This window comes from Nicotiana tabacum, chromosome 9 (assembly GCF_000715075.1).
Source record: "Nicotiana tabacum cultivar K326 chromosome 9, ASM71507v2, whole genome shotgun sequence".
NCBI classification, from domain to species: Eukaryota; Viridiplantae; Streptophyta; class Magnoliopsida; order Solanales; family Solanaceae; genus Nicotiana; species Nicotiana tabacum.
Genome location: NC_134088.1, coordinates 24,793,577 through 24,865,665, shown reverse-complemented (window position 1 = coordinate 24,865,665; position 72,089 = coordinate 24,793,577). Strand labels below are relative to the sequence as shown.

Genomic DNA, 72,089 nt, shown 5'->3' with positions numbered 1-72,089 from the left:
TTTCTTAAACTATAATAATCACTTTGATGTCGTTGGTTTAGCCTATTTTTTGAATTAAAAATATTATGAGAAATACTACAAGTAGATGATAATATTCTGATCGATATATTCAATTAATAAAAAGACTTGATTCTTTGTATGTGACTATATTTTGTTTATACAATAATGTATATTATTTAATATCAATAATGTTAAAGAGAGATTAAATAGATTAGCGATATATATCAATTAAAAAATTATTAAGTAGAAATCAATTATAAAAAAATAGAATAATATATCAAAAGTTAGAAAATATATTTCAAAGAGAAATATATACGAATTTTTTCTTTCAAAAAAATTAAGGCCTCTCATCAACGTTTGGCTTTAGGGCACCAACCTTATTGAGTTGCCCCTAAAAGTATGCAACATTTAGCTAAAGAATAAAAATATTTATAAAAGAATTATAATTTTATAAGTCAAAACTAACATAAAAAGATAACAATAGAAATTTCACCTATAAAAGTAAGCATATAATCAAAGGAAAGAAACAGGCGAGAGGGTTTGTAGTATGTAGAGTTTTTGTTGACGAAATTTTTGTAGAGCTTAATTTTAAAATTTTACAATTCATTTAAGAAATAATATTTAATTTTTAAATTACTTTTAAGATTAGTTGTTTTACACAAAAAATTAATTTTAAGAGTTATTTACTAGAACATTTTTAGATTGACAAAGAGTCATTTTTACGGTTGTCTATGTTTAGTTTTGGCAAACAAAATGGGTAAATATAAATATTTTAACAAAGATTTGAACTCGCGAACACCTCACTTTGAATATCATAGACCACTGGATTGCCTCACTCAACTAAATTAAAGGGTATTTAAAATATAATATAATTATATAAAATAATTGACGAGCGCAAAATACAATATGAAATTGATACTTGTTAGCAAAAAATAGTATAGTATAACTATCGTCTCCATAGGAATTGAATGTAAATAATGTTCAAGTAATTTCTGGTTTAAACACTATTCAGGATGATCAACACTTTGATTTGGGATGATTAATACTAAACTAACAAACTAAAATTAAAGCAATTAATAATTAATCACAGAGAACTAGAGAGCAGCAAACTTGCATTGTTATTAATGCGGGGAATAAGGGTCATGACATGATAGGCGCAAGATTGTTATCCAGAATTTGACACTATTAAAATTTCACTTAGAATGTTCTATTGATTTTCTCAAATTCAACATGTTATTATCCTATAATTCTGATTCATCTCCTCTCTCGATTAAACCTAAACCGTTCAAATAAGCTAATATAAAGTGCGGTGAAACTTGTAAGAAGCTATTGGTAAGAATGATATAAGAGAATTTTCTTGTGGATATTTCTCAATTTTATTTCAAATGGTAGATCACAAAGCTGTTTCGATTACTTTAATGAAGTACCAAAATAAATTAAGGCATGCGTTGCAATAATATGTAATATTATGCTCCTCTTCCGATTAAACATGATAATGAATAAAATCACAACTAGAGTTAAAGCTCCTCCAACAAATTCAAGCAATCAAATAATAATCAAATCCATAGATAATAATCAAGTCACCAAATCATGTCGAACCCTAACGTAAACTACTCCAGAATCATAGAGGAAGTCATCATAAATAGAGTTAAAGAATAAGAAAACATCAATCCAATGTTACCATCCAAACTCCCATATCGAATTGGTGGAAAGATGATGAATTCTTGTGTCTTGAAGCCTCCAATGCTCTCTCGATCCTCCGTAGGTCAAAAGTACTCTAAAAATCATATTTTTTATATATTTATATCATGTAGGAACGAGCTTGGACGAAACTACCTTTCCAAGTCAAAGTGAAAAAAATTAGACAACAAAAATACACTGCCGTGTCGCGCCCTACGTCATGCTAGTGGGACTTTTCAGAGAGCAGATTTTTGTCAGACATGCCACTTTGCACTGCCGCGCCGCGCCGCGCAGAGCCCCATGTGGCGCGGTAGTGCAAAATTATCATAGTAGGATTTTTTACCCCTTACTTTTTTGACATCCAGACTTGGTCCTCGAATTTCGAACATTATCCCGGCTTAATTCTTTGGGATTTTACCTACACTTAAAACTCCATATTACTCAATTTAGCTCCAGAATTTTTTCTTAACTCGTAATCATCTCCTACAAGGCATAAACACATGTAATAAGTATAAATCATCATCATTTAAGCTCAAGCACGAATAAAGTGCAATAATTGGAATGTAAAATGGGGTTAAAATACGGGTTCCTCGCCTACCATCAACACCCCACACTTAAACCATTGCTCATCCTCGAATTATCAAACTACACTTCACATAGAGACGATTTTTTCATCAAACAACTTTCCTAACCCATCATGCCAAGAATATTTGAAGCAGATTAAGTACCATACCGTAACATTCTAGCCTCAAGACTCAACTGACAAGCATCACGTAATTTTCAAAACTTGCTCACTTACTCTAATACAAGGCCAAAGCGTGACCTTTCCTTCGCAAATCATGCGCCTTCACACTAAAAATAGAGAGTAGTTCCACACACAATAAATTTTAAGAATAACTAGGAACTCAAAATATAAAGAATTCACTCACTCTCAGAAATAACATTCATGTGCCACAAAAGACATACCATAGGCTTGTCCGTAATGTAATATTCTACTAATTCGAGCTTATTTAGTCAAGGATCGAGTATGACTTTAATCGGTTGTAATATAGGCTGCGGGACAGGTATGATACATTTGGATATAGTGACTACACCTTTCTAATCACTTTAATACATATACATTTCCACCAATTCAACCTCACACTTATGTTAGAACAAAACTTTCCCAACCTCCACAACACACTAGCACCAAGCTCCCAATTCTTTAAGCACAAACAAAGCAAGATTTACCACTAGCATGGAAAAAATTTCTTTATAATATATACAAATACCAACTTTATAATATATACAAACACTAATTTTTTTTATTTTTTTCTTTCTAAGTTCTGATTAATTTTTCAATTCCCTACAAGTGGCTCTCATTTTTGTTTTCTTTCAAAATAGTGTACCTTTCTCCAAATTTCTAAGTTTCACTCAAAAATCCAATCATACCTCCACTTAGCTTTTAACATGCTCATAACAATTTCAAGTGCTCAAGAGAGGTAAAAGGTTCAAACAGATAATCAATTCAAATAAATGGGCCAGGCTTGTAGTGTGGTTGCTAAAGAAATAGGATTACAGGCTCAAAGGGGTTAATTACGATACACATTAATTAGGTGGGTAAATCATATAACTGGCTCAACAAAAAAAATACCTATATCACATCCTAGACTGAAAAAGACTGTTATTTCGCTTTGCAAACACACGGGGCAAGTTCTAGACATCAAATGCAATGCATATAATATGAACAATAATTTCACTTACATATTGGCACATAACTCATTCAAGATCGGATCTATCCCGACTCTCTAGTCAAAGCAGTTAAGCAAAGTCATAATCAAACAATTTAAGGTACTTATCCACGAGTCAAGAACTGAGTATATGCATCACAACTAAGGCACTCACCGCTCTCAAGGTATAATAGAGTTAAAACAAGTTATCTTCATTTAACATCATAGCACAAGACTTCTCTATTCCTAACAAAAAAAAAACTAATTATACTTCGTTCAAGCAAAACCCTCGAAAAAGAACTGTTGCACAAAGAAAAAATAAGGGGGAATTGTTACACTATCTAAAAAAAAATAAAACAAAATGAAAGAATTTTTTTTTCTTCGACTTTAATCCCTCAAGAAAACAGTCGAGGAAATCCATCGTCGGAAAAAGTCAAAACAAATTTCCAAATAAAGCAATGGCGAAAACACACACACAGATAAGGAGACGAAAAACAAACACACATATACATATTTACATCCCCCACCCCACACTTTAAATTGTGACATGTCCCCATGACACATAAAAAAAAGCAAGAGGTATAGAAAACTCCTCTGAATCATCTAGTATGGGTCTGAATCAATGTCGGGATCTACCTTGCACGCCCGACCCATTGCACACAACCATGTCGAGATTTTTTATTTTGCCTTCTTCGGGCACACCCCACACTTATCATGCTTACCCTTTTCTAGCTCGCTCATTTAGGGCTTTTACCTTGAATTCAGAGTATGTAGGTGACTCATCTCTAGGTGCCCCTATTGCTTCCTTCATCTTGAACACCACTCTTTCTTCCCCCACTCTTAGCATGAGTTGCCTTTCCTGAATATCCAGAATAGCTCTGCCCGTATCCAAGAAAGGTCCCCCTAAAATCAGAGGGACCTCTTTATTCTCTTCCATATTCACCACGATGAAGTCCACAGGAAACGTATATTTGTCCACCTGAACTAGCACATCTTCCACTATTATTTCGGGTATTATTATGGTCTGATCCGCCAGCTACAAAGACACCGGTACAGATCTAATTGCTTCGATTTCTTTCTAAAGTTTCCTAAAAAAATGTAAGGGCATAAGATTAATAGAAGCACTTGAATCACACAAAGATATTTCAAAGTTATTACTTCCTAAAGAGCATTGTATAGTGAAAATTCCTGGATCTCCTAACTTTTGAGGGAGCTTATTTTGTAGAATGGCACTATAATGCTCTATGAGCTTGACAACCGATATTTCTTCCACGTTTCACTTGTTGGGCAAGAACTTGACATATGCTGGCATCTGTGAGAGTACCTCTGTGAAAGGTAGATTAATATGCACCTGCTTGAGTACTTCTGGAAAACGCCCAAATTATTTGTCCAGTTTCTCTCTTCTTTGCTTTTGGGAAAAGGTAGAGCAGGCATATATTTGCTTCCCTCGGTATCCTCAACTATTGAATTTTCGTTTTTATTCTTTTTCGGAGCTCCAGCCTTCCTCTTCTTCACACCATCATCTGAATTTACCCTCACTTCATCTTCTTGATTTTTGTTATTTTTCTGCTCCTCCACTTGTCTTTCAAGCAACTCACCCTTTTGTTTTGTGATGGGGTCCTTCAATACTTGGCCACTTCTCAAAGACATCGCATTTATTATTTATTTTGGATTTCTTTTGGTATCAGCAAGGAGAGTTCATATCGCCCTCTCAGATAATAGATTAGCAAGTTGTCCCATCTGTCTTTCCAAGTTCCGGATGGTTGTTCCATGAGTTTCAAGTCTCTCATCTGTCTTAATAATAAAGGCCTTCATTAAATCTTCTATGCTAGACTGATTGGTCTGTTGAGGCCGCCTCTCCTGATTTAGAAATCCTGGAGCTCTTTGTTCCTGGGGTCTCGGATTATTCTATTGCCATAAATTCAAATTACCACTAGGTGAACTCCATGAAAAACAGGGGTGCCTCTGGCCCGTGGAGTTGAAATTATTTCCGCCTTGATAGTTTTCTCTGTCAAAACTTCCCACAGCATTCACCACCTCATTTGCAGTTGAGGCCTAACACTGATGTGTTGAGTGGAACATCCCACAAAACTCACAAACTATTAGTGGATAACTTTGGACCTTAGCTAAGGTCAACTTTCTGATCTCCCTTACCATTGAATCGAGTTGAACCTGCATTGAGATATTAAATTTCACATGATGTATCCCAACTACTTTTCTTCTTTCGTTTCCTCGAGTAGGCCATTGGTTTGCATCTTTATATATCTCATCAAGAATGGCAATAATCTCCTCAGGGTTTTTTTCATTAAAGGACCTCCAACTGCATTGCTCCGAGTTCTTCGTGAGGAAGGTGTTAGTTCATCTCAAAAATTTCTGGAGTTGCACCCACAATTCAATTCCATTATGCTGACATTTCCTGACTATCTCCTTGAACCTCTCGCATGCCTCGAAAACTATTTCTGTGTCCTTTTGGCAGAAGTTATGGATCTCTCTTCTAAATTTCTCTGTTTTTGCCGATTAAAAGTATTTTTCGAGGAACGTTTTAGTCATGTCTTCCCATGTCCTGGTAGACCCAGTTGGTAAGCTTCGTAGCTAGTGTTTTGCATTATCCTACAGTGAAAAGGGCCCTTAAATAGACTATATCTTTGATATTCCATTGTACTAGAATGTGTTCATAATTTCCTCAAAATCCATCAGATGAATGTTTGAATCTTCATTCGCCTTTCCTCTGAAGACATAGTTATTTTGGATGGTTTGCAAAAGACTTTGCTTTAGTTCAAAATTGTTCGCTTCAATCGGCGGGCGCCTCACACTTGAAGTTTTTGATTGAATACTGGCATGGCATATTCTTCTAATGATCGGCCAGGCTTCGGTCCAACATTCTCAAATCCATCTTCTGCGAGAGACCGGTTCAGGTTGAATCTCCATCCTCTGTCCCTATTAATTATTTCCTCATGTCCCAGAACTTCTTCAGCAGCTTCCCGTGCAGATGTTTCTGCATGTTGGGCTGTTTCTCTTGCATCCAAATCGACTCTGTGATCACCGTTTTTAGCCATGGGTTCCTGGGTCAAAGATTGCCCCAAGAAATTTTCGGTGACTCCTCTTTCTTTTCTCAGTTGTCGCAAGTATTTCTCCAACTTCAGTTAGTAGGATATCACTTCCTTTGAAGAAGATCGAGTCATACACCAGATAAATCAACCCTTTTACCTGTACAAATGAGAAACGTAAATACAAGAAAATAAAGTTGTTTTTTTAAATTAGCACCAAAAATTATTTTGAACACTATTGATTGTCAATCCCTGGCAATGACGCCAAAATTTGACGAGCGCAAAACACAACACGAAATTGATGCTCGCTAGCCAAAGATAGTATTGTATAATTATCGTTTCCATAGGGATTGGATTTAAATAATGTTCAAGTATTTTTTGTTTAAACGCTATTCAAGATGATCAACACTTTGATTTGGGATGATTAATACTAAACTAACAAACTAAAATTAAAGCAATTAATAATTAATTATAGAGAACTAGAGAGTAGAAAACTTGGGTTGTTATCAGTGCGAGGAATAAGGGTCATGACATGATAGGTTCATGATTGTTATCCTGGATTTGACACTGTTGAATTTCACTCTTAATGTTTTGTTGATTCTCTCGAATTCAACAGGTTATTATCATATTATTCTGATTCAGGTTCCTCTCTCGATTAAATCTAAACCGTTCAAATAAGTTAATATAATGTGTGGTGAAACTTGCAAGAATCTATTGGTAAGAATGATCTAAGAGAAACTTCTCGCGAATATTTCTCAATCTTAATTCAAACGGTAGACCACAAAGCTCTTTCGATTACTTTAATGAAGTACCAAGATAAATTAAAGCATGTGTTGCAACAATATTTAATATTATGCTCATCTTCCGATTAAATACGATAATAAATAAAATCATAACTAGAGTTAAAACTCCTCCAACAAATTCAAGCAATCAAACAATAATCAAATCCATAGATAACAATCAAGTCACCAAATCATATTGAACCCTAAGGTAAACTACTCCATAATCATGGAGGAAGTCATCATAAATAGAGTTAAAGAAGAAGAAATCATCAATCCAACATTACCATCCAAACTCCTGTATTGAATTGGTGGAAAGATGATGAATTCTTGTGTCTTGAAGCCTCCAATGCTCTCTCGATCTTCCGTAGGTCAAAAGTACTCTAAAAATCATATTTTGGTGTATTTATATCATGTAGGAACGAGCCCGGACGAAACTACCCTTTCCAAGCCAAAGTAAAAAAATTGGACAACGAAAATACACTGCCGCGTCGCGCCTTGCATCGCGCTAGTGAAACTTTACATAGAGTAGATTTTTGTCAGACGTGCCACTTTGCACTGCCGCCTCGCGCCTCGTTGCGTCCCATGCGGCGCGTTAGTGCAAAATTCTCATAATAGGATTATTTACTCACTTTTTGACAACCAGACTTGGTCCTCGAACCCCGACCACAATCCCGGCTTAATTCCCTAGGCTTTTACTCAAATTTCAAAACTCCAAATTGCTCAATTTAGCTTTAGAATATCTTCTTAATTCGGAATCATCTCCTACAAAGCATAAAATGCGTAATAAATACAAATCATCATCATTTAAGCTCAAACACGAATAAAGTGCAATAATTGGAGTGCAAAATACGGTCAAAATACGGGTTACTCGCCTACTAATAATATTTGATCTATATATCCGATATAATTTTTCTGCTAAGGGTATTTGCTTGACCACCCTTGCCATAATGTGACTACGCCACTAGGTGTCTAATAAAGTAGTTGTATGAGCTAACCACTTTTCGAACTAACTTTTAAATAATAGTCATTGTTTGAAAAATTATTTAAAAGCTATCATTTTTAATGTGAAACACCATGATAGTGTTATGAATTTCGAACTTAAATAAGTAAATGAGTCAGAATATTGTCTTAAATTTTGAAATTCATGATAGTGTTATGGATTTTGAACTTAAAAATCGAGCATGCTGTAATAAAATTTAACCTTTTTATGTCTATATTTCATAACACTGTCATAAATTTGAAAGATTAACTAACTTTTGTTGACTTTTGAACGTATGATTATTTTTTAGTTACATTTTAAAAAATGACCACTTTATAACTTTACCCGTTTAATACAATATTCTTTTTTCCTTTTTTTCTCACTTTTCTCCTATTTGAAATTAGTGGTCAGGTATTGAAAGAAAACTAAGGGCCAGGTCAGCACTACGTTAAAAAGAGAACAACTCAGTAAAACACACTTGCGCCAAAAACAAAAGAAACAAAAAGGCAAAATGGCCTCTAGATCATTTAAATTTGTACAAAGTACAAATTCTTGTAAGTTTCATATTTGAATACTTGTACTTGACCGAAGAATATCAATAAACACCTCTAGTTGGGTGTGTTCCTCAATCACTATGACTCAACTGGCATATTATATTCTTAACTTATTATTGTTTGACATATGTAATTTGTAAGTCCCAATTTTTTTTACCAATTTATTAAAAAATATTGAAACCTTTTCGTTTCTCTTCTTCTTCTTCACCGTGGCAGCACCATTACTACATGTTTCTTCCACGGTGAATACCACCCTCATCCACTCTAAAATCCCCCCAAATCAATAATGAATATCATTCTTCTCTATTCTAAAACTCCCAAGTGAATAAAAAAGTAAAAAGAACACAGATAAAATCAGTAAAATCCAAACAAGTTAGTAAAAAGAACTCTCTTCCATTATGTTCTCCAAAATTATATTTGAAAATTTCCATACAAATTAGTAAAAAGAAAAAAAAAATTCCCAACAATCTCAAATAGGAGTTCACTATACATAGATTCAAAATCTATCTCTAAAATTTTCAATCTTCAACACCCAATTAATTAATTTTTTCAAAACTAAAATTTTGTTCTTTATTTTTTTCTAACCAGTATTTTCTTCTTTGAATTGTGGTCCTGCCAAGTTTGTTAGAGGGTGGTTAAAGAGAGGGAGGAGGAGTAGGAGGAGAGACGAGAAAAGTGAGGGGGAGGGGAAGGGAATCACACAACAAAATGAAAGATTGAAATAGGAAGGAAAAGGAGAGAGGGGGGGGGGGGGAGTAGGTCAGAGTTTTCACCTTTTTCAATTTTTTCTTTTTAATTTGCTTTCTTTTCTAATTTTAATATTTTTTAAATCAAAATTGTTATATTTACGCGCGTTTGTATTGTGATTTGCACGTATTTGAGCCACATCATTTAAGTCGTTGCCACATAAGCATGGTCAACGATCAATACTCATTCCGTCAGGTACAAATGTTAAAACTAAAAACTTATAAGTTTATTCATGGGGGACAAATAGGTACAATTTTTCGTGGCCTAAGGCCATTTTGGCAAACAAAAAAGGTAAAGAGAGAGAGACGCGCCTTTTTGTTTGCTCGTGGACACGCGCAAAGGTCTAACTTTTTTCAATTTCCTAGGCTTAAATATCCAATCCCATTCCACTTTCAAGAATTATATTTCCTTCACTTTTTGCCTTTCCTATGCTTTTTTGGCTTCTTTCTCTACATTCTTTTATCCTCTTCTTTTCATGTTTTATCCTCTTTAATTTGTTCGTTAATTTTTTTTTTCCTTTGCTTCTTTTATAATCTAAGTTTTCTCTTTTTTAAAAAAATTAGTTACCTGGATTCAAAATATAATCTCATTCTAAAATTTTGTAACATTTTATATCTTTTTTAGTTGATTTTTTCTCTAGTACAAGAAATACTTATTTATACTATTTTATACTGTAACTTGATATTATTTTATATTGAATCTAATATACGAAAACTTATATTACAAAAATTCTCTCTTAGGGGATAAAACTCCTAAGAATTCATTAAATAAAGGGCAAAGGTCCAAATATGCCCTTGTATTATACAAAATTGAGCATATTTGACATTACTTTAGCTCAAATATGTCATTGCCATCACATAGTTGGTCCATATATGCCCTTAGAGTTGCACGGTTGGCCCATATATGCCCTTTTCGAAACGGAATCCACCCAAACTAATTAGCTCTTTCGTTAATTGTATTAAAGTGTATTACAAACGCTATTTTCTTTTTATTAGTACTTTTTTTTCTTTACCTTTATCTTTTCTTCTCTTTTTTTTTTCTTTTTTCTTTCTCCCTTATCCGCTTCCTCCATTATTGATGTCTTCTCCATTTTCGTCACCAATTTCGCTTGACAAAACTTATGAATTCCAATTACTAAGAAAATTCTCCCATAAGGTAATCAAGTTCCAATTTCACTCGCCCTCCAAATAAACGAAATTAAATTATTCCAAAAATTATGGTTTAAACTTTAAAATAATAAAAATATCTCAACCTTTAAAAATACTCAAAAGACCAAAATATTTAAATTGTTTCCAGAAAGATAATTTAATGATTAAAAGCCTAGAGTTCAAGTTGTAGTGTTATAAATTTGAGTTGTTAGTCTTTTTTCATTTTTTTTCAGCTGGACATTTTCTATTTTTTTATTAACTATGTAAATTAGGGGTGTACATGGAACGGGTTGGTTCAGTTTTTATCAAAACCAAGCCAATTATATCTGTTTGAATTGTTCGATTTTGTTGAATTTTTCGGATTTTTTGTTACATAAATATTATTTCAATCTTACTTTGTTAAATTTTTTAGAACTAAATATATGTTCAGTAAAAATTAAAAAATTGACAAATATATGATCTATAAAAATATTCTTATGGAGATTTTTTTTAATAATTGAAATTCATGAGTTCTGTCAAGTGAAATTGGTGATGAAAATGGAGAAGACATTAGTAATGGAGAAAATCGGATAAGGGAAAAAGAAAAATGAAAAAAAAAAAGAGAAGAAAAGAAAAAAGAAGAAAGAAAAGAGAAAGGTAAAGAAAAAAAGTACTAATAAAAAGGAAATAGTGTTTGTAATACACTTTAATACAATTAACGAAAGAGCTAATTAGTTTTGGTGAATTCCGTTTCGAAAAGGGCATATGTGAACCAAATGTGTAACTCTAAGGGCATATATGGACCAACCATATGACGATAAGGGCATATTTGAGTTAAAGTATTAATATGACGGTAAAGTATTAACAAATGTGCTCAATTTCATATAGTACAAGGGCATATTTGGACCTTTTCCGTTAAATAAAGGATGCAGTGTACTCAAAATTTATTACTCCATATGTTACTAATTACATCATAGCATAAAAAAAAACGATAAGGACAAAAATCAAAATGACCTTTGAACGGAGTTAGAACATTACAAAATCATAGTATGAGGAGAAGTAGTATTTATTTTCTTTTTATAAGAATTCTCCTTTCAAAGCGTAGTTGGTTACTCATTTATGAGTATTTTGAGATCTTCTATTCTTCATCTTTTTCCTTCATATTTACTCTCCTAGTTCTGACTTCTGATGTTACTTTCCACTGCAGTAAAAAGATTTTTAGCCCCTTCTTATATGTTGCCTTTTTCTTTTCTTTTCCCAAAGAATGAACAGTAATTTCGCAATTAAAATTTTTGACATGACTCGAGCTTTCAACTAAAAAGGGCAGCCCTAAACTCCGGCTATGCACAGGGTTCGGGTAAGGGTCGGATCACAAGGGCCTATTGTACGCAACATTACCCTACATTTCTGTTTTCACGACTTGAACTCGTGACCTCCTGGTTGTTGGGATTTTAAGCTTGTATAGCTTAAAAAGGGTGAATGAGAAATGGAGGGAAAATGAAATATTTGAGTTTCCCTTGGGAAAGGGACATTGTCCCATATCGGAGGAAGAAAAGGCTTTTGATAGGTATATATATAATTGCTCTTCTTCTATCTCTTAAAGAGTTAAGAAAAAGGCAAGCCTCGCGTCGTCGTCGTCGTCGTCGCTCGGCTCGGCTTCGGCTTCGGCTACGGCTACGGCTACGGCCGTGGCTACGGCTACGGATTCGGATTCGGTCAAAGATTGATTGATTAATCTTTTTGGACAAAATTCCTTTCAATTATTTAATTAACGAAAAATTCAATCCGGAATAACCCGCGATCCGGTTCGGTCAGGCCCATTTTCTTGCCCGGATTATTTTAAATATATTTTTTCCGTAATATTTCAAACACCCCTTTCAACAGCCATGGTTGTTTCTGAAAGGTTGCAAATCTTTTCAGAAACATTGCCATCAACTCTATAAATAGAGTTTGAATCTCAGAATCTTTTCTTACGAAATTTTCTGAGCTGCTTCTTCTTCTTCTTCTTCTTCTTTTGCACAATATTTTCCAGTGTGTTTTACGACCATTGAGTGGTTCGCAGTTTTTCAGAGTTTTGGTACCTATACACTGGTGAGTTAAATTATTCTATCCTGGGAGGATATATTCCAGCACCTCGGGTACTTGAGGGGAATAATTTTATTAAGGACACGCTGTGTATTCAGTGGGCTCGATTTATTCCTATACTGTTTTCTTTTTTTCCAGAATCTATTTCGTTAAACAAGTATTACTAACTTTCTGTTTTATTTTTTCAGAAAGTTTAATTGTTTATTATAGCAATACAGAATAATAACAATCTTAAGGAAACTATTTTTTTTTATATTCTGTATTTTGTTTGTGGAGATTAAAACCTGTATGGTTTTCTACTCCTTCTGAATTTTACTATTCTGATTTGAAGATATAAAAACTTCATCAGAGTATTGAAATTCGTAAGACGATTTGAAGAACATAAAAACTTCATCGTTTTTCTGTAAAACAGTATATAAAAACTTCGGGTTTTATACATACTATTTCTTTTTTGTTAATAACAGTATTGTGTATTGTTCTGATTTTGCCATTAATTGAACTCTTCTGTTGTTTACAGTGAGAAATGGCAATTGATAACGGAAATTCTTCTGCGACTAATGCGGCAACGACGATAGCCTCGTCAAGCCGGACTGCTGTTCCACCGGCAGAAAAACCGGAAAATTTTTCCGGAGCCAACTTCAAAGGATGGTAGCAAAGGGTGTTCTTCTGGCTTACCACACTTGGTATGCAAAAATACACTAGTGAAGAACCTCCAGTGCCTGTTGCGGATATGCCGGACAACGAAAAATTCATGATTATTGAGGCGTGGAAGCAGGCAGATTTTCTTTACAAAGGCTATATCTTAGGCGCTTTAGAGGATGACTTGTACAATGTGTACAGTGCGATGAATACTTCGAAAGAATTATGGGACGCACTTGAGAAGAAGTACAAGACTGAAGATGCATGCTTGAAGAAGTTCGTGGTTGCCAAGTTTCTAGACTATAAAATGATAGACAGTAAAATTGTTGGAACCCAAGTTCAGGAGCTTCAACTTATTTTTCATGACCTTATTGCTGAAGGTGTGGTCGTGAATGAAGCATTTCAAGTGGCTGCAATGATTGAAAAATTGCCTCCTTCGTGGAGAGATTTCAAGAACTATCTTAAGCACAAGCACAAAGAAATGAAGTTGGAAGATCTTGTGATTCGTCTCAAGATTGAGGAAGACAACAAAACAGCCGAGAAGAAGTCTCGTGGAAATTCAACGATCATGGGAGCTAATATCGTTGAGGAGACTGCTCCAAAAAGTAAGATGAGAAAGAGGTCTTCTGGATAGACTAAGGAGCAGAACAAAAAGAAATTCAAGGGCAGCTGCTACAATTGTGGAAAAACCGGTCACAAAGTCCCTGATTGTCGTCTCCCGAAAAAGTATAAGAAGAAGGGACAGGCCAACATAATGGAGAAGAATTATGATATTGATGATCTGTGTGCAATGCTTTCGGAATGCAACCTAGTTGGAAATCCGAAGGAGTGGTGGATTGACTCTGAAGCCACTCGACATGTTTGTGCTGTCAAGGAAGCATTTGCGACTTACTCTACTGCTGGTCCCGAAGAAGAGCTTTCCATGGAAAATACTGCAACAGCCAAGATTTAAGGTTATGGGAAAATATTCCTGAAGATGACTTCCGGCAAGGTGTTAACGCTCAACAACGTTCTTCATGTTCCTACTATTAGGAAGAATTTAGTTTCTACTTCTTTGCTTGTTAAGAACGGATTCAAATGTGTATTTGTTTCTGATAAAGTTGTTGTAAGCAAGAATAAAATGTATGTTGGAAAGGGCTACCTCACAGAGGGCCTCTTCAAACTAAATATAATGGTTGTTGACAGTATGAATAAAATTGTAGCTTCTTCTTATTTATTGGAGTCAAATGATTTATGGCATATTCGTTTAGGACATGTCAATTACAAAACCTTGCGGAAGTTAATTAATTTAGAAGTATTGCCTAAATTCGAGTGTAATAAATCAAAATATCAAATATGTGTTAAGTCTAAGTTTGTAAAACATCCTTATAAGTCTATTGAAAGGAATTCAAATCCTTTAGACTTAATTCATACTGACATTTGTGATATGAAGTCGATACCATCTCGAGGTAGGAAAAAGTATTTTATTACTTCTATTGACGACTGCACTCGATATTGTTATGTTTATTTGCTTAATAGTAAAGATGAAGCAATTGAAGCATTTAAGCAATACAAGAATGAAGTGGAGAATCAATTGAATAAAAAGATCAAAATAATTAGAAGTGATAGGGGTGGAGAATATGAATTTCCATTTGCGAAATATGTTCGGAATATGGAATTATCCATCAAACTACTGCACCTTACACACCTCAATCCAATGAAATTGCGGAAAAGAAAAATCGGACATTAAAAGAAATGATGAATTCTTTATTAATAAGTTCCGGATTACCGCAGAGTTTGTGGGGCGAAGCTATCCTTACAGCTAACCAAATACTCAACAGAGTACCCCACAGCAAAACGCAATCTATTCCATATGAAAAATGAAAAGGAAGAAAACCCAACTTGAAATATTTCAAAGTGTGGGGGTGTCTAGCAAAGGTACAAGTTCCTTTACCTAAAAGGGTTAAAATCGAACCAAAAACTGTTGATTGCGTTTTCATTGGATATGCTACAAACAGTAAAGCATGTCGGTTTTTAGTTCATAAATCTGATAATCCCGAAATTCACATTAATACGGTAATGGAATCAGATAATGCTGAATTCTTTGAAAGCATCTATCCGTATAAAACTGAATGTGAGTCGTTAAGTGAAAGACCTAAACGACCTCGGAAAGAACTAAAGGAAAATACTCCAAGTATAGAAGATCCAAGGCGTAGCAAACGTCAAAGAACATCTACTTCTTTTGGACCAGATTTTGTGACATTCTTACTTGAAAATGAGCCTCAAACTTTTAAAGCAGCTATGTCATCTTCTGATTCAGCATTTTGGAAAGAGGCAGTCAATAGTGAGATTCAATCAATTTTGGAAAACCATACATGGGAATTGGTAGATCTTCCTCCAGGAAATAAGTCTTTAGGTTCGAAATGGATCTTTAAATGGAAAGTGAAAGCTGATGGCACTATTAACAAATATAAGGCAAGACTTGTTGTCAAAGGTTATAGACAAAAGGAAGGCCTTGATTACTTTGACACTTACTCGCCAGTAACGAGGATAACATCTATTAGGGTGTTAGTGGCAATAGCGGCCGTGTATGGTCTTGAAATCCATCAAATGGATGTTAAAACAGCTTTCTTAAATGGAGAATTAGAGGAAGAGGTTTACATGGAACAACCTGAGGGTTTTGTGGTAACTGGTAAAGAAAAAAAAGTGTGCAAACTTGTTAAGTCACTTTATGGACTTAAACAAGCACCCAAACAATGACATGCCAAATTTGACCAAACAATGTTGGCAAGTGAGTTTAAAATCAACGAGTGCGACAAATGTGTTTACATTAAAAACACTCCAGGTCATGAAGTCATTGTTTGTTTATATGTTGATGACATGTTGATAATGAGCAAAAACATAGCAGATATAAATTCTACTAAGTGCATGTTGGCTAGCAAATTCGATATGAAAGACTTAGGAATTGCTGATGTGATCTTAGGAATCAGAATTCACAAGATTCCACAAGGTCTAGCATTATCACAGTCTCACTACATTGAAAAGGTACTTGACAAGTTCAAGTATTTGGATTTCAAAATTGCCAAGACTCCAATTGATGTGAGTTATGCACTTCAAAAGAATGAAGGTGAAAGTGACTCACAATTGGATTATGCAAGAGTATTGGGAAGTTTGATGTGTATCATGAATTGTACACGACCAGATATAGCATGTGCTATTAGTAAACTGAGTCGGTTTACAAGTAATCCCAATCACATACATTGGATGGCAATGAAACGAGTTTTGGGGTATCTCAAACATACCAAAAATTACGCTTTGCATTATAACAAATATCCCTCCGTGATCGAGGGATATAGTGATGCAAATTGGATCACTGGATCATCTGAAGTTAAATTCACGAGTGGATATGTTTTCACAATTGGGGGTGGAGCAGTGTCTTGGAAATCATCCAAACAAACGTGCATCGCCCGTTCTACAATGGAATCTGAATTCATAACTTTAGATAAGGCCGGTGAAGAAGCTGAATCTCCGAAATTTCTTGAAAGATATTTCATTTTGGCCCAAACCTTTGGCACCTATTTGTATACATTGTAATAGTCAAGCGGCAATAGGCAGGGCAGGGAGCGTTATGTATAACGGAAAATCTCGTCATATACGACGGAGACACAATACCGTTAGACAACTACTCTCTAGTAGTGTTATCACAATTGACTACATAAAGTCAAGAGATAACATGTCGGATCCACTTACAAAAGGCCTATCTAGAGAGGCAGTTGAAAGATCATCAAAGGGAATGAGGTTAAGGTCTAGGACAAGTCATCATGACGGTAACTCTACCTAGAAGACTGGAGATCCCACGAGCTAGGTTCAAAGAGATCAAACAAAGTTATGAATGACGGTTCAACATTATCAAATAACTCAACCCATTCTCGCGATGAAGACAATGTTCAGAAATCGAGGTAAAGCATTAAGGCTTTTTGATGAGTCAACAAAGCTTAAAGGGTTTTTAAGGATTTGCTAAGTCTGGCAGGATATGACCAGATAGTGTGTCTATAGGATTACACGTTTAGAAATCACCTATGTGAGTGTGAAGTGTAAGCCGCTTCAAGGGGAATGAAAGTAAAGGCCCATTCTCTAAGCACTCATGAAACCAGGCGGTGTTCATGGCTGAAACAAACACAACCGTGAGAACCATAGATGGTTAAGGATTGATTGTGTGACTTATGTTGTCTAGGTATACAACAAAGCTCGACGGTTCAAAGATATCAAATCTACCGATTGACCGAGTATATCCGATATAAGTTCACTATGAAAAGTTCAAAGGGAAACCTACTTATCTAGGTACAATTAATTCTTGCATGTAAAACACACACGCGTCCGTGCATTCCTTTATTTTATAGCCATTCCCCATTCATGTGGGGGATTGTTGTGATTTTAAGCTTGTGTAGCTTAAAGAGGGTGAATAAGAAATGGAGGGAAAATAAAATATTTGAGTTTTCCTTGGGAAAGGTACATTGTCCCATATCGGAGGAAGAAAAGACTTTTGATGGGTATATATAAAATTGCTCTTCTTCTAACTCTTAAAGAGTTAAGAAAAAGGCAAGCCTCGCGCCGCCGTCGTCGTCGCTCGCTCGGCTCGGCTTCGGCTTCGGCTACGGCTTCGGCTTCAGATTCGGATTCGGATTCGGATTCAGATTTGGTCAACGATTGATTGGTTAATCTTTTTGGATAAAATTTCTTTCAATTATTTAATTAATTAATTAAATAATTAACGAAAAATTCAATCCGGAATAATCCATGACCCGCGATCCGGTTCGGTCAAGTCCGTTTTCTTTCCCGGATTATTTTAAATATATTTTTCCCGCAATATTTCAAACACCCCTTTTCAACAGCCATGGCTGTTTCTGAAAGGTTGCAAACCTTTTCAGAAACATTGCCATCAACTCTATAAATAGAGTTTGAATCTTAGAATCTTTCCTTACGAAATTTTCTGAGCTTCTTCTTCTTCTTCTTCTTCTTCTCTTTCACAATATTTTTCAGTGTGTTTTACGACCATTGAGTGGTTCACAGTTCATCAGAGTTTTGGTACCTATACACTGGTGAGTTAAATTATTCTATCCTGGGAGGATATATTCCAGTACCTCGGGTACTTGAGGAGAATAATTTCATTAAGGACACACTGTGTATTCAGTGGGCTCGATTTATTCCTATACTGTTTTCTTATTTTCCAGAATCTATTTCGTTAAACAAGTATTACTAACTTTCTGTTTTATTTTTCTAGAAAGTTTAATTATTTACTATAGCAATACAGAATAATAACACTTTTCGGTTAGCAAATACTTTATTGTCTGCTTTTAGTGTTATAGCATGTTTGGCCAAACAAACTATTAGCCCAAAAGTGCTTTTTGCTAATATATATATATATATATATATATATATATATATATATATATATATATATATATATTTCCCTCAACTTGAGGTGTTTGACCAAGCTTTTTGGGAGAGAAAATATATTTTGGGTAAAATTAAAAGCAGTTTTTGAGATATAGAATAAAGTAGTTTCTCCCTAAAATTAAAAGCAGAAACAATTTTGATTTTTCTTCTTACCCGTAACAAAATATTGTATATACTACAATAACCTTACTTAGTTTAAACTATTAAGTACTCTATATAATAACTTTTGTGTGAACTTTCATATTTGTTGAATGTTTTTTTTGATATATTTAAATCATCTTGAAAGAATAAAGTAAAGGGATGCGTACACTAAGCTCCTGCTATACGCATGGCCTGAGAAGGACCGGACAACAAGAGTCTATTGTATGCAGCCTTAGTTTGCATTTTTGCAAGAGACTTGATTCCACGGTTCGAACCTGTGACCTCCTGGTCACATGACAGTAATTTTACTGGTTGCGCCAAGGCTTCCCTTTTGAAAGAATAAAGTACTTTTTAATTTTATTTTCAAAATTTACTTAAATAAAATAAAAAACTTAATTATTGTCTTTAATGATAAATATTTACGATTATTTATCTACTATATAATATATCTAATAAGCAAATCTCTTCATGTTCTTATTCATAATTTGATACTTAAAGCACTTCTTGAAAAGCTTGACCAAACACAAATTGTTGATCAGAAATAATTTTCAAATTGATTAGCCAAATACAAATTTCATTTCTCCACAAGTGCTTTTTCGAAAAGTATTTAATAAAAAATGAAAATAAGCTGATTTTTACGGTTTAACCAGACAAATTATTAATTTACTTGTTGGATTTCACTTTCACCAAATGAGGACGATGGTTACTATGGAGTTTGCAAGTAGGCATCCATTATCACAATTCACAACTAGTAGGCTGAATAAGGCAAATTGTTGATTAGGGAGAGAGTTGGTCCACCAAAAAAACCTAGGAGGAATGGTCCAAACTTCTTAGCTTCCATTTTCTACATTTAAATCTTTGACTCTTGTTATTAGAAGGATTTTGGTATTAAATGTAGCCACGAAAACTAGGTTCATTTTCATATCAAGAAATGGGACATCATATAAACGATCTGAATGATAAAATAGCTGTAACGCAATACACATCTTTTAGAGGATCTATTTTGGAGTAAGGGATCATCGGATCCCGTTAATTTTGAAAAAAATTCTAAATATAGATGGTATATATATTTAAAATTATTATATATATTTTTTGAAATTTTTAATATCAAAAGTAAGACGAGCACTAGTTGTGTAGTCCGATTCATGTGTTCCTACTATCTTCAAATCATGAGTCCCGTCTCTATCTTCTCCTTTAATATCACTCCCATTGTTTTAAAGAAGCTTGAAGGGATTTGAAATACGAGAATCAATATTTTCTTTTGAGTTTCAATTCAAACATTAGTTTCACTGTTATCATAAATAAGCTTACATATTTGGAAATTAATAAAGAGTATTACAAATCATTGATTTTTATAATTAAGCATATTCCAAAACCCTTTTAAAAATCATAGTAAAATCAAAATAATTTACATTTAAGATAAAAATAGTAGTAGCATTTTATAAATGAAACAGATAGAGAGAGACTAAGAGAGTGACTTTTTTCCTTTGGGATGATATAATATGATAAAAAGGCAAATAACATAAATACAATTAAAAGCTCAATTATTTCCGGTTGAATGTGAAAAGTAAAATGAAGTAATTTAAATTTATAGTTCCACACTGTGACGAACGCAAAACACAACACGAAATTAATGCTCGCTAGTCAAAGATTTTATAATTTAATTATCGTCTTCACATGGATTAAGTTTAAACAATATTCGAATAATCTCTAGTTAACTGCTATCCAGAATGATTAATACTTTGATTGGGATATTTATCAACTACAATTAAATACTAAAATTAAAGCAATTATCAATTCGTCACCGAAAATAATAATTGAGCAACACAGAAATATCAGTGAGAGAAGTAAAGGCAATTGACTAGACATGGACAAGATAATTAACTCAGAATCTGATTCTTGAATTAGTTCACTCTATAATACTATTGATTCTCACGAATTCACAAAGCTAATTAGATTGCACTTGAAGTTAAGGTTCCTCTTTCGATTAAACTTCAAATTCCAGAAATAATCCTAAGCGAAGCACTATGAACACTTGCTTGGAATATAATGATGGTTTTAGTCTAAAGGGTACCTTCTTACGATTTTTTTTTCCTATTTTCTAATTCAATTAATAATTCAAGAGGCTCTTTCGATTACCTAGATGAATCACGAATTTAAACTAGAGCATAAGATGCAAAGAAATTCAACATAAAACTCATCTTTCGATTAAGCAAAATAATGAACAACTTCACAATATAGTTCAAAATTCCATCAACAAATTCAAGCAATTATCAAAAATCGAATCACTAATCATTCATCAATACACCATGTTTGTCAAATTCCTAAGGGAAAACTACTCCATAACAGTAGTAGAAATCATCACAGATAAAATTAAGTAAGAAAACATGAATTCAATCCAAACTCGGTTATTGAGTTGATGGAAGAATGATAAATTCTTGTGCCTTAGAGTCATGCTGCTTTTCTAAACTCCTTAACTCTTCTAATAACTCTTTACAGGGTGTAATGTGATGTGAAGCTCCCGAATCAATTATCCACTCACAAGCATAGGTAGCCTTACACGGTTCGGTCCAACCAAATGAGAAGAAAAAAAAGAAAAAAAAAGATCCAAAAATCCCAGTATCTGAAATTGGGGCAAATATCTTTTCCAATCTTCTGTAGGTCAAAAGTCCTCTCAAAATTATATTTTTGATGTATTTATACCATGTAGAAGTGAATCCGAATGAAATTACCCTTTTCAAGCCGAAGTGAAAAAAATACTCCAATGGACTTGCACAGGCGCGACGCGCCACTGGAGAAGTTCAGAGAGCATGATTTCTGTTATAGATCTCTCATGCACTGCCACGCTGCGCCTCGTGGCTCCCCATGCAGCGCGGTAGTGCAACTTTCTCAACATGAGATTTTTTTCTTCACTTTTTGATATGCAGACTCGGTCCTCGACCCCCGAACGCAATTCCGGGTTTAATTCCTTGGGCATTTATTAAGTTTTCAAAGTTTCAAATTATTTAATTTAGCTCTAAATTATCTTCTTCACTCGGAATCATCGCCTAAAAGACATAAAATACGTAATAAGTACAAATCACCACCGTTTAAGCTCATAAAGTGCAATAATTAAAGTGCAAAAGGCGGGTAAAACACGAGTTCCTGGCTTACCATCACACTGGTTGAGCGAATGGACTATGCTCTTTCTATATGATCTTGACAATTTTCCTCTCAATAAGCTACTTTTTTGGATTAAGTTAGGTCAAAAGTTTATTTCTTCGCCAAAACATCTTTTATGATACTTTGGTTTCAGATCTATTTGATAATGTAATAGGTACCTCTCATCCTTATTATTGAATAATTTTGTAAATATAATTTTTTTTCTAAGTATATTTTTTCTTGAAAAAATAAAAACAACTTCAGTTGCGACTGCTAACGAAAAACTTACTTTTCAACTTTTATTCCGTTGTAAAAAATAACTTCTACTACTAGTTAAAAATATATTTTATCCGATAGTTTAGTCGAAAACCTTAACTCTTCAAAACAAACACTTTTTTGCAAAAATAAGCCTTTTTATTTTTTAGGAAACTTAGCCGGATACTATTATTTTTTCACTTCTTTTGTTTAATTTATGTGGTGTTCATATTTGACTGGTACAAATTTTAAAAAACAAAGAGAGACTTTGTGGGCGTTTGGACATAAGAAAAGTAAAATTCCCCCAAAAAGTGAAAAAAAAAATAGTATTTGAAAATTAGAGTTGTGTTTGGATATGAATATAATTTTTGGTTGTTTTTGAAGTTTTGTAAGTGAAATGAGTGAAAATTTTTAAAAACAATTTTTTTGAGTTTTTCAAATTTTTAAAAATTTTCAAAATTCATTTTTAAGTGAAAATTGAAAATTTTATGGCCGATTTTGAAAAAAAAAAATATTTTTTTTATGTCCATGTAACTGCATATCGTCTTATTAAGAGTAATAAAAATTTAAATTAACTTATTTTTATATATAAAAATATTATTTTTAGGACGTACTAAAACAAAAAAGTATCATATATAATGAGACGGAAATAATAAATATAATATGTGTGAATTTAATATAATATCATTACTGTATTTCTACTCTACATATTTGCCATAAGATATGAAACAAACGTGCCTGGACACCTCTTACTTGTCGGAAGAAATTGTGGGAAGCGAGATTGGACAAAACAAAACGTGACAACTTGACCTCTCGTGGACCTCAGTCCACGCGCTACTCACTCGTCCACGCGCTATTGGTTCGCGATTGATGACCACATTTCCAATATCTTTCTTTTTCATTTGCCTTTTTTAGGAGTTTTCCTTTGCGCAACTTTAGATTAATTGTCTTCAAATAAAACATATTTGTTGGTTAATTTTTTTTTTATTAACAAAACTTTGTCGATGTTTCCGAAACCTTTATAGGAATGACTATGTCAAGGAACTTTTATAAAGAAAAAATCATAAACACGAAAGCAAAATTTTAGAAAAGTTTGTAACGAGCGAAGTCATGTTAGTTTTAGAGCCCGTTTTGTGAGGCTGCTAAAAGTTGTTTATTTTGAAAAGTAATTTTGTTTAAAAGTGCTTTTCGAAAAAAAATATTTTTATAATATTTTATAAGCAAATTGTGTTTGGTCAATCTTTCCAAAAGTATTTTTGAGTATCAAATTACGCAAAATGACAGTACATGTTCAATCTATAATTAGTATTATTTGTTCTACAGAATTAGATTTATAAAATATAAAGTAAAATATATATTAAATTTTTTAGTCAATATAAAATATAGTTATTCAAAGAAATATTATTGGGTATGCATTGCTTATTATTTACATGATAATTTAAGTATATCTATATGCATCGTGCAATATAAATTACAAATTTATTCCATGAATCCTATATAAAAGAGGAGATCTATTTATAGTTGAAAGAGACTATTCAAAGAAGAATAAGAGAAGAATAAAAATGATGAAAAATAAGAAAAATAAATAAATTGATGGTAGAAACAAGAAAGGAAAAGAAAAATATTAAATTAATAAGGGATAATTTGAAAAATAAATTTTTTGATAAGGATATTTTTGTCTTGAAAAAATTAATCTGCTTTTACTTTTTGAAAAAAGTTAGAATTTATAACTTATTCCCAAGGAGAAAAGTTGCTTCTGTTGGTGCTCATAAACACTTATGTGTCTTGACCAAACATCTTCAATATCATTTTTAATAAAAAAAATACCTTTTGACCCAAAAAATACTTTTGGATTCCAAAAAGCTTGGCCAAACAGGCCGCTAGTATCACAAGCTAATGATTCAGCCATAGAAGTAGATTCAATATTTAAAATTTATAATTTTTTACAATAAAGTTAAATAAATATGTAATAATAATTGAGTTCATAATTAGTATTTATAAATATTTAGAATATATATATATATATATATATATATATATATATATATATATATATATAAAATCACAAAGTTACTGGATTAACGTAAATTCATTTGTGGTATGGTAGTAGATCCGCGTCCGATTTAGTATTTTGGTGAACTTTCTTTTTCTCTTAAAGTATGATCTCTAGAAAATAGTTACTAATTTCTATCTAACTTATTTTGGTAATTTGCCAATTTACAAATATTGGGCATATAATAGATGATGAATCAAGCACAACTATTTAGGGAAAAAACATCAATTTTTTTTTATCAATATTCATTGCTGTCATCATGACTTTCCAAAGATTGTTTTTGGTACCTCATTATTTAAAATAACTTTAACAAATTTGGCAACATTATCTGGCCTTTAATTTTCCCCCACATTTGTGGCGCTCTTATTTAGTATATTTGAATTTTGATGAAGTACTATTTAATTTACTGTTTTGCTAATACATTAGTTGTGTAATCATTCTTATCTAAATTTAAATACAATTCAAATGTACCATTTTCACAATTTGCTTTAACTGGATATATAATAAAATGATGAATAATTGCCATTTGTAAAGTTTTAGTTATATGATGTAAGCAACTCTATAACGACAGAAGACTAATGATTTAACATGACATTAACGGTGCCATAACATTTTTTTCTCTCTCCAACATTTAGATAAAAAAGGATAAACAATTCACTTCAGTAAAAATGCCATCTGTTCAATGACTATTCGTCATTATTTTTTCACATGGAATATATAATAGTAACACCCTAAACATGTATTGTGTTAGTTCCTTTTTCTTATTTTTTTTTGTTATTGTATATTCCAATCTTTTGTTCTTCAATATTCATTTCTCACACAATTTCAATAAAATCTACAATTTATTTATTCTCGAAACTTCATAAAAATCAGGTAAAAGAGAAGAAAGAAAAATAAAAAACTCAAGAGAACTACTATTATACTTGTTAATTCTCACAACTTTGAATTCAAATTTCTACGGGGGCTCGGTTTATTAAATTCTTTATATGTTACAAAAGTAGCAATACGGTTTGAATCGTGAAAATCGTCTCTTACATAAATGCAGGGTAATACTACATACAATAGACCCTTGTGGTCCGGCGTTTTTCCGGACTCCACGCATAGCGGGAGCTTAGTGCATCAGAATGCCTTTTTCTAACTAACAAGTAATTTTAATTACACATCAATCCCAAATAATGGGATTGACTAGACGAATCATATGTATTTATATTTAGATAATTCACTAGATAAATTATTTTTTCACTATATAGGTGAAATTATTTCACAAAGATTAGTGACCCAAAAATAAACTAAGGTAGGATTGTACTATTTTTTAGATAACGATTTCCTCAAAACTCATTAAAAAAAAAAAATCAAATTTCCAATAATTGCCGGCTTGAATAGTTCCTAGTATTGGACCTTGGTATGAAAACTAACGGTCAAACTCCATACACAAAGGAAAGTCACACCAAAAAAGATATAAGATAATTAGAAACCATCACCCCACAAGCAAAATAAAAAAACAACACATATACTGTAATTTACACATTTTTAATTTATAATTCTTGTATTGGATACACTGGAGCAGCCCCCCTACCCCCTCTCTCTCTCCGCTGTTTTTCTGTTTGGTTCCACTTGCTTTGTTGTGCTAGCCCTAGATCTCACACGCCAAATATATTACTAATAATTCGTATTAATAATACATACATGCACACAGAAATACAGATCCTTTTTGGCTTGAAAGATTTGGAGTTCAATAGCAAGTGGAAAACCAAAAAAAAACAGGAACCTCTCTATTCTTTGCATCATTATTCGGGTAATATTGCGTTCTTGATTTATATCTGTTCTTTCATTCTATGATGTGGGTTTGTGTTTGTTTGTAATTCTAGACGTACCCTTATGAGTAAAAATTTGAACTTTGATTGAAATTTTGGATTCTTGAAAAGATTTGAGATTAATTCTTTGATGAGGTTGTTGCATTTATGGGGATATATATTCTTTTGTCTGTTTATGTATGATGTATGTGTAGGTGATGATGGGGATTTGAAGTTGATTGATGATGGGGGGTGAGTGGATAGATTTGAGGTCTGATAAATGGGTGTGACTTTAATTTAAGGATGTTTGGGGCAACCTAGGAATCTTTATAATTGTTGTGAAGGTTGTTATTTGCTATGTTATCTTATGTGATCTCATTAGACCAATATTTGTGTACTCAAATTTTCATGTGTCTTTCTTTGCTTTTCTACTTCCTGGGAATTCTTTAGAGTTTGGATCTTTTACTGTTTAATTCTGCGGATGCTGAGGTCGAATAAAAAAATCTGTATTAACTTGATCTCTTTATAGGGCCAGTTAAAAGAAGTCATTTTGTTGGATTTTGTAATTCTGCTCTCTGTTTGAAGTGTGATCTCTTTATAGGGCCAGTTAAAAGAAGTCATTTTGTTGGATTTTGTAATTCTGCTCTCTGTTTGAAGTGGAAGGCTGATTTCCATGTTTCGTGCAGCTTATGAATATCTGATTCGTTTTAAATAGAAGATCTATGTATATGTATAGGTTATTATTCTCTTTTTCGCTATGTTAACTGGACTCTAGTATGGGAAGTGTGAATCTTTCCTTGTGTTTCTCTAACACGGGAGGCTTGTACAAGATCCAATATCATGTAACGGAAATATTAGGAGTTAAAATTCCGAATCTTAGTTTAAATCTAACTCCTCCTTATTTGTTGATTTTTCATCTTTTTGCAGCTTTGAGTTTGTTCTCATCGATTCACAGTTACTGCTTATGATTATCGGGTTGTTCAAAGAAAATACAGTGTTCTTTGGTTATTGGTCTCGGAGATTGGTCAAGAGGGTCTAGTTTTTCATGTTTTTCGATTGCTGATGTATATAGTTCCTAGATGAAGACATCTCAGGGGTGGCATTTAGGCATGAAGGACATGCAAATATTGTCAGCACCTCGCCATCGTGCTCAGTTAAAGAAACCGACATGGATAATCGTGTTGGTTTCTTTAGTTAGTTTGTTCCTAATTTGTGCTTACGTTTACCCCCCTCAAGGTTCTGGTGCTTGTTATGTATTCTCACTGAATGGTTGCAAGGGGCTTTCCGATTGGCTTCCGCCTGCGCCCGCCAGAGAATTGACAGATGAAGAGCTCGCTTCCCATGTTGTAACTAATGAAATCTTGAACACACCCCCAGTCATGCCCGAAAGCCCCAAAATTGCATTTATGTTCCTGACACCTGGCGCGTTACCATTTGAAAAGCTCTGGGACAGATTTTTTCAGGTTTATTTTTCATATTCTCGCGGATGTTCCAAGCTGTCCTTTTTTTTTTTCCTTCTTCTTCTTCTTCTTCTTCTTCTTCTTCATGTTGGTCTGTTACAACAATTTATTGACATGCCCTGAATCACCAACCTTGGCATCCCTCTTATAAGTTTAAGTAAATTATTCTCAAAAGCATCTTTCCAGTTTCCACAAATTTTGTAAGGGAATGCTCAACATAATACGGACACATTATCCGGGTACTTTATAATATAGGTTAATGTTATCAGATTAACTCAATCGTTACTAGTTTGTGTAAATTTAGTACTTACTGGGTATCTTATTGATCCTTAACTACATTTAGCATTTAAGCTTTCTCTACTGATTGTTTTATAAAACAATTTCTCTTTCAGGGTCATGAAGGCAAATTTTCTGTCTATGTACATGCATCTAAGGACAAACCAGTACATTTTAGCCGTTACTTTGTCAACCGGGAAATTCGTAGTGATAAGGTTTGTCATACTGCATTATATAGTACACTTTTTTTCCCCCATTGCCACTGATGAGATGCAGTATTTAAATTTTTTGCTTGGACTTTGTCCATTTCTTTTTTCTGATACACAAACCATTGTCACTAATGAGATACTGTATCATCAACTTTGTCGCTTGTAAGTTTTTTCATGTATGTTTCTGAATGCACTTTGTTCCTGTGAAGCAATTGAATTCATTGTCTTTTTTGGCTTTGTTGTATTTTGACATCTTCTATCATGCTTCTTTCATGGCTATTTGTATGAGATGACTCCTACACTCAAATTCCAAATAATCGAAAAAAAGCTGAATGAGAAAAGAGTTCTGTAGGTTGTGCTGCTGGCTTTTTGTGTGATCAGGCTGTTGTTTGCGTGATAAATGATTAACAGTTTAACACAGAGTCTGAGAAGAATGATTGAGAATTGGCAGCAGCATCTAGTTGATGTACAACTTCGTGCGACATCATTACTCATCAGCTCCATCGTACTATGTTTGCTTCTTTTAATTTCTTGGAATAGATTAGGCTTATCTTCTTTATGAATTTAAATGGATCTAGAACTTTGTGTAGCCTACATCATCCACTTCCTCCTTTCTTTGCAAGTGGCACAATTTGTCAATATGACTCTGACTGTTACCCTTTTTTAGTGGCATGGGTTTTGGTTGTGAATAGACCTTGAGAATTAAGTTGAGTAGCTCAAATCAGCCATGTTTATTTGATAATGCAAATTAGTATTGTTTATAGTTACTGTATTTTCTGCAAGTGTCGTCTTTTTCATTTTCTTTTTTTCAATTTAAAACATCGACCTATATTACTTGAATTCGATTACGGGCACGTATAAAGTATGGGTTTGTACATGTATTCAGAACAAGTATGTCATATTTTTTGCTAAATTTTAGTGAATTTTGAAGAACCGTCATGAAGTATTGCACCCCTGTGATACCTAATTGACGCCGCTATGTCGATGCAAATGAGCGGCTCGTGTAACATAGTTTATAGAAATACGAAGATACTTATAGCTATCTTAGTCATTTGAAGTCAGAGGTATTTATCATTTTCATTTATATGGCCGAGTTGTGGAGTAAACGTTTCTGCACTGCAGGTAGTGTGGGGAAAGATTTCTATGGTTAATGCTGAGAGACGCCTTTTAGCATACGCACTAAAAGATACTGACAATCAGCATTTTGTATTACTTTCTGACAGGTTGACATTTGATGATTTCTCTTGCTCTTTATTTTTGCAATTATGCCATTACATCATTTCTGATCATGTAGCTTATCAACTTGCAGTTGTGTACCGCTGCGTGATTTTGACTATGTTTACAACTACCTGATGTATACAAATATCAGTTTTGTAGACTGGTAAGTTAATTCCTCTGATGCTGCGTGATAGTTTATATTTCTAATCATCTTTAGAAATTATATTACTTGGGCTTAAAAGAGTGCTCTTTTTCTTTCTTCTCTCAGCTTTGAGGATCCTGGACCTCATGGAAGTGGCAGATATTATGAACGTATGTTACCTGAAGTTGAAAAGAAGGATTTTCGAAAGGGTGCACAGGTTCCTTTTACACAACATTTGCTGTTATTCTTGATTCTCTCTCTCTCTCTCTCTCTCTCTCTCTCTCTCTCTCTCTCTCTCTCTCTCTCTCTTATTTTTTGTTGAGGAATGAGTTGGACACTATGCTTGGTGCTTGTCAAGTAAACAATTAACCCTCCAACACTCTTGTTTTTGGTAATTATAGGTTTTCATTAAGTGTGTTGTTAAAAAATAAAGGATCGGATCAGTAAGAGAGAACAGATTCTCTTCTCAGGCTTTCCATTTTGTCTATGTATTACATTGGTCGTACTATTTCACGAATTATAGAGCTTAACCATTCATTTATAATTTGTTCAAAAAGCAAAGTATATTTTGGTTTTGTAATCTTTGAAGTGTTCCATGAGTTGGTTAATTGCAGTATTCTGTAGGCAGAATTCTTTTCGCCATCTTAGGTGGCCAAATATAGGAGTAGCTGTGGGCACTTCTTATAGCTTAATAGCGCTGATATGCCAATTTGAATACGATTTCTCGTTCTGATAGGTTACATTCTGAATGTTTACAGTGGTTCACAATGAAGCGACAGCATGCCCTTGCAGTTACGGCTGACAGTCTCTACTATAGAAAATTTAAGGACTACTGCAAGGTGTGTTTTTTTCTTTATCATACTTTGTCTGATGATATGTTTACGCTATTAGCTATTTTCTGGACCGCATTATTTCATTGATGTATACGATGTTGAATGCTCTACGCATTGATGTTTTAATTACATCGTTTTTTCCCACGCTGTTGATTGTTTTGGAGAACTAATTAGCATTAAAATTTCTGAAAGTTTATTGTATGTGAGACTTGACCTGAATAGAACGTAACAGATGCCAGAGAGTATTCAAATAACCAGCCCCAACTGTAATTGGGAATGAGGTGTAGTTGATAACAAAGGTGGGATTAGTCTGCTTATTGGTTTATGTTATATTCATCTGTCGCAAATAGTCCCAATTACTCCTCTTCCCTTGGATTTAAAGCATCTGTATGCCTTTGAATTGAAGCATAAAAACTATTGTTCTCTGGCATTATTTCTTTGTTTATTTCCACTTAAGTTTTTTTCTTAAATCTCTATTTGTATTGCTATTTGGAAACTACAACAATGTTTGATCATGGAATTGCTACAGGCACAATAAAACATGCTTGTATCCATAGACTTTTAAAAATTCCTCTACGACTACGTTAACCATTATCTCCACTACCCGCTTTCTTTTCTTCTGGCCTTTTTTGTTTGTTTGTCTAGATGTGAATTTGGTTCATTTTCATTAATCACTTGCACTTTTGCCTCTAATAATGCAACAGCCAAACATGGAGGGTAATCGGAACTGCTATTCTGATGAGCACTATCTACCAACCTTTTTCCATGTGAGTAGTTTTCTTCACCAGCGCGTCTTCTAGTCTTCCTGTTTTGATCATTTCCAAACTAACTGGTTTTCTTCTTATAAATTTTCAGATGCTTGACCCAACTGGAATTGCGAATTGGTCAGTAACACATGTTGATTGGTCTGAAGGGAAGTGGCACCCAAAATCATACGTGCGCAAAGATATTACTTCTGATCTTATGAGAAACATAACAGTAAGACTAACTTCCCTCGACATGCATACGTTTATGCCACTTATTCTTTTTTTATTACTTCTAGTCTTGTTTCCAATCATGACACGATTTAACGTTTCTCCTCACTGTTTCTTCAGTCTATTTCAGAGAATGTGCATGTCACAAGTGACGCAAGGGTAAGAATAATTACTCTAACACTTCCCTTGCATTGTCTCACTAGAAAGCTACATTATCTGATAGATTCCCGTGTTATTTTCCTTATTGCAGAAGGAAGTTCAAATTAGGCCATGTTTATGGAACGGAAACCAACGACCATGTTACTTGTTTGCAAGAAAATTCTTACCTGAAACTCTAGATAGCTTGTTGCAGCTTTATCCCAATTATACGTCCATTTAAGTGGGTTGATAACATCCACGCTGATTCTTTGGTCGATTCAATCCGACCCCCCTTCATCATCCATTTCTTGTGTATCTTCCAGTGTTGTAAAGCGCCCCCTCTTTACAGAAAGGTTGAGTTCGAGTGCTGCCCCCAGAAACCAGGCATCTTTTTGAGTGCACGGGTTTTACTGGCAGACGCGATTAGGGCGACTGTATTAAAACCCGAGGAATGTTGAACCAAATTGCCCTGAGTCGTCGTTCTTCCCTTTGGGGGTAGGTGATTTCATGTTTAGTTTTCTTCTCAGTTTTGGGCTATTTTTGTTATATTGATCTTAGTATTGGGGTTAAGAAATTTTTGGGGACTTATTAACTGCAACACTGTATTGTTGACCTTTGTAGAAATTGCAAATATGGCCCTTATTTAAAGAAAACTGTTACATTTCAGTTTTGGTAAATTTTTGAATCAAATAGAAATTTCAGAATCTGAAATGTGATTTGTGTATGGAAATGATAAATCAGGTGCTGTGAACAATTCTTTTTTTCTTCCCTTTTGCCTGACCTGTGTTTAAAAATCTTTAATCACTCTTGTTCAGAAGTACCATCTCTTAAATCTTCCCTTTTGTTTCATTTTCAAGTTTCTCATATATACAATTAATAGGAGATAACAAAAACTTGAGCTTTTGTCGCATTTAATTTCCCGTTTGGCCATAGATTTTGGCTTCTTTTTTTTCAATTTTTTTGACAACAGTGTTTGTTTCTGGAATATGATCAGATTTTGAAAAAAAGATTGATTTTTTTTTCTAAGTTCCCAAAAACTGGTGTAGGGCAGGTTTTGGAGAAAACATTTTCTTCCACTCACAAAATTTCTAACTTTTTTTTAAATAAAATGCATGTCTTACACAATTTCAACTTTCAATTTTTTTTTTTCGGGTTTCAATCATATCTATGTCCAAACGCTAGGTAAGAGTATGGCCGAGAAGTTAATGATGTGTTGGTGGTTGAACCTTGCAAAATTAAAATTAGAAATATGTAGCTTGTAGATAGTATTCATTATCAGTAGACATTGTATGAAACATTATCTTATACAATATGGAAAAATTATCATATCATTACCTGTGAGGCTTAGAATTTGCATAGGATACAACGAAACTGTAAGAATTCATATTCTCTTCTCCCCATATAAAAGGAATTTAGTTTTACCTCAAACAAGGGAGAGTACTGTGATAATTCCAGTGATGGTTTTTATTCTTCCTTCTTTTTTTGTTTTTTTTGGTTGATTTTTTGGAGAGTACTTCTAGTAAAGAACTTTTTGATGAACTTTTAAAATTTCTGGAAATTTTTAAATTGTGTCGTAACGATTTTGAGATAAATATTTTTTAATGCACCCATTATGCGTGGGCAATCAATTCTCAAAATAGAAAGGAAAAAAAAAGAAATTATGTATTCTTTAACGAATTCCTAATTTGTAATGGAGACGTAAAATATCCTATTTAGGAGTTGTTATTGTGTCAAAATTTGGTTAAGAAGAATCCTAGTCCTACACTCCTACTTACCTTGAATTATGCAAAAAGTGCTATAAATCCTGACTAAAACGAAACTTTTTTTCGTATTCCAAAACTAAGAAGATTGCCTAGCAATGGAAGTTCAAAGATCCAGTGTAATTATATTCATCTCATCGACTATTGCATGGAATGTAGAAGAAGAAATAGAAAATTGCGTACACCTTTCGTTTACTCCAATGTCCAAAGAAGTGTTTGAAAAAAGTTATAGGGCTATCGATAAATGCAGTATCAGAATTCGGACTTCTAAACCTTAGTAACAAATAGATGGCTAGTATCAGAATTCCACAAAACCCTAAAACAAGTTCCAATTTTCAGCAACAATGAACAGTATTAAGCATAGTCTACTTTAGACTGAATACCTCACTCAATCTTGCCTTTAGATTTCTTGAGGTTTTCTGCACAAGAACTATATGCCAGTGGGAAGACTAATAAAATCTGAGCTGCAAACGGAAGGGTTCTTGAAATTAACCATGAAAGAATAAACATCAAACTGGAGTTTTTCCCGCCCTCTATAAGGGGGAAATTTATGCACACCATGTTTAAACATCAAACCATGAAAGAAGACCAATAACGAAATTATACACGCACACCATTTTCTCTTGACTAGCGCGAGCAGCTTTCTTCAAATTAACATTCAATCCCAGCTGCAGCAAGGAGAAGGAACTCATAAGGATGCTTGAACCAGATCAATGATGTCTAAGGCAACACAAGACAACATAATGTAATAAGTGGGTTGCAGACTTCTTTGACTATATTCTTTAAATTTTTTAACAATATCATCACTTTGTAAATTATAAATATATTTCAAGAGGCAATGTAAAAGAAGAGAAGAAATGGAGCACATAAAATAAAGAACGAAATTTAAACTGATTTCCGAGCAATAATTTGAGAGTGTTCGAGTCTTACCGACAATTATCAGTGATGACACTAAGGCAATCATTTCCCATGCTCTCTTGCTCTTCTTGAATTTCATTCACAGATTTTGCAGCGGAAATACTGCATTCATGCAACTCTATTGATGCCAAGGTACAAATTTCCCCCAAGTCTTGAGGGATTTCCTCCAGGTAGTAGCATCTTTTCAGAACTAGGCGTTCCAGCCTTGGGAAGTTAACACTGCTAGCTTCCCAGTGCTTCAGATTTATTGCGCTGATTAGGAGAAACTTAAGTTGATTGAAAACTTCTTCATCATTTAATTTCCATACATCACCATCAAATCCATTGTATTTAATCTTAAGCTCTTGGAGGTTTGGCAACATTACAATGTTTGCCATGTCTTCCCATGGTAAACTAGTATAACTTAAAGTCAACCTCTTCAGACATACAGGCAAAGCGAATTTACTTGGGATCCGGGGAAGTTGTAGTCCGTCGCCATTGAACTTCAACATTTCAAGTTCTTTTAAGCAGGAAAGGCTATTTAGGTACTGGGACATCTTCCTTCCCTCGCATTCCTCCCAATCTCCGTGAACTTTCAACCTCTTAAGATTTGGAATAGCAGAAAACAATTCAGAAGTACAGCTGGACAAACATAGACAAGAAAGTCGCTCCAGATTTTGTAGCTTGAAACCAGGCTTTACCTCTCTTGACGTAATAGGGAAAGAAAAGAAGTCAGTCACGTGAAGATGCCTTAAATGTTCTATTTGCCAAATTGTCTCAGGTACTCTTGACGTATATAATCGTTGGTGATGAAAAATCAAGGTCTGCAGATTATAAAGCTCAGACACTAACCTGTGAATATTATCTTCACAGTATAATTCAAGGTATCTGAGATGTACTAAATTTGTTATCACAACTGGAAAATTTTGAAAGCAACAATTATGGATTGCCAACACTCTTAGCAGTTTGAAGCGCTCCAAAAGAGGAAATCGACTTAATCCATGGAAGAAGTGCACTGTTCGAGTGAATGATGAGTCCCGGAAAGCAGCGCCATAAGCATATGAATGGATACTATAGCGACGAACACGAAGCTTCCTTGCCGAAGGAATAACTTGCAGGAGTTTCTCCTTCTCAGCTTCTCTTAAAATCAAGTCACGAATCAGATCATGGACACCACAGGTTTTCCCCTCGCCATTAAATCTCCGCTTTCTAACCATTATCAGATTCCTACTAACAAGATCCTCCAAACAATCTTTTCCCACAAATTCTTCCAATAGAAAACCCTCAGAAACCCATAAGTTGATCAATGTCTCAATGTTAACCTCACTATCTTCTCGGAAAACTCCCATATAAAGGAAACATGGTTTAAGATGATTAGGTAAGTAATTGTAACTCATAGCTAGCACTCCTAGACATATATCTGATTCATTAGCAACAACCTTACTTACACTTTTGGCAACTTCTATCCAACTTTCTCGCGTTCTAGCAATTTTAGAGAGATGCCCTGCAACCACTAGAATAGCTAAAGGTAGTCCTTGGCATTTTTGTGCTACTTGCCTCCCGAGAACCTCTAATTCAGGAGGACAAACATGTTCTACCCCAAACACCTTTTCATTAAGTAACTTCCAACTTTCATCTGAATTGAAGAGTCTCATCTCATGAGGAGTGCTGTTAGGGTCAGCTTGCATAGCGAGATCTTTAAGCCTACTAGTCAAAATAATTCGACTCCCACAGTTGTCGTCTGGAAAAATTCTTGTCATAAGTTCCCAGACTTCACTACTCCAGATATCGTCCATGACAACAAGATACCTCCGACCCTTTAACTTTTTGTATATCGCTTCCATCAATTCATCATCAGTCGATGTTTTTATCTTATTTGTCAGCTGAGAAAGAAAAGAAACAACACCCAACAACAAAACTCTAACCCGATATTCTTGAGATACTGTCACCCAAATATGGATGTCAAAACGATGCCTGATTTCAGGATCATCGTATGCTTTTTTAGCAAGTGTCGTCTTGCCGATACCACCCATTCCTAAAATAGACACAATTTCTCGGGTTGAAGGGGGCCCGGTTAATCTTCTCTTAATTTTCAACAAATCGTCCTCAAGACCTACAACAACATTTTCTAGATTCAGATTTGCAACTTGTCTAGATGAATGACCAAGCAAGGAATCACGTGTTTGCAGTTCCTCATTTGTAGGATCACCATAGCCTTGAAGTTCATTTGTACCAAAATTACTTTCCATCACATTCCTCTTCACAACATCAATCTTTTCTATAAGTCGAGACAAGGTTTTGCGTAATGCCTTTTTTTCCATTGTTTCATTAAGGACATTATTTTTACCAAACCTGCATCCCATCACCTCCCTCTTTAGTGCATCAAGTGTTCTTAATAAAATCTTGGATAATGCGTCTCTTTTTATTGTTTCATATATCTTTAGTTCAATCACATCTTCTGCTTCTTCCACCGCTTTTCTAATTAATCTCTCCAATTCTTCAACCTTTCCACAATCTTTACTTCCCTTGCTAGTGTTCTCAACAAAGTTTTGAAAATATTCAAGACTATCAAGGAGAGAGTCCATCAATGTTCTTGTTTCATCACTTACCAAATGTGGCTTTCGCTGAACGAGTTGCTCCAAAGTTCGTATAAGAGAAATCACAGCAACATAAGCCATCTCTATCAATTAGATTCCTAGATCAAACAAATCATCAATTTAGAGAATAGCAACAGTTAATAAAGAGTTCCAAGCCTCATCAAATGCTTACCTAGATTTTGTTGTTAAATAGAGGATGTGAGAAATCATAAAACCAGATCTCCCAAATAAAGAAGAAATGAAACTGAAAGGTGAACTATGACTGTTCTTGAAACCTGAAAAGAAGCCCAGCTACGGTTAGATCAATGTGTTCTCTTTTACTTCATTGAGAGCAGAAAAAGCAGGAGAGTATTAGTAAGAGTTTTAAGCCTCAAATATATTACCTGGCTTTAATTGGGAAGAAGTACTACTGCAGATTAAGACCAATAAATTCTAGCCTGCAAAATCGAAATTTCTGCTCTGAATGAATGCACTTTGATGCTGAAAGAGAGGGTTAGAAATCAGAAAACTGTACTTTTGCCCAATTAATATAAGAATATAAGATGATGATTAGAGTGGTCTTTTTCAAGAGCAGTCACGAAACTGTCCAAAGGCCAGTCTTTTTCTATTAATTCTGTCTTCTACTATAGGTGGTAAAGCAAGTGAAGCTTCGTTGACATACCTGCTTGCTAATTAAGGGTAAATCTGGTAAATCATTCTATTTTTCTGCTCTTGTGTAGTACTTTGCGCAGCTAAATATTGCATTTCTTGATAGATTGACAAAAGAGGCAAACACACTTTTGTTAACTACACAAGAGCAGCCCCACGTGGCCTATCGTAAAGGCTAGTTACACCACAAACCTTAATTTTATATTCCCTCCCCTTCGACTTAGATAAGGGAATTAAAAAAAAAAAATATAATGTTGAAATATATGATCCTAAAAGCTTTTGTGTATCTATAAAAGTTTTTCGTTAAAGATAAAGTGGATAAAATAAAAAACTTAAAGTTAAATTGTTTCAAATATAAAAATATATTATTCTTTTTGAAAAGAACTAATAAAAATAATGTATCATTTAAATTTAAATTGAAGCAGAGGAAGTATGAACTATGAACTAGAAAAAGAGGCAACGAAGATAACTCGTGCAAAGGAGTAGACGTATTTTAAGGACTTGAAATATATTTGTAACCCCTTTAGATAATAACAATTTATCATGGGATACCAGGAGACGGTTTCTCTCTTCGGCATTGTATCAAACAGATGGTATGCAACTTTTGTTTCCGAAAATTTTGCATACATACATTGGTATATGAGATGAATGACATTTGGATTCTGCATAATACCCATATGTAGAATTCCAAAATTGAAAAGCAGTTATTCAAAGGAGATAAAACGGAAGTTTATGCTCCTAGCAATTGAATTTGATGATAAATAAGTTTTGGTAACTGGAATCGATTCCAACTTCTAATAAGTTGAAGTCACAAAAAAGAACATCCAAAATCGCTGCTGCATCCAAAAATTTTATGATTGGGTTCTGACTCTAAATGGGTTTTGTAGGAAAACCTTAACAAAAATTCTGGACTATTAGTGCTCAGAGTAAAAGAATATGGATGAGTCTGATCTCAAACTCAAAGATAGTGGAGTATTTTGAGCCAATCTAAGAAGTAGCCAAAAGTGTAAGTAAGTTTGTTGCTAATGAATCAGATGAATGTTTAGGAGTGCTTGCTATGAGTTGCAATTACTTACCTAATCTTAAGATTGCAATAACTAAGAAGTTGGAAAAATATAATCAATATATTAAATTTTTCTTGAGCACAATGATCAATCAAGAGAGTCACAATCTATCCTTGTGAAGGACATCCTCTGTAATGTTAGACTCAATGCTAATATAGAAAAATTGGTGTAAGCCCAAACACAAGTACGTAGGCTAAAAGAATAGTTTTGTTTTTCTAACACTTTTATCGACAAGTCGACAAGCAGAAATAGTCAGGTGAATAAATATTTTCGGCAAGCATATTTTGGTCAGTAATATTTGAAAAGCCTTGAAGATCCCGAGTGAGAATTCCATTGGCGTAGAATCACCCTGAAGTTTGGCTCCATCACCCGAGGATTTATTGGTTAAAAGCATATATTTGGTCAGTAATACTTATCAACACAACATGAAAAAGATTTACCTATTTGATGAACAATTGAAATATACTTCCTCTTGTCCCAATTTATGGGGCGGAGCTTGAATTTCGAGAATCAAACTTTTTGATTTTGATCGTAAATTCGGACATAGAATCTTTAAACTTTTTGAAATAAAAATTATATATTTGAAAACTGATCACGTTCAACTCTAGTCCTAAAAAGGATAAGCGGTCGCTGCAAATATAATCCAGTCTAAAAGTCCGGAGTCGAATGCCACAGAGAACTAAGGCTTGGCTACAATTCTTCAGTACTGTTAAGAAATACAAGTTCAAATAATTTCCTAGTTATAAAGATTGTAATTTTTATTTTAAACTAAGTAATTAACAGATACAAAAAGTAGTAAAATTATTAACCAACAAGACTAAGGAGATCTAGAGTTATGATTTTTCCAATTGTCGGAATTCTCCTCCGCTACGTTTTCTATAATTTCGCCTAAGTATTCTCTACCGATCGTGAGTACTTTGGGTGTCGTAATTCTCTTCCGAGCAATTACAACAATTTACTAGACATATTCTTCCGAACTACGTTAGCTGTCACTAATTCACCACTCACTAAGATCGCACCAAGGTTTCGTTATTCCTAATCCCACCTTTAAACCTTCCGTATTGATTCATCATATACGTTGGGAGTGATGTTGTTCAACAACTACCTAAATATGTATCATTTTCCAAGCAATACATACTAAATAGGCACAATCAATTGATGGCCATTCAATCAACAACAATAAACACGTAGTTGAACAAGTAGAGAAATCCAACGGCTTAATTATATAAATACGTAGTAAGAATTCATCCTACAAAAGGTTCCATAAAAATTCTAGATAACAAATTAGTTATTCATAATAGTATGCAAAACTACAATACTTGAATTCATAACCAATAATGAAAATATGAAGAATGAAGTGAAAACTCGTAGAAGAATTCTCCGCCTTGCCTCCTTCAGTCGATAATCCTCTCTAAAAACGTACGAAAACCCTCCCTTCAAAAGTGTATTTAAGGACTATTTATATGTGATAGGGTTTGCATGGGGCGAAATAATACAAGCCCACTTTGGAACATCCCTTTTAGGTTAGCTTGTTCACTCTCTCGTGCGCACGTGAGAGTGAACGAGCGTAGTGCTTCTCTTTTTCTTTTCCTTCTAGGCCTTTCGTGCACTTCCATGCCTTTTTGCCATAATCCGTTATTTTTTTCTCAAGCTTTTCCTTGGCTAGCTCGTTCACTCTCTCGTGTGCACGCGAGAATGAACGAGCAAAGTTCTTCTTTTGTCTTTTGGTCCCGAATCAACTTCTTTTGCTCATTTTTCGTCCAACTTGCTCCTACACATAAGAATGCATGTAATGAGCATAATTCACTATAAAAACTCATGTAACCTACCGTAACCACACAAGTTATGAGATGAAAGTACACCAAAAAATATGCATTTTTGGCCGTTTATCAATACCCCACACTTAAACTCTTGCTCGTCCTCGAGTAACTTTCAAAATTAAGCACAATGGCAAGAAACAAATTTTTGAAATATACTCAAGCATCATACCAATGACAATGGCTTATACCAACACTTAGAACTTAACATAGGAACTATTGACATCTTTCTTCAAAAGTAGATACATGCCAAGACTATTTAAAATATTTGTGCGACTTCTTCTAACATCCTACCCTCAAGAGATGACTCTAATACATTCCTTACTATGACTCACTTATTGTGTCAACTCAAAATACCTGGACTTTACCAATCCTTTGTAAATCATGTGCCCTTAACACAAACAAAGAGAGAAATTAGTCCACACACTTAAATATGCATTCAAGTATAATTTAAGGACTTACAAATCGAAAAGAATTCGCTCACTCTCTCAAAGATATTCATGTGCATCCCGAGGTTGTTCCATAGGCTTGCCCGTAGTGTATGCCTCTACTAATTTAAGCTTGTGAAGTCTAGGATCAATTAGGTCTTTCCAGGTTGAAATGTAGGTGATCACGCCCAACAATGCCTTATAAAAAGGACTAACCGGTCGTTGCAAATATAATCCAATTTACAAGTCCGGAGTCGAATCCCACAGAGAACTAAGGTTTAACTACAACTGTTCACTATCACCAAGAAGACAAACTTGAACAATTCCTAAGTTATAAATATTAAGATTCTTATAGCTAACTAATTTACTAATAAACTAAAGCAGTAAATTAACAACTAAAGATACTAAGGGTTAAAGACTAAATTCAGGAGATCTAGAGTTATGATTTTCCCAATTGTCGGAATCCTTCTCGATATGCCTTGTATAATTTCTCCTAAGTATTCTCTACTGACCGTGAGCACTTTAGGTACCGTAATTCTCTCTCAAGTAACTACAATAATTTACTAGGCATATTCTCTCGAACTACGCTAGTTGGCTTTATCAAGCCGCTCACTATGGCCACGTCAAGGCTTTGTTATTTCTAAACCTACCTTTAAACCCGCTTTATTGATTTCTCATATACATTAGGAGTGACATTGTTCAACAACCACCTAAATATGTATCCTTTCTCAAGAAACACATAATAGATAGGCACAGTCAATCGATGGCCATTCAATCAACTGAAATAAGCACGTAGTTGACAAATAGATAAATTCAAAGGTTAAATTATATTAAAATATAACAAGAATTCATCCTCCAAGAGGTTCTATCAAAACTTTAGATAATTAATTAGTTACTCATAATAGTATGTAAGACTACAATACTAATAGTCATAACCAACAATGAAAAGAATGAAGAAGAAGGGGAAAAACTCGTTATTAAATCTTCCTCCTTGATCCTAGCGTATTCTTGCCTCCTTGGGTCTTGTCTTACCCTAAAGCAGTGTCTCAGTCCTCAAAATACTATTTTTCATGTATATATACCAAGTAGGGTCGGGCCCAAACAATTATACCTTTTCCTACGTGATAAAGGACATTTTTCCTGGACAGGACGTGCGCACTTGGCCGCACACTTTTCACACTTTCTGCCCCATATGCGCGGTTAGTGAGCGGCCGCGCACTTGCCGCGCACGTTTCTCCCTGTTCTGTTGGGAATTTTAAAACACGTAAAACATGAAAGTTGTAACTCTTTGAATTAGCTTTCCAACCATATATTGTGGAGTCGAAATGGAGTTCTAGTCGAAACGTTACTCAAACTTAAAAGATCCAAATCACTTGAATTCATTCCATACCATCTACATAGCTCGAAATCACTCCTACAAGGCATAAAACACCCAATTAGTACAAAACACTAGCGATTAAAGCTCAAACTCAACTAAAGTACAGTAAATTATAGTGTAGTAAGTGATTAAAATACGTAATTATAGCCTATCATCAGTAGGCTAAGGGATGGGTAAGATATATTTGGGTATAGTGACTAACCCTCCTAAGCACTTTAATACACTACACTTAACTTTCAAATACATACTCTTCATGACCAATTCAAGCAATACCACGAAATCATATACAATTTGGCCCTTCTTCTTTAAGCACAACTATGCATTCACTAGCTCAGATTAAGAGGAATAGGAGGTGTATTTTCTATTTTTTTCATTTTTTTTCAACACTCTCCATATTTGGGTTGCCTGGCTAATGATCATTCAAAACATACGTGTACCTTTTGGCCTTTCTGTGGTTCCACTCAAATGCTACCTCAACTCTCACCTTACTCTTCTAGCGACTTAAGTGCTTTCGGAGGTAAAAGTTCAAAAGATCTAATTAAGAAAAAAAAAGGGAATTGGTTTGTAATGTGGATGCCAAAGAAAAGATTTATAGGCTCAAATGGGCTATCTAAGGATTAATTTTATTTATGGTGGTATACTAGCTCAATGGACAATCAAAGAAATGCCTATATCATCTCCAAGACTCATAAAGATTACTTATTTCGTTTCGAATAACACACGGGGCAAGTTCTAGACTAACACAAGATATCACAGAATATAATCAAGACCTCACATCACACAATGCATATAATTCACTCAGGACGGTTCAAACCCGACACTCTAGTTAAATAACTAAGCACAACATCCTATTAATTCAACACATGGAAAGTAATCATAGGAGTTAATTAACAAATGAAGCGTTAAAATAAAGTCACATATATTCTCAAGGCATGTGGCCACATAGAACACGAAAAAGATAATCAGCTCTAAGTCCCGGCATAAAACATGTCAAAAAGCGTATATACTCAAGTTCTTCCATTCCATTATCAATTCTACAAAAGAAAGAAATAAAAAAAAAATTGCATTTTTTTAATGTAGACTTTACTCCCTCAAGAAGACTGTTTAAGAAATCCATCGTCAGAAAAAGTCCAAAACTTTTATGAAAATTTTACCTACAAAAAAAACTGCTACCCGGTTCAAAGAGTCATCTCTTGGAAAAGAACTATGGCCATAAGAAAAACCAAGATGGATTATTTCTACCTAATTATTTTTTATTTTTTTATTTTCTTCAACACATATATAATAACACAACTAAAATAGCACAGGAACACCGAAACAGTCTAGTCACCCCACACTTACAATTATGCATCGTCCCTAATGCACATCCATAAATACAAGTGGATAAAAGAAACTCCCGGGCAGGCCGAAGGCCGATGCATTAACAGCTCATCGGGTACTCAGACTTCTCCCAGACTTGGTTCTTTGTGCGGGCACCCTACACTTAGTTCTGACCATCTACCTTGCTTTTGCTTTCTTCCAATAGCCTTACTTCCCATGATCCTAGAGAAATCAAAAACAACACTGCAATAATAAAAAAAAATAAAAAAAATAAAAGTAATAGAAAACAGTAAAGCTGGGTTGCTTCCCAACAAGCGCTTGATTTAACGTCGCGGCACGACGCATATCACTTTTTGTCTCTACCTCGAGCTTATGAATTGAACCCCCAAGTTTTGCTTCAAGTTTATGATTATGCTCCTGGGGCGGTACAAATTCTTTCAAGCCAAAGTTTAAATAAATTTTCATGCACTTTTTGGCTCTCGACCGAGGAGTGTCACCTTGCCTAGATGGCCTTGAAAATTTCAAAATATAAGGCTCAACGACTTCTGCCCTTGACTCCTTTTTATGCTCATAAGGATCAATTTTTATTTCACCATCTGAACATAATATAGAGCTGTGTTTGGAATGAGGTCCAACACGCTCAAATACATGAACTTCAAAATTGTCAACCTCCTCAACAGTCAACACCAATCATACTAGAGTCAACTAAATTTGTATCTTCAACGTCCCTGGTTGCCTCTAGTATTACTTCTTCAACATCGGCATCCTCAAATTCTAGTTGGTTAGATTGTTGGTGTTCTACTCTGATCTCTTCCATTAGAACCAAAATTTTAGTATCTAATTCATTCTCTTCTTGGCTACTATCCATAATATTGGCTCGTTGAGCATTAAATGCTTCAACTAGTTGACTCACTTATGCCTTCAGGTTGCGAATAGTAGCATCTTGCCTCCGTATGTGCAGTTGTTTCTCATTATTTTATTCCACAAGGCACCTTAGCATATCCTTGATCTCTTTCAGGTCATCATCCCTGGGTTCTTTGTTCCTATTAACTTCACAAGAAAACGAAGAACCATCAAAGTGAGGGGTTGGGGAAGATAGGAAGTATAAGCACAAACATGAAAGTGACCATCTTGACCACCACACATATCACATATATTCCACACGTAAGATTGAGTTGGTGCACATAACTCGATCTTGAAAATATTTTGACAATTTTGCCATAGGTGGTTTCCTCCACAATACACACAAAGAAGATCAACAGTAGAATTACCAAGATCAAAACATCCATAATTTCACGATGCCATATTTCTCAAATTGACAAGTAAAATTTTTTTTAAAAAAATCAAATACAAGAAAACAATAATAAGAGTTCAAACTTGAAACCTTGCAATATACACATACAACTACATAGTTAGCTCCCTAGAAACGACGCCAAAATTTGATCACGCCCGACTTTAGTCCTAAAAAGGATAAGTGGTCGCTGTAAATATAATCCGGTCTAAACGTCTGGAGTCGAATCCCATAGAGAACTAAGGCTTAGTTACAATTATTCAGTACTGCTAAGAAATACAAGTTTAAATAATTTCCTAGTTATAAAGATTGTAATTTTTATTTTAAACTAAGTAATTAACAAATACAAAAAGTAGTAAAATTATCAACTAACAAGACTAATGAGGTCTAGAGTTATGATATCCCCAATTTTCGGAATTCTCCTCGCTACATTTTCTATAATTTTGCCTAAGTATTATCTACCGATCGTGAGTACTTCAGGTGTCGTAATTCTCTTCCGAGCAACTACAATAATTTATTAGGCATATTCTTCCGAACTACGCTAGTTGGCACTAATTGACCGCTCACTAAGATCGCACCACAGTTTCGTTATTCCTAATCCCACCTTTAAACCCTTCGTATTGATTCCTGACATACATTAGGAGTGATGTTGTTCAACAACTACCTAAATATGTACCTTTTTCCAAGCAATACACACTAAATATGCACAGTCAATTGATGGCCATTCAATCAACAACAATAAGCACATAGTTGAACAAGTAGAATAATCCAACGGCTCAATTATATAAACACGTAATAAGAATTCATCCGACAAAAGGTTCCATCAAAACCCTATATAACAAATTAGTTATTCATAATAGTATGCAAAACTACAATACTAGAATTCATAACCAATAATGAAAGTAGGAAAAAGGAAGTGAAAAACTCGTAGAAGAATTCTCCGTCTCGCTCCTAGTGTGTTCCTGCTTCCTTCAGTCGATAACCCTCTCTAAAAATGTCCAAAAATCCCCCCTTCAAAAGTGAGTTTAAGGACTATTTATATGTGATAAGGTTTTCATGGGCCGAAATAATACAAGCCCACTTCGGAACAACCTTTTTAGGTTCACTCATTCACTCTCTCGTGCGCACGCGGGAGTGAATAAGCGAAGTGCTTCTCTTTTTCTTTTCCTTATAGGTTTCTCGTGCACTTCCATGCCTTTTTGCCATAATCCTCTATTTTTTTCTCAAGATTTTCCTCAGCTAGCTCGTTCACTCTCTCATGTGCATGCGAGAATGAACGAGCAAAGTTCTTCTTTTGTATTTTGGTCCCGAATCAACTTCTTTTGCTCACTTTTCGTCCAACTTGCTCCCACACATAAGAATGCACGTAATGAGTATAATTCACTTCAAAAACTCATGTAACCTACCGTAACCACACAAGTTATGAGATGAAAGTACACCGAAAAATATGCATTTTTGATCGTTTATCAACACCCCACACTTAACCTCTTGCTCGTCCTCGAGAAACTTTCAAAATTAAGCACAATGGAAAGAAACACATTTTCGAAATATACTCAAGCATCATACCAATAACAATGGCTTATAACAACACTTAGAACTCAACAAGGGAACTATTGACATCTTTCTTCAAAAGTAGACAATGCCAAGACTATTTAAAATCTTTGTGCGACTTCTTCTAACATCCTAGCCTCAAGAGATGACTCTAGTATATTCCTTACCATGACTCACTTGTTGTGTCAACTCAAAATGCCTGGACTTTACCAATCCTTTGTAAATCATGTGCCCTTACCACAAACCAAAGAGAGAAATTAGTCCACACACTCACATATGTATTCAAGTATAATTTAAGGACTTACAAATCGAAAGAATTCGCTCACTCTCTCAAATATATTCATGTGAATCCCGAGGTCATTCCATAGGCTTGCCCGTAGTGTATGTCTCTACTAATTTAAGCTTGCGAAGTGTATGATCAATTAGGTATTTCCAGGTTGTAATGCAGGCTAAGGGATGGGTAAGATATATTTGGGTATAGTGACTAACCCTCCTAAATACTTTAATACACTATATTTAACTTTCAAATACATGCTCTTCATGACCAATTCAAGTAATGCCACGAAATCATATACAATTTGGCCTTTCTTCTTTAAGCACAACTATGCATTCACTAGCTCGGTTTAAGAGGAATAGGAGGTGTATTTTTTTTATTTTTTTTCATTTTTTTTCAACACTCTCCATATTTGGGTTGCCTGGCTAATGATCATTCAAAACATACGTGCACCTTTTGGCCTTTCTGTGGTTCCACTGAAAAGCTACCTCAACTCTCACCTTACTCTTCTAGCGACTTAAGTGCTCTCGGAGATGTAATGACCTCGCCGGTCATTTTGAGTGTTTTAACCCTGTTCCCTCATTTACTGCTCAAGTTATACTTTATAGTTATTTTATGACTTAGCGGGTTAGTTGGTTCGGGTCCGGAAGGATTTCGGGGTGAAATGAGACACTTAGTCTCATAATTGAAAATTTAAGTTGGAAAAGTTGACCGGATATTGACTTATGTGTAAATGACCTCGGATTTGAATTCTGATGCTTACAATAGCTCCGTAAGGTGGTTTTGGACTTAGGAGCATATTCGGAAAATTATTTGGAGGTCCGTAGTGGAATTAGGCTTGAAATGGCGAAAGTTAAATTTTTGGGAAGTTTGACCTGGGGTTCGACATTTTGATATCGGGGTCAGAATCTGATTCTAGAAATTTGAATAGGTCTGTTATGTCATTTATGTTTTGTGTGCAAAATTTGAGGTCAATCGGACATGATTTGATAGGTTCCGGTATCGTTTGTAGAATTTGGAAATTTCAAAGTTCATTATGCTTGAATTGGGGTGTGATTCGTGTTTTTAGCATTGTTGGATGTGATTTGAGGGATCTACTAATTTTCTGAGATGTTTTAGAACTTGTTGGTGTATTTGGTTCAAGTCCCGAGGGTCTCGGGTGAGTTTCGGATGGTTAACGGATCAAATTCGGACTTAGAGCAAAATTGGAAACCTGCTGCCATCTGATGCAATCGCACCTGCGGAAATGGGCTCGCAGGTGCAAGCTAGCAGAAGCGAGCCTGGAAAGCGTAGATGCGGACAGGGGGATGTGAGGCAGTGGTCTTAGGTACGAGGGAATTTCCGCACCTGCGTGATCGCATATACGGACGGATGGGTGCAGAAGAGAATTCTCCGCAGAAGCGGAGCGAGCCCGCAGAAGCGGCTTCTAGCTCGCAGAAGCGGAGGCAGTGGAGGCCTTATTAAACTGCAGAAGTGGTTAGTTTCTCGCACCTATGAGACCGCATAAGAGGCTATGTGAGTCGCTGGTGCGGAACCCCTGGACAATATGCATTTCGAAGGGGTTCCGAGTTTTGCCATTTTTGGACTTTCAAGCACGGTTTTTAGGGCACTTTTCAAAGAGAATTCACAGGAAACTTGAGGTAAGTCATTTGTGATCATTTCTACTCCATAATATTGAATTATCATCGAATAATCCGACTAGATTACGTATTTTTGAGGTGTAAATCAGGGATTTGAACCTAGAGATTTAAAAATAAGATTTGAGGATTTGGAGACCGAGTTGATATCGAAATTTAGTAAAATTGGTATGGTTGGACTCTTGGTTAAATAGAATTTCGTATTTTGTAACTTTTGTCGGGTTCCGAGATGTGGGCTCCACGGGCGATTTTTGAGTTAAATTTCCGATTTTATTGGAAAATTAGTATTTTCTTATGGAATTAATTCCAATAATTTTTATTGACCAAATAAGATTATTTGTGGCTAGATTCGAGGTGTTTGGAGGTCAATTCACGAGTCAAGGGCATAGCGGAGTAAGAAATTACGCAGTTTTGAGGTAAGTAACACTTCTAAACTTGGTTCTGAGGGTATGAATCCCCGAATTGGTGTTATATAAATTGTTTGGAGGTGACGCGCACGATAGTTGATGAGCGTATGGACGTGCACCATTGAAATTGTGACTTGAATAAATTCTGTGATGTTGTAAAAATTAAAGAATCATGTTATTATCTTAACATTTCCCACGTGATAGAGAAATTGAGCTGAGACTCTTATTAAAGATCATGTTTAGGCTATGTGCCGATATTTTGGGACCCATGGGGTCGTGTTGCTGTTAAATTAATTATTTTAAAAATGTACATTTCACACTCAGTCATATTCATCCATTGTGAGGATATTTATGGGATCGAGCTGCGCATCGCAGCAGGCCATATTGGCTTTATATATATATTATTATTAAATGGATCGTGGCTGCCCGCCTGCAGCAGGCCTTATGGGCTATATTATTATATGGATCGGGGTTGCCCGCCTGCAGTAGGCCTTATAGGCTTTATTATATAATGGATCGGGGGGACTGCCTGCCTGCAGTAGGCCATATTGGCTTTATATCACGCTTGGGATGAAGGAGCCCTTCTGGAGTCTGTACACACCCCAGTGAGCGTAGATGATTATATATTCGGGATGGACTTCCCAGGGCATGGACTTGCCTTACTTATTTATATTGTGATGAATTTCCCTCGACATGGATCTTGCCCATATCATTTACATTTGGGGATAAATTTCCCCAGGGCTGGATTGAACTTATACGATACTGAGTGATTGACTGTCAGTCGATATGTATATATATACGGGATAGAATATCCCTGGGCCAGATTGGACATAAACAGTACCGAGTGACCGAATGATTTGTGACCAGCATTACATGAGGTCTTTCCACTGAGATGTCATTTTCCTCATATCATGCAGAATTGATCTATTTCACTTGTACTGAGTTTAATTGTTGAACTTGAAAGAATGCCTACATTTCTGTACCATTATTTATACTGGACTTTAACTGCGGAGCTCGTCACTACTTTCAGCCGAGAGGTTAGTCTTGTTACTTATTGAGTTGGTTGTACTCATACTACACTCTGCACCTCGTGTGCAGATCCACGTGCTTTCAGACATGGTGACCGTTAGATCTCAGAGTGCTATCAGTTGGAGACAATCAAGGTAGCTGCCTGGAGTCTGCTGACCTTGACTCTCTTCTTTCAGTTATTGTACTGTTCTATACTTTCAGACAGTGTTTTATCAGTCAGACTTTGTATTCATATTAGATGCTCATGTACTCAGTGACACCAGGTTTTGTGAGTGTTTGTATCGGTATTTGTGAGATTTTTGGATTGTGTTTAAACATTATATTTTCAAACTTAAAGAAAATCGTGGGTTATTGATGGTGTCGGCTTGCCTAGTATTGAGATAGGCGCCATCACGACAGTTTAGGATTATGGGTCATGACAAGAGGTAAAGATTCAAAAGTTCTAATTAAGAACAAAAATGGAATCAGCTTGTAATGTGGGTGCCAAAGAAAAGATTTATAGGCTCAAATGGGTTATGTAAGGATTAATTTTATTTATGGTAGTATACTAGCTCAATGGACAATCAAAGAAACGCCGACATCATCTCCAAGACTCACAAAACTTACTTATTTCATTTCAAATAACACACGAAGCAAGTTCTAAACTAACACGAGGCAAGTTCTAAACTAACACAGGATAACACTAAATATAATCAAGACGTCACATCACACAATGCACATGATTCACTCCGGACGGCTCTGACCCGACTCTCTAGTTAAACAACTAAGCACAACCATCCTATTAATTCAACACATGGAAAGTAATCATAGGAGTCAATTAACAAATGAACATAGGCGTCAAAATAAAGTCACATATATTCTCAAGGCATGTGGCCACATAAAACAAGAAAAAGATAATCAGCTCTAAGTCCCGGCATAAAACATGTCAAAAAGCGTATATACTCAAGTTTTTCCATTCCATCATCAATTCTACAAAAGAAAGAAAAAGAAAAATCTTTTTGCATTTTTTTTCTTTAGACTTTACTCCCTCAAGAAGAATGTCTAAGAAATCCATCGTCGGGAAAAGTCCATAACTTTTATGAAAATTCTACCTATAAAAAAAACTGCTACCCGGTTCAAAGAGTCATCACTTGGAAAAGAATTATGGCCATAAGAAAAACCAAGATGGATTATTTCTACCTAATTATTTTTTATTTTTTTATTTTCTTCAACACATATACAATAACACAACTAAAATAGCACATGAATACTGAAACAGTCTCGTCACCCCACACTTACAATTATGCATTGTCCCCAATGCATACCCATAAATACAAAAGGATAACAAAAACTCTCGGGTAGGCCAAATGCCGATGCATTAATAGCTCATGGAGTACTCAGACTTCTCCCAGACTTGGTTCTTTGTGCGGGCACCCTACACTTAGTTCTGACCATCTCCTAGAGAAATCAAAAATAACACTACAATAATAATACAATAAAATAACTAATAGAAAATAGTAAAGTTGGGTTTCCTCCCAACAAGCGCTTGATTTAATGTCGCGGCACGACGCGAATCACTTTTAGTCTCCACCTCGAACTTATGAATTGAACCCCAAATTTTGTTTCAAGTTTATGATTATGTTCCCGGGGCGGTACAAATTCTTTCAAGCCAAAGTTTAAATAAATTTTCATGCACTTTTTGGTTCTCGACCGAGGAGTGTCACCTTGCCTAGATGGCCTTGAAAATTTCAAAATATAAGGCTCAACGACTTCTGCCGTTGACTCCTTTTTATGCTCATAAGTATCAATTTTCATTTCACCATCAGAACATAATGTATAGAAGTGTTTGGAATGAGGTCCAACGCACTCAAATACATGAACTTCCAGATTGTCAACCTCCTCAACACCAATCACACTAGAGTCGACTAAATTTGTATCTTCAACGCCCCCGGTTGACTCTAGTATTACTACTTCAACATCGACATCCTCAAATTCTAGTTGGTTAGATTGCTGGTGTTCTACTCCGACCTCTTCCATTAGAATCACCATTTTGGTATCTAATTCATGCTCTTCTTGGCTACTATCCACAATATTGGCTTATTGAGCATTAAATGCTTCAACTAGTTGACTCACTTGTGCCTCTAGGTTGCGAATAGTAGCATCTTGCCTATGTATGTGCAATTGTTTCTCATTATTTTATTCCACAACGCACCTTAGCATATCCTTGATCCCTTTCAGGTCATCATCCCTGGGTTCTTTGTTCCTATTAACTTCACAAAAAAATGAAGAACCATCAAAGTGAGGGGTTGGGGGAAGATAGGAAGTATAAACACAAACATGAAAGTGACCATCTTGACCACCACACATATCACATATATTCCACACGTAAGATTGAGTTGGTGCACATAACTCGCTCTTGAAAATATTTTGACAATTTTGCCACAGGTGGTTTCCTCCACAATACAAATAAGGAAGATCAACAGTAGAATTACCAAGATCAAAACATCCATAATTTCACGATGCCATATTTCACAAATTAACAAGTAAAACAAAAATTTTAAAAAAATCAAATACAAGAAAACAATAATAAGAGTTCAAACTTGAAACCTTGCAATATGTATACATACATCTACACCGTTAGCTCCCCGGCAATGACGCCAAAATTTGATCACGCCCAACTCTAGTCCTAAAAAGGATAAGCGGTTGCTGCAAATATAATCCGGTTTAAAAGTCCGCAATCGAATCCCATAGAGAACTAAGGCTTAGCTACAATTATTCAGTACTGCTAAGAAATACAAGTTCAAATAATTTCCTAGTTATAAAGATTGTAATTTCTATTTTAAACTAAGTAATTAATAAATACAAAAAGTAGTAAAAGTATCAACTAACAAGACTAAGGAGGTCTAGAGTTATGATTTCCTCAATTGTTGGAATTCTCACCGCTACATTTTCTATAATTTCGCTTAAATATTCTTTACCGATCGTGAGTACTTTGGGTGTCGTAATTCTCTTCCGAGCAACTACAATAATTTACTAGACATATTCTTCCGAACTATGCTAGCTGACACTAATTCACCGCTCACTAAGATCGCACCACGGTTTCGTTATTCCTAATCCCACCTTTTAACCCTCCGTATTGATTTCTCACATACGTTAGGAGTGATGTTATTCAACCACTACCTAAATATGTACCCTTTTCCAAGTAATACATACTAAATAGGCACAGTCAATTGATGGCCATTCAACCAACAACAATAAACACGTAGTTGAACAAGTAGAGAAATGCAACAGCTCAATTATATAAATACGTAATAAGAATTCATCCTACAAAAGGTTCTATCAAAACCCCTAGATAACAAATTAGTTATTCATAATAGTATGCAAAACTACAATACTAGAATTCATAACCAATAGTGAAAATAGGAAGAAGGAAGTGAAAAACTTGTAGAAGAATTCTTCGCCTTGCTCCTAGTGTGTTCTTGCTTCCTTCAGTCGATAACCCTCTCTAAAAACGTCCAAAACTCCCCCCTTCAAAAGTGAGTTTAAGGACTATTTATATGTGATAGGGTTTGCATGGGGCGAAATAATACAAGCCCACTTCAGAACAACCTTTTTAGGTTAGCTCGTTCACTCTCTCATGCTCGCATCCACACGAGAGAGTGAACGAGCTAGCTGAGGAAATGCTTGAGAAAAAAATAGCGAATTATGGCAAAAAGGCATAGAAGTGCATGAGAGACCTAGAAGGAAAAGAAAAAGAGACGCACTTCGCTCTTTCACTCCTGCGTGCGATGATAGTTGAGGTTGACTTTCGGCCGATGAAGGCTCGTTCACTCCAAAAGCGGGTGAAGGACAAAAAGAGGAAAAAGATCTCGACCTCCGAGGATCTGGAACCTAAAAAGAAGGAGGTTCGTAAGCCGAGGAAGAATATTTTCCTCCTGACCGAGGAGTCTATTCGGCGTCTTCGGGATGAAGATGAAGAAGAGGAAGATGATGACTCCGGGCTGGTGACTCGAGTAAAAATGGGCACCGAGGCCCCAAAGCCCACTGAATCAGTGAAGGCTACAGAGATTCAATCCCGTGATGAGGGAGTCTCAGGAAGAGAATTGGTCGCACTCCCCGAATCGTTGAGGATCGAGACTACCTCCTACCATAATGAGCCAATGGTGGGCACGGCTGCAGGTGCTGGTCTTGAGGCCCCTCGATACGGAGAGAACGCCCCAAGTGATTCACTCAGGGCAATAGAAATTGGAGGCTCCCCACTGCTCCCCTCGTTTTTCGAGGAAATAATTCGAGAGGCTCGGGCCTTGAAGACCCTTTCTGTCGAAGGAGGCCACAGAAGGGAAGATCCCTTTCATGATTATTTTACTGGGGTCGAAGATGATACCGGCCTGAGCGATTTGGAAGTCTCGAGGAAGGACTTAGGTGAGGCATCAAGCCTTTTTAATGAAGTGCAACGAGCTCTAAATCGGGTAAGCCTTAACTCTCTCGGTTGGTATTATCTCTGTGTTTGTTTTCCTCTTCTAACTTCTATTCTTTCTGCGTAGGCCTCAGCGCTTCATCGGGAAGCATGTTCTCAGTCCTGAGTTGCGCTGAGTCGGTACGAGGCCAACCTCCGAAGGCTTACGGAGGAGAGAAATGCCATCAGACTTCTTTGTGAGCAAAGAGAAGAGGAGACCAAGGACCTCAGAGCCGAGTTGACCAAGGCTCACCAAGATCAGACCGATTTGACCAAGCAGGTAATGAAAATCTTAAAAATGCATGGGCTAGATTCGGGAACGGAGGCTAATATTTCGATCTCACAGCTGCAACAGAAGCTCGAGATGATCGGGCAGCTCCGTGAGGAGGTCAATATAATAAAGGCAGAGACCTTGGGGTTGAAAGAAGGTATGGACCACCTTGCTGCAGAGAAAGAGGCTGCTCGAGCCCAATTATCATCGGCCGAAAGTCAACTTTAAGGCATGAATGAGCAAAGTTCTTCTTTTGTCTTTTGGTCCCGAATCAACTTATTTTGCTCATTTTTTATCCAATTTGCTTCTACACATAAGAATGCACGTAATGATCATAATTCACTACACAAACTCATGTAACTACCGTAACCACACAAGTTATGAGATGAAAGTACACCGAAAATACGCATTTATTGTCGTTTATCAGAAACTATGTAAAAAGTTCACAATAATGAACAATTTAAAATATCTAAAAGGCATATAAAAAAATACGGTAAAAGAGAAAATCCTTTGACTTTTGAAATTCGAACTCCAAGCCCAAGAATATAATCCCATTTACATTAGCACCAATATTTTTGCTTCTTGCATAACCAAAGACCATGTTTGGGATACTGGCACTACCTTCATCAGAAGTAGTAAATCTCATCTTATCCTGGCCTATTATTCCATTACTGTTAGATGTATCAACATAGTCCACTATATAAATTAACAACGACCACTTGACATTGCAGGGTAAGATCGACAGTACAAAGATGTACATGTTGTTTACCCGAAAAACAGATATAATTGAATTTGTATGCAGTTCTAAGGGTACGTGGTATAACTTGGCACAAATCAGAAAAGTAAGTAGCAATATATTGAGTATTGACTGTATAAAAATTGAAACACAAACCAAACTGAGTGGAAAATGGTTTATGAACAAGCAAGACGAATCAATATACCAAACCCAAAGAAGGATAATCTCTATATGAATATCAATATGTTTTTCTCTGTGAATATCAATAATATGAGTGTATCAATGCCTTAATGTTGGATCCCCTTACAGAAATAGTAGCTATCCCTCTTATAGGGGAGGAGTCCTACTTTAGATATACTTAAAAATACATAGTGGGGATCCTATGATAGATTATTTTTCCCTAATTTCCGCCGAGATTCTCTCCCTTAGTGCGGCTATAACGGCTCTTGTCTCTTGGCTCGATCTTGGTTGGATTTGGTATTGGTCGATTTCCAGATTTAGAGCTCGATATTAACTCGAGCTCGATATTAAATCGAGATCAATATTGACTAGAGGCTCGGTATCGAATCGGGCTTGATATTGGTTGGTCTTTGGCTCTTAAGCTTGATGACACAACTTCACTTCATAGTTCGATTTGGACTCGAGCTCGGTAATGACTTCGAGCTCGGTATTTGATCGGTCCAAGAAATCTGAGGTTGGTACCCTGGATTCAAATCTCATATCGATATTATGAAGATGATCTTTGATCCATTATATTCCAATCTTGACTAATCATACGAAGGTCAAAACCGGTTTTGACCGTATACAGATAGTCCCCTATTTTCTCGGGAAGAATGTGGAGAGAAACGACATGATTTTCCAATGGTATGACTAGATATATACTGACATTTGCATCGAGCCCGACCATGACGTACGTGATAGCTGTCCCGTCGGTTCAGGTACTAAGGCATTAAAGGTGTATCAGACGATGGTCGACCATTGCTGATATTGAATCGTCATTACCAACTCTATAAATAGCTCCCCTCTCCACCATTCTTTACTTTCAGATCTCCAATCACCAAATCTACTAAGTTCTTTTTTGTACCTTCTAGGTTTTTCATATGCGAATATGTGATTCTTACTCATAAAACACCAAATCTTTGTCATCTCCTTCTATTTTCAATCTTTAAATCTAGATGGCGAAAACGTCAAAAACCGTTCCCCAAAAAGAAAGTGCTTCTTCTTCGCGGCCTGCCGGCGACAAAACACCATAGGAGCCACGACCTGAGGAGTGCATTCCCGGGGGGTGTGTTCTCACTTCTTATTTTAAGATCGATAAAGCCTCATCGGTTCCCGATCGATGTGATCCAGTATCGAGGTATATATACTCAATAACTGAGGGGCATCTTAAACAGATAAGGAAAGATTACAACTGGGAGAACAAAGAAGTGATAATCCCGGCTCCCGAAGAAGATATTACCACTTATGTGAAAGGGGTTTTAAGTGTTTATACTTACCCTTTCACGTTGGGCCCCCTCGACCCTGTTGTCATCGATTTTTTGCCGCCAATACCGCATAACCCTAGGCCAAATCCACCCTTCTTTTTGGCAAATCGTTATTCTGATCCGCTTTTTTGTATACAAAATCGAGGGGATGCCTTTCACCCTTGAGCACCTCATTAGGTTGTACAGTCCCTGCGTCTATCGAGGTGGGCTAATAAAACTCCAGCACCGGGCCACCAAAGTGTTGTTCTCGAGCATAGACAAGGACAATGACCGAGGCTGGATGGGTCGGTTCGTTCGAGTAAAGACTTCCAACCTAACCCCGACCGAGAAGATGCCATTTCCCAAGGAATGGAATATGAAGCGTAAGTACAATCCTACTGTTAGCTCCTATTGTTTTGCTCCTTCGTTTCTTTCTCACCGATATCCCTTTTTGTGATGTAGTGGTTGCTTGGATGCCCGGTGCAGTTCCTAACCTTAAGAGCTATGTACGAGACCTAGCTTCGACCTCCACATATACCGAGCGCTCGTGGCACAACTTATCAAAGGGCCGATGGGAGGTTAAAAATCACGGTAACCCCTTTCCCATGATTTCGATAATTCGAACAAAACGTCTTTCCTATACTTAACCAATTTTCTTGGGTGTAGGCCTGGGCAAAGATGCGGTCAAGAGGCCTTTATCTGGTGAGGAGGAGACCTTGATCCCGGTACCGAAGTTGGTGAAGGATAAAAAGAGGAAAAAGATCTCGACCTCCGAGGATCCAAAACCTAAGAAGAAGGAGGTTAGTAAGTCGAGGAAGAATATTATCCTCCTGACCGAGGAGTCTGTTTGGCATCTTCGGGATGAAGATGAAGAAGATGAAGATGATGACTCCGGGCTGGTGACCCAAGTAAAAATGGGCTCGAAGCCCCAAAGGCAACTAAATCAGTAAAGGCTGCAGAGATTCTATCCCGTGATGAGGGAGTCTCGGGAAGAGAGTTGGTCATAGTCCCCGAATCGTCGAAGATCGAGACTACCTCCTACCATAATGAGCCAATGATGGGCACGACTGCAGGGGCTAGTCTCGAGGACCCTCGATATAGAGAGAACACCCCAAGTGATTCACTCGGGGAAATAGAAATTAGAGGCTCCCCGCTGCTCCCCTCATTTTCCGAGGAAATGATTCGAGCGACTCGGGCCTTGAAGACCCTTTCTCTCGAAGGAGGCCACGGAAGGGAAGATCCCTTTCATGATTATTTTACTGGGGTCGAAGATGCTACCGGCCTGAGCGATATGGAACTCTCGAGGAAGGACTTGGGTGAGGCATCGGGCCTTTTTAACGAAGTACAGCGAGCTCTAAATCAGGTAAGCCTTAACTCTCTTGGTTGGTATTATCTCTGTGTTTGTTTTCCTCTTCTAACTTCGTTTCTTTATGAGTAGGCCTTAGCGCTTCATCGGGAAGCATATTCTCGGTCTTGAGCTGAGCTGAGTCGATACGAGGCCGACCTCCGAAGGCTCACGGAGGAGAGAAATACCCTCAGACTTCTTTGTGAGCAAAGAGAAGAGGAAACTAAGGACCTCTAAGACAAGTTGACCAAGGCTCACCAAGATCATACCGATCTGACCGAGCAGGTAATGAAAATCTTAAAAACTCATGGGCTCGATTCGGGAACGGAGGCTAATATTTCGATCTCACAGCTGCAGCAGAAGCTCGAGATGATCGGGCAACTCTGTGAGGAGGTCGATATAATAAAGGCGGAGACCTTGGGGTGGAAAGAAGGCATGAACCGCCTTGCTGCAGAGAAAGAGGCTGCTCGAGCCCAATTATCATCGGTCGAAAGTCAACTTCAAGGCATGAAGGAGGCGGATGTATTCATAGACATCTATCGGGCTGACGCTGAAGCTGTCCAAGTTCAAGCGAAAGAGGAAACTGATACCGCTCGAACTCGAGCGTATTGGGTTACTGAACTCGCCAAATGCCAATCTCGAAGGAAAAACCTGGAGGAGTTCCATGCTCGGGGATTCGATCTTACCGAAGATATAATAAAGGCTAAAGAGCTTGAAGCCGAAGCAGGAGATCTGGCTTCTGATGATGATGATGATGATGATGAGAGCAAGAGCGGGTCCGAGAGTGGGGAGGACTTTGATGGAGAAGAGACTGCCCCCGGAGATAATCAGAAACCTTAGTTTTTTTTTTGATCTTTTTGTGTAGGGTCCTGGTCGGACCTTGTAAAAACCTTTATATATAGATATAAAGATTGTTTCCTTCCCGACTTGTTTTCATTTTCTGCCTTGTGAAAATTTCATTTTATTCATGCCTTACAAAAGTTTCCATGAGTTGAGGCTTTAGGCATTTTGGTCGAAGTCGGACCTTGTAGTCTTTATAACTGAGTGAGAGTTTGCCCGAACTCTCTTTAAGAGTAGCCTTTGGGCTTTATGGTCGAGTTAGTGTATTTTGCTCGAACTCGAAGTAATGTAGCCCGTAGGCTTTATATCGAGTGAGTGTTTGCTCGAACTCGAAGTAGTGTAGCCCGTAGGCTTAAATGGTTGAGTGAGTGTTTGCTCGAACTCGAAGTAATATAGCCTGTAGGCTTTTTGGTCGAGTGAGTGCTTGCTCGAACTTGAAATAATGTAGCTCGTAGGCTTTAAATGGTCGAGTGAGTGTTTGCTCAAACTCGAAGTTAGAATAGCCCTTATGCTTTTTGGTCGAGTGAGTGCTTGCTCAAACTCGAAGTAATATAGCCTGTAGGCTTAGTAGTCGAGTGAGTGTTTGCTCGAACTCGAAGTAATGTAGCCCATAGGCTTTATGGTCGAGTGAGAGTTTTGCTCGAACTCGAAGTGATGTAGCCCTTAGGCTTAGTAGTCGAGTGAGTGTTTGCTCGAACTCGAAGTAATGTAGCCCGTAAGCTTTATGGTCGAGTGAGAGTTTTGATCGAACTCGAAGTGATGTAGCCCTTAGGCTTAATAGTCGAGTGAGTGTTTGCTCGAACTCGAAGTAATGTAGCCCGTAGGCTTTATGGTCGAGTGAGAGTTTGCTCGAATTCGTAGTAATGTAGCCCATAGTCTTTATGGTCGAGTGAGAGTTTTGCTCGAACTCGAATGATGGAGCCCTTAGGCTTAATAGTCGAGCGAGTGTTTGCTCGAACTCGAAGTAATGTAGCCCGTAGGCTTTATGGTCGAGTGAGAGTTTTTCTCGAACTCGAAGTGATGTAGCCCGTAGGCTTTATGGTCGAGTGAGTATTTGCTCGAACTCAAAATGATGTAGCCCGTAGGCTTAGTAGTCGAGTGAGTGTTTGCTTGAACTCGAAGTAATGTAGCCCGTAGGCTTAGTAGTCGAGTGAGTGTTTTGTTCGAACTCGAAATAAGGTAGCCCTTGGGCTTCGTAGTCGAGTGAGAATGATTTTTCGAACTCGAAATAAGAATAGCCTTTAGGCTTAGTGGTCGAGTGAGGACTTGCTCGAACTCGAAATAAGGTAGCCCTTAGGCTTTGTGGTGCTCGATCTCATTGATTTTTCAGTTGGCACTCCCCGATTTATGGGGTCATGGTCGGCCCTTAAGCCTGTTTGCATAATAGATTGCGCAATAGAGGATGGATTCTGAGATATGAGATATCGGTAAAGGAGAAATTTCTCTTTATGTCATTATACATGTGTTCATGTTTTGTACCAGGGATCGAGCAAACTACACGAGCATGGTTCGTTTTGACCATTTAGCTCTTACAATTTTTCCTATCGAAACCCTGTTGTCATGAAGTAACTTCCTTGCATCGAACTTGATATATTCGACGGTAATGCCCCCCACTATTCGAGGTTGATTGTAAAGAGGCCTTGGATACTGTTGAATTGTTCTAAGTTATCACGATTAATGGTTGCCTCATTAAAAACCTTGCCAAAAAACCCATTTGGGATAAAACCGGTCTAAGGAAAAAAGAGTGCAATGCGTGCTTTAAGGCCTAAAGGCTTCGGGTTGAATAATCCATCCATGTTCCTGGTCGAACTCCTGCAATGGTTAGTTTTGACATATAAATGAACATGAGAGGGTCGTACCTTAGCAGTAGTATTATTTTAGGTGCGACACATTCCAATTGCTTGGTAGTTGTTTGCCGTTTATCACACCGAGCTTGTATGATCCTTTACCGATGATTTCGAGAACCTGATACGGTCCTTCCCAGTTAGGACCCAGTTTTCCTTCATTTGGATTTCGGGTGTTGAGGGTGACTTTCCTTAGCACTAAATTCCCGATTTTAAAATGGCGAAGATTGGCTCTTCGATTATAGTATCTTTCGATCCGCTATTTTTGGGCGGCCAATCAGACGATAGCTGCTTCTTGTTTTTCGTCCAATAATTCAAGGCTCGTGTTTATTATTTCATTATTTGACTTATTTGTCGCATACCAAAATCTAACGCTAGGTTCTTCGACGTCAACCGGGATAAGGGCTTTGGCTCCATAAACCAACGAGAATGGTGTTGTTCCGATACTAGATTTCGATGTTGTTCGGTATGCCCACAAGACCTCGGGTAGTATTTCTCTCCATTATCCTTTAGCGTCGGTTAATATTTTCTTAAGATTTTGGATGATGGTTTTGTTTGTCGATTCAGCCTGTCCGTTCCCAATGAGATGATAAGGTGTTGATAGGATTCTTTTGATTTTGTGGTCCTCTAGAAATTTAGTTACCTTGCTGTCGATGAATTGCTTTCCATTATCACATACAATCTCGGATGGCATCCCGAATCGACATATGATGTGGTCCCAAATGAAGTCTATTACTTCCTTTTCTCTGACTTTCTCGAAAGCCTGTGCTTCAACCCATTTAGAGAAATAATCAGTCATAAACAAAATAAACTGAGCCTTACCTGGGGCCGATGGGAGGGGGTCGACGATGTCCATCCCCCATTTCATGAAAGTCCATGAAGATAGGAGCGAGTGGAGAAGTTCCCATGGTTGATGAATCATAGGCGCATGTCTTTGGCATTTGTCACATTTTCAAACGAATTGCTTTGCATCCTTGTTCATATCGGTCCAATAATACCCTGCTTTGATTATTTTGTGGACCAGTGAATCGACACCAAAATGATTTCCACAAGTGCCTTCGTGAATTTCACATAAGATGTAATCGGTGTCTCCCGGTCCCAAACATATTTCCAGTGGACCATCGAACGTCCTCCTAAATAGCGTTCCGTCTTCGGACAAGGTGAACCGTGGTGCCTTTGTGTGCATAGCCCTCGATTCTTTTAGATTTGATGACGACTTCCCGTTCTTGAAGTACTCTATATATTTGTTTCTCCAATCCCAGGTTAGACTTGTGGAGTTTATCTCGGCATGAACTGCTTCGATTACCGATTTCATGAGTTATACAACAGTCCCCGAGTTGAGTTCGTCATTCTCGACCGACGACCTTAAGTTTGCAAGAGCGTCAGCCTCACTGTTCTGATCTCGAAGTATATGTTTCAAAGTCCATACCTTAAATCAATGTAGAGTCACTTGAAATTTTTCCAAGTACCTCTGCATTCGATCTTCCCGGACTTCAAAAGTCCCGTTGACTTGATTTACCACGAGGAGGGAATCACATTTAGCCTCCACGACCTTGGCTCCCAAACTTCTAGCTAGTTTGAGACCTACAATCATGACCTCATACTCGGCCTCATTATTAGTCAATTTTGTAGTTTTAATAGACTGTCTAACTACATTACTTATGGCCGATTTTAGTACGATGCCCAGTCCGGACCCCTTTACATTCGAAGCACCTTCCGTAAAGAGGGTCCAGACTCCCAAAGTGATACCCGATTTTATTAGTAGTTCTTTTTCAATCTCGAGTACGAAGGCTGACGTAAATTCAACCATGAAGTCCGCTAAGATTTGAGATTTGATAGCGGTTCGAGGTCGATACTCGATGTCGTACCCGCCGATCTCTATGGCCTATTTGGCCAATCGACCTGAAAGCTCAGGTTTGTGTAAAATATTTCGTAGAGGATAAGTTGTTACAACATGTATCGTATGACACTTATTAAAGCAAGCGCTAATTTTTCTAAGTGTGGATATCTAGTTTCGGCCTCACCTAAAGTTTGACTCACATAATAAATAGGGAATTACGTACCTTGTTCTTCTCGAATTAGGACTCCACTTACCACTATCTCCGAGACAGCTAGATACAAATAAAGTTGTTTATCTGCCTTCGGTGTATGAAGCAATAGAGGGCTCGATAAATACCGTTCTAGCTCTTCCAAAGCCTGCTGACATTTCGGAGTCCACGAAACATTGCTTTTCTTTTTAAGCAAAGAGAAAAATCGGTGGCTCCTGTTCGAGGATCTCTAAATGAATCGTCCCAGGGCGGCTATCCGTTCTGTTAGCCTTTGCACGACCTTTACATTATCTACCACTGTGATGTCCTATATTGCTTTGATTTTATCAAGGTTAATCTCGATTCCTCAATTGGACACATCGAGAAACTTGCCCGAGCCAACCCCGAAAGCATATTTTTCGGGATTGAGCTTCATATTGTACTCCCTTAGTATGTCGAAGGTTTCCTGCAAATGCTTTAAATGGTCCTCTGCTCATAGGGATTTAACTAACATGCCATCAATATAAACCTCCATTGATTTTCCTATTTGCTTTTCGAACATTCTGTTTATTAGGTGTTGATAAGTTGCACCAATATTTTTAGGCGGAATGGCATTACATTATAATAGTAGGTCCCATACTTAGTGATAAATGAGGTCTTTTCCTGATCCTCCGAGTTCATCTGTATTTGGTTGTACCCAGAATAGGCATCGAGAAAGCTGAGAGTCTCGTGGCCGGCCGTGGCATCGATCATACGATCGATATTAGGCAAAGGAAAAGAATCCTTAGGGCATGCTTTATTCAGGTCTTTATAATTTATACACATTCTAAGCTTGTTCCCCTTTTTAGGGACTACCACCACATTTGCTAGCCACTCGAGGTATTTTCCCTCCCGAATGGTCCCTATTTTAAGAAGTTTGGTTATCTCGTCTTTGATGAAGGCATGTTTGACCTCGGACTGGGGTCTTCTTTTTGTTTTACCGGGTGGAACTTTGGGTCCAAGCTTAGCTTATGAGTGGTGATTCCCAGTGGGATCCATGTCATGTCAAGATTGGACTAAGCGAAACAGTCTATGTTAGCTATAAGAAATTGAATAAGCTTTCTCCTGAGCTTGGGATCTAACCCCGTGCCCAAGTATACCTTTCGTTCTGGCAGATATTCGACTAGTATGACTTGCTCCAGTTCTTCGACCATTGATTGGGTAGCGTCGGAATCATCAGGGACCACGAAGGATCGAGGGCCCCATGTTCATCGTCTTTGCCAGTCTTCTGATTCTCTAATTGGGTCGAAGCTGACGTTTGTGATTGCTATTTGGTATTCCATTCCTCCTTCGAACTCGATCCTTTTACTGATGATAATGATGATATCGGAATCACTTCATCAATGACAAACATTTATTTTGCAGCCGGTTGCTCCCCATAGACCGTTTTGATTCCCTCCGATGTTGGGAACTTCAAAACCTAGTGGAGGGTCGAGGATACATCCCTCATATTGTGGATCTACAGCCTTCTGAACAGGGCGTTGTATCTCATATCGCCTTCGATCACGTGGAACTTCGTTTCTTGGATGGTCCCGTCCACGTTAACTGGCAGGATTATTTCGCTCTAAGTAGTTTCACATACCATATTGAATCCGTTTAGTACCAAGGTTGCGGGCACGACCTGGTTCTGTAGACCGAGTTGCTCTATGACCCTCGATCGAATGATATTGGCCGAACTACCTGGATCAATTAACATATATTTAAATTGAGTTTTATTCATAAGTACAGATATTACCAGTGCATCATTATGTGGTTGCATGATTACTTCCGCATCTTCGTTATTAAAGGACAAGGTTCCTTCAAGGGTGTAATCCTGAGTCCGGGATCGCTTTTCTCTTATAATCAACATCTTAGTGCGTTTAAACACCGCCCCCTGGGGGGTATCGATCCCACCCATGATCATGTGGATGATGTGTTGCTATTTTTGAAATGGCTTTTGGCCTTGTCACTTAGAAATTCTCGAAGGTGCCCTTTATTGAATAATCGGGCTACCTCTTCTCTTAGTTGCCTGCAATCTTCCGTTCTGTAGCCATGAGTTCCATGGTATTCGCACATTTGATTGGTATTCCTCTGGGTAGGGTCGGTCTGTAGAGGTCGAGGCCATTTAGTATATTTGATGCGTCTGATAGCCGACACGCGGATGCATCAATGCTGCAGTTATACTCCGATAACCGTAGTGCTTCCTTAGGTCCGGTATGCCTGTCGAATCCATTTCTGTTCACCAACTCCCGAGACTCTTAGCCTCGATCGCTTCTTTTATTGCCTTGTGTGGGGTTATGCCTTGGTTCGTTTCCCATATGGTCTCCACTATATGGTCGGTATCGGTCCCTAATCGTCCTTGGTTCTTGATTGATGTCCCTTTTAACAACGGGCCTAGAACCCAACTGGTCATCTTCGACTCTTATTTTGGATTGATACCGATTGTGCACATCGGCCCAAGTAATAGCTGGGTACTCGATCAGGTTTTGCTTCAGCCACCGTGAAGCCATCACTGTTATCCTTAGCCCCACGGTGGACGCCAAACTGTTTACCTAAAAAAACAGATAGAGTTGAATTTGTACGTAGTTCTAAGGGTACGTGGTATAACTTGGCACAAATAAGAAAAGTAAGTAGCAATATATTGAGTATTGATTGTATAAAGAATGAAATACAAACCAAACTGAGTGGAAAACGGTTTATGAACAAGCAAGACAAATCAATATACCAAACCCAAAGAAGGATAATCTCTATATGAATATCATTTCTCTGTGAATATCAATAATATGAGTGTATCAATGCCTTAATGTTGGATCCCCTTACAGAAATAGTAGCTATCCCTCTTATAGTGGAGGAATCCTACTTTAGATATAATTAAAAATACATAGTGGGGATCCTATGATAGATTAGTTTTTCCTTAATTCCCGCCGAGATTCTCTCCCTTAGTGCGGCTGTAACGGATCTTGTCTTTTGGCTCGATCTTGGTCGGATTTGGTATTGGTCGATTTCTAAATTTTGAACACGATATTAACTCGAGCTCGATATTGACTCGGGGCTCGGTATCGAATCGGGCTTGATATTGGTCGGTCTCTGGCTCTTAAGCCCGATGACACCGCTTCACTTCATAGTTCGATTTGGACTCGAGCTCGGTATTTGATCGGTCCCAGAAATTCGAGCTTGGTACCCTGGATTCAGATCTTATCTCGATATTATGAAGATGACCTTCGGTCCATTATGTTCAAATCTTAACTAATCATACGAAGGTCAAAACTGGTTTTGACCGTATAGACATGTCACATTATTAGTAAATTACTTGGGAAGGATAATAATGGGGTGGAGAGCTATGTTGCGCGAACTCTTCAAAATGATGTCATATCCGTGTCAGATCATTCAAAAATACACTACTTTCGGCTACATTTTAGAAGAGTCCAAGCAACATAGGTGACAAGAAACCGCATGGGTAGGATTGAATCCCAGATATTTCGCTTCTAGTGTCAGATTTGTACCATTTGCGGGACTGGACGTTCACCTATAAATATGTTAGCAGCAGAGGAGTTCTCTTCTACGGAAGGGGACTTCGAATATCGTCAATATTGCTTGAACTGTAACCATTATGTTGCAATGGAATAACCTTGCCTTCAAAAGAACTAGACAAAGAAGAACGACGTGGAAATTAATGCCATGGAGCTAGCTGGTAGAATAATAAGATGTCATGATTTACGAAAGAAGAAATAATGTATTGAAAGTATTTTGATACGCTCTACTAATGCTATCTACCCTTTATAGAAGAAACAATTCTATCATTTTATGAAAAACAGAGCGATCAAGCTGTTGATCTTTCTTTTTCTTTCATTCTAAACTAGAGAGAGAGGTAAAAAGAATATATGGATAGTTTCTCTTTATAGGTATATATAATTCTTTCTGGTCAAATGTTGGAAGCATATTTTCTGTGAGTTAATACTGATTCAACCACTTAAATCATACGGTTTGAGTTCTTATCAGATCACACATTTTGTGAGTGCATAGTTCATCAAAAGTTGATGAAGTTAACATGATTACAGAGAATAGAAGAGAGGGAAAAAAAAAGAGATGTCGAAATGAAGTGTTTGTCTCTGACTTTGAAAAACAAGTGGAAAAGTTACTATATAGTAATAAATATGATTCTTGCTTATTTTTGTATGTCATAATATAACTTAGCTATACAAGGATTGTGTTTCTTACCAAATATAGGAGCAAACATTTAATTTGTATGTGCATTGTCCTTTAGAAGTTGATGAATTATAACGTGATTACAGAAAAGTGTAGGGGAAAAAAAGATAATCAAAAGAGCACACATTTGGCAAGTGTAGACTTTGAACTGTCTCTAAATTACTTTGTTAAATTTGTAATTAACGCCAGGGCTTCAATGAAACCAAGCATCCAGACGAAGAGCTTCAAATGAATCTTATAAGTTTGATAAAAGTAAGATAAATTTAATATACAATTTTCATAACCGCTAACCTTAAACTTCTATAATTTCTCATGGTGAATGTCTTGCCGTTTTCATTCCTAGTTGGAACTAAATCACGCAAAACTTACTTGTTTTTAAAATATTGAGTTGTTATTACTCCATATTAAGTAGAGTACTAACTTTATTATCTAGTGTTATTGTTTACCCTAAAAATCGGATAACAATTGAATTTGTTAGTGGTTATAAGGACATGTGGGTTAACTTGATACAAAACGATAAATCAGATTGCAATTGAAATAAATGACGATAAAATAATCGTAAACCACAGGAATTGGATGATTTTAGCTTAAGAATGCAAGCCACCCTTGAGTTGAATGTGCTTTTATTTCAATTGCAATCTAATTTATCACTTTGTATCAAGTTAACCACATGTCTTTATAACCACTAACAAATTTAATTGTTATCAAATTTTGAGGGTAAACAGTTTGGCGCCAACCGTGGGGCTAAGGATAATAGTGGTTATTTGATACAAATCTTCGTAACACACACCACTTTACGCTTGCTCTTTAAAGTGTCTTTTGATTTCAGGCTAAAAATATCAAACTCTCAATTAGCACCCCTACGTATCGATAACGAGTCCGGTCATCAGGGTGAGAATAACAACATGGCACCCGGTAACATGGGGCCACCCATTGGTCCTGTTGGGATTCTGATCACAGATCCGATTGATGTTAATTCACATGTGACCATCGACGCAAACCTGCCTACCGACCCCTAAAATAACATTTGTGGTGGGGCCCGATTGGCAGTTCCAAACACACTAAACAATGAAGAAGACGGAATCAGCCTACGGATGATCTTCGAAATGCTGCAAGCTCAACAGGTGGCGATAGGCCAGTTGCAGAGCCAAATCCAAGCGCCAAGCAGGGTTGAACCCGATCCTCCCCGTGAAGTCACCCGCAAAAATGAACCGGCCATAGTAAGGTCAAATGAGCAAGAATCGGGTACTAAACCCAAGATTATAAAGATGCTCGAGGAGCTGACAAAACGGAGAGAATCAGGGGAGAAGAAAATCGAAGTGAACAACAAAGAGGTGGAAACCTACAATTCTAGGGTAGATCAAATCCCAAGAGCACCTCCGATACTGAAAGGACTGGATTCCAGGAAGTTTATGCATAAACCTTTTCCTCCAAGCGCGGCTCTGAAGCCAATCCCTAAGAAGTTCTATATGCCCGAAATACCTAAGTATAACGGAGTGCCTGATCCAAATGAGTATGTAACGTCTTACACATGCGCCATCAAAAGGAACGACTTGGAAGACGAATAAATCGAGTCGGTTCTACTGAAAATATTTGGGGAGATGATCTGTGGCTATAATTTATGGTTTAGCACATTATTAGCCTTGCATTTTTATACGCTATACCTTATTTGCGTGTAATAGGGTCCATTTTATGTGTAGGTGAATTGGAGATGAAAGTAGAAGAAAAAGGAGACCTACAAGTCGAAAGCGTGTGCGGGAGCAGTGAATGAGAGAACCTGGCGGCGCCAGGCTTGAAGCTGGCGTTAGGCTGGCAACGCAAGGCAAAGGCCAAGCAGGACCAGGCATTAGGCTGGCGACGCCAGGCCTGGAGCCAGGTTCATCAGGCGTTAGGCTGGCGGCGCCAGGCCTGGGGCCAGGTCCAATCCGAGTTTTGAAGGCTTAATTCGTTTTCGGGTTTGACTAGGACTTGGCATACATGTTTAGGTATTTTTCTACACATATAAATAGACCTAAAAATACCACTTGGAGGGACTTTTGCAACCGGAGGCAAGAATAGCTTGTGGAATCACCCGTTGGGAGTTATAATCATCGATTTCTATATCTTTTCATCTTTACTCTGTACTTTAGTTATGCAAAATATTTGGGATATTGTTACTATGAGTATGAGTAGCTAAATTCCTAATCTAGGGTTTTGATGGAACCTATTGAAGGATGATTTTCTTGTTACGTTAATATAAATTTGCCGTAGTATTTTCTCTATTTGTTCAACTATATTATTCATAAGGTTGATTGAAGGCCCCTCAATTAGCTGTGCCTATTTAGTATGTATTACTCGGGAGAGAGTGCATATTTAGGTAGTTGCTGAATAACATCACTCCTAAACATATATGAGGGAACAATACGGAGGTTTAAAGGTGGGATTAGGGATAACGAAACCTTGGTGCAATCTGAGTGAGCTGTACTTAATGCCAGCTAGCGTAATTCGGGAGAATATGTCTAGTAAATTGTGGTAATTACTCGGGAGAGAGTTACGACAGTTAGAGTGCTCATGGTCGATAGAGAAGACTTAGACAAATTTGCAGTAAACATAGCAGAAAAGATTCCGACTATAGGGGAAATCACAACCTTAGATCATTCCAATTCTTTTTTACAACTCGTTCATAGTTAGTTATTAATTATTGCATTTTTATTACATAATATTTAGTTAATAAAAACCCAAATTGTTCTTAAAGAGTTCTGAAGATTGATTGCGTGAATTTGTGCGAGTCTAGTATGTGTGTCTGATAGGTTAATTCTCTGTGGGATTCGACTCTAGACTTGTAAACCAGATTATATTTGCAACGATCGCTTAGTCCTTTTTATAAGGCATAGTTGGTCGTGATCAAATTTTGGCGTCGTTGCCAGGGAATTAACAGTGTTATTAATTGTAGCTAAAAGAAGTGCTAGAATTCTTAGTGTAGTCAATTTTCTCCATTCTAAACCAAATATGTCTAAATTTTAACGTTTGTAGTCTTGGGTGTTACAGGTGCATGCCTAGGAACTCCTCAAGAACTGGTGAATTGCTCGAAGCATTATCAGATCCTGAGAAAGTTTTCAAGGCACTAAATCGTGCAAACAAGAAAAGCAAACAACAACGAAACTCGACAGAACAAATCGAACCAGACATGGCTGGCAGAATAGAAAATCCAATCAACAACAGAAACAATGAGAATGAACCAAACAATCGGAGTGTGGTGCCTCCTGTACCAGAAACAACATTATATTATTGGGCACAACCCACCGCCGACAATCTGGAAACCGCAATTGCAGTCCCTTAAATACAAGCAGAATCATTCCAAATAACAAACAACATACTACATTTGTTGCAGAACAAGGGACTATTCTCAGGGTCACACATTGAAGATCCTCAGCAGCACCCAAAGAATTTCCTGTCCATATGTTTAACGCAAAGGCAACCTAGCATGGCACCAGACGCAATAAAGCTTTTGTTGTTCCCATTCTCGATGACAGGAGAAGCTCAGACTTGGCTTAATTCACTCCCCGTAAATTCCATCACTACTTGGGAGGAATTAGTCAAGCAATTTTTGAACAAATTCTACCCACCAAATAAAACTGCCCAACAGATTGATGATATATTGAGCTACAGGCAGAGACCAACAGAATCACTACAAGAAACGTGGGAGAGGTTCAAGGGCATGCTGGTTAAGTGTCCACATCATGGTATTCCAGATCAGATGTTGGGGAAGATATTCTACATGGGACTGGCTGACAGCTTAAAGGCCAATGCTGATGCTTCAGCAGGTGGAGCATTTCTGAGTAAAACGTTCGCAGAATGCAAGATCCTACTTGATAAGATGGCACAAAACTCAGGGATGGATGATAAGAGCCTCTATGATCACTCCGGTAGTTCACTCAGTGGCTTTGGACCCAAACAATTCCATAGCTGAGAATGTGGCCACTCTAATGACACAAATGAGTATCCTCACCAAAAATATTGATGAATCAGGCTAGAAGCAACAAGTTCACATAGTTGACACAAATAATGGGGGATTATGTACACCATGCATTAACCAACCATATGTTTGCTCGTGGAGTGCGGAAGGTGACAACCAGCAATATCAGGAAGATATGAATTATGTAGCCAACTATAAGGGACAGAGGCAAGGTGGTCAGAATTAGGGTCAACATAATCAACAGTATAGACCAGCGCAGCGGCAGTACAATAACAACAACAATCCTGGAACTATGCGACCATTGGGTCAAGTTGTGCCTTACAAAAGGCAACATGGCTACATCCAGCAAAATCAGCAGCTGACTTATCAACAACCTCAACAATAATAGATTATGAGACCAGATGATGGGTTTACTAAACTTGAGGGAATGCTAGACATGAGCAACAGAATGCTGCAACAATTGATTGAGTCCACGGAAAAAATGCAACAGAGGGTAGACTCGCATGAATCAACAATAAAGGGTATTGAGATTCAATTAAGATAGATTTCTACGGCCCTAAACAAACGTCCCCAAGGGACGTTACCTGCAGATACACAAATCAATCCAAAAGAATAGGGCCCGAAACAATTTATGGAAGTGAGTCTACGAAATGGTAGAGACCTAGATCTGGAGCAAGAGATGGCTCGCGAAAGCCAGCCTACTGAAACATTTGTGCCAGTACCCATCAAGATAGATGAATCAACAGGGTTAATAGAGGTGACGGTGCAACCTGCGCTAGCTTAAATAAGCAAAGAAAAAGAAGTCGTGAAGGAAATTGAGTCAGAGCAAGAGAAAGCAGTAGAAACAGTGCCAGAGCAGGTTCAAAATTAAATCACAGGAAAGAAGCGGTCTCCAGCACCCTTCCCCCAGAGATTGGCCAAATATAAAAAAGATGAGCAATATAAGAAATTCTTAGATATGTTGAAGCAAATTCAGGTAAACATTCTATTGATTGACACCTTAAAGTAAATGCCTGGTTATGCAAACATGATGAAGGACTTGATGTCTCGTAAGTTCGACTTTCAAGACTTGGCCACGGTTACACTGACTCAGACATGTAGTGCTGTTGTGACAAGACCCATAGCTGAGAAGTTATCTGATCCAAGGAATTTCACAATCCCATGCACAATAGGCAACTATGCGTTTGCTAGGCAGTTTGTGATTTGGGGACAATCATAAACTTGATGCCCTTGGCTATCTACAAAAGATTAGGCATTAGAAGAGCTAGACCCATGTCTATGTTATTACAGCTTGCCGATCGGACAGTGAAGAGGCCCTCTGGTATCCTTGATGATGTATTAGTACAGGTGGGGAAGTTTGTTCCAGCAGATTTTGTCATTCTAGACTGTCGGGTTGACGAGGAGATTCCCATAATTTTGGGAAGGCCATTCTT

The 72,089-nt window shown here is 36.7% G+C and overlaps 2 protein-coding genes and 1 non-coding gene across 4 annotated transcripts; 2 read left to right on the top strand and 1 right to left on the bottom strand.

Moving 5' to 3' along the window:
* The first annotated feature begins 5,784 nt into the window (after positions 1 to 5,784).
* On the top strand, positions 5,785 to 5,891 carry LOC142164465 (small nucleolar RNA R71). The gene has a single exon (XR_012695233.1). It is a non-coding gene; the product is annotated as a small nucleolar RNA R71 (small nucleolar RNA).
* Positions 5,892 to 25,861: 19,970 nt separating this feature from the next.
* On the top strand, positions 25,862 to 32,071 carry LOC107830458 (glycosyltransferase BC10). Its single transcript, XM_016658022.2, has 11 exons — positions 25,862 to 26,170; positions 27,096 to 27,631; positions 28,021 to 28,119; positions 29,236 to 29,336; positions 29,423 to 29,494; positions 29,600 to 29,690; positions 30,232 to 30,312; positions 31,011 to 31,073; positions 31,162 to 31,284; positions 31,401 to 31,439; positions 31,531 to 32,071. Exons 2-11 carry the CDS (start codon positions 27,248 to 27,250, stop codon positions 31,657 to 31,659), a joined length of 1,182 nt encoding a protein of 393 aa, XP_016513508.1. The 5' UTR covers positions 25,862 to 26,170; positions 27,096 to 27,247; the 3' UTR covers positions 31,660 to 32,071.
* Positions 32,072 to 33,636: 1,565 nt separating this feature from the next.
* Positions 33,637 to 37,422, bottom strand: LOC107830457 (putative late blight resistance protein homolog R1A-10). Of its 2 annotated transcripts, XM_016658021.2 has the most exons (5): positions 37,334 to 37,422; positions 37,056 to 37,109; positions 36,845 to 36,947; positions 34,109 to 36,770; positions 33,637 to 33,846 (listed from the first exon to the last, which is right to left on the bottom strand). In XM_016658021.2, the coding sequence occupies exons 4-5, from the start codon at positions 36,751 to 36,753 to the stop codon at positions 33,837 to 33,839; spliced, it is 2,655 nt and encodes an 884-aa protein (XP_016513507.1). In that variant the 5' UTR covers positions 36,754 to 36,770; positions 36,845 to 36,947; positions 37,056 to 37,109; positions 37,334 to 37,422; the 3' UTR covers positions 33,637 to 33,836. The 2 variants fall into 2 exon arrangements, with proteins under 2 accessions (XP_016513507.1, XP_016513505.1); XM_016658019.2 differs by lacking the exon at positions 37,334 to 37,422 and having other exon boundaries at positions 33,637 to 33,898; positions 37,056 to 37,248.
* Between the last annotated feature and the right edge of the window lie 34,667 nt (positions 37,423 to 72,089).

Bases quoted from the DNA above. Each gene is read 5' to 3' on its own strand.
- LOC107830458 (XM_016658022.2), top strand. From the start codon at position 27,248: ATGAAGACATCTCAGGGGTGGCATTTAGGCATGAAGGACATGCAAATA. The intron at 29,495-29,599 runs GTAAGTTAATTC...TTCTTCTCTCAG, and splicing joins AATATCAGTTTTGTAGACTG to CTTTGAGGATCCTGGACCTC. The intron at 31,074-31,161 runs GTGAGTAGTTTT...ATAAATTTTCAG, and splicing joins ATCTACCAACCTTTTTCCAT to ATGCTTGACCCAACTGGAAT.
- LOC107830457 (XM_016658021.2), bottom strand. From the start codon at position 36,753: ATGGCTTATGTTGCTGTGATTTCTCTTATACGAACTTTGGAGCAACTC.